The sequence below is a fragment of the Mercenaria mercenaria genome, chromosome 10 (assembly GCF_021730395.1).
Source record: "Mercenaria mercenaria strain notata chromosome 10, MADL_Memer_1, whole genome shotgun sequence".
Taxonomy (NCBI): domain Eukaryota; kingdom Metazoa; phylum Mollusca; class Bivalvia; order Venerida; family Veneridae; genus Mercenaria; species Mercenaria mercenaria.
Window position 1 is genome coordinate 9,349,039 of NC_069370.1, and position 72,089 is coordinate 9,421,127.

The window sequence follows — 72,089 nt, forward strand, 5'->3', positions numbered from 1 at the left end:
TGAAAACCTGTTTTAACTGTGCTGATCTTGTTGAAGATGAAAAACATGTCTTGTTACACTGTCCACTCTATATGCAATCTAGGGAAGAGTTGTATGCATCTATCAGAACTATTGTTAGTAATTTTGAAAATTTATCTAATGATGAGAAATTAAATACTTTATTTGCAAACCATTGTATTGCTAAGTTTACAGCCAAAGCCTGCTTTAACATTTTAAAACATAGAAGAAGTTTAGCCTACTGTAGATAATATGTATATTTTATAGTAGGACTATCATATTTTATATGTACATAGTAGTAAAAGGATGTTGTGAATTTGACATCTTATATCAAATTTGATTTGACAGGATGAATTTCTTTTAAATCATTTTAGAAGTACTATTTTAGTTGTTTTTAGCTTGTCCGATCACAGGAGGAAATAAATGAAATCTACAAGAGGCGGTTGACCTTTGTCTTATTAAAGCAAAGCCAAGGTAACGCCTCTCGGATCTCGGTTTATAATTACCTTTTTCCAGTTGTCAAGAAATAGATCGGTTCACAACATCTTTTTTATCGTATTTTATTTTTAGCTCGACTAGTCGAAGAATATGGGAGCTATCCTATTCGCCCCGGTGTCGGCGTTAGCATGAGCGTCACACAAATGTTAAAGTTTGCGAACCATCCCAAATATTTTCAAAGTCCATTGAGATATTGCTTTCATATTTTGCATACTTGTTTACCCCATTCTGTAAACAGGAGCAGACAACTCTATCAAGCATTTTGACTGGATTATGACCCCTGCCTTTTCAACTTAGAATATGCTTATTGTAATGTTTATGTTTGCGTACCACCCCAAATATTTTCAAAGTCCTTTGAGATATTGCTTTCATATTTTGCGTATTTGTTTATCATCATGACCCCAGTCTGTAAACAGGAGCAGACAACTCTATCAGGCGTTTTGACTGAATTATGGCCCCTTTTCGACTTAGAATATGCTTATTGGAATGTTAAAGTTTGCGTACCACCCCAAATATTTTCCAAGTCCATTGAGATATTGCTTTCATATTTTGCATAGTTGTTTACAATCATGACCTCAGTCTGTAAACAGGAGCAGACAACTCTATCAAGCGTTTTGACGGAACTATGGCCCCTTTTCGTCTTAGAATATGTTTATTGGATTGTTAAAATTTTACTAATAGCTTATTTTATACTACCAAGCACTGAGAATAGTCGAGCGTGCTGTCAACTGACAGCTGTTGTTTTTAAAAATGTTTTAGAAATAAAATGACATGTATAGTATAAATAACAGAAATATTAATTAAAGTAAGCTATGCTTACCCGTCTCTTGTAATTCTGTTAAGAATGGCATATGTATTTTAATAAGATTTTATTATGTTTTATTGTGACATACATGTGATGAGACGTAAATAAACTATTGAATTGAATTGCATTGAATTACATTAATTTCTTGACTAGTTAAATTTAAGGTATAAGGTGACTTATAGATCCACCGGGCCAGGTGTTTTTGAATACGTGTTTATTGGATAAATTGTTCTAATTACGATTGCACATGTCACTATATTAAAAAAAACTCTTAATATCTTATTTCTTATCTTGCGCAAACAGAATGAAAATTTTCGACAAAAAAAAAATCAAGGTTCATGATAATGTTTTCAAGCTTTGTTTTTATATGACATGTGCAACAAAATTAGCATTAAATTGGACATAAAATCTGTTCATTTGTGTGGAGGAGATAATATATCTCCTAAGATGTTTCCAAAGCGTTTTATATGAGTTTGGATTGCGAGAGAAGCTGCAGTGTTTAATAGTAAATGTAAAACAAAACATGGGAATGATCAGTTACTAGTATTTAGAGTACATAATTATGATGCACAACTTTAATTACTTCAATTAATGCTTAAACTACATCTCAGTGTATTTCATAAGCATTATCTTTGTAATTTCTAATTACATTATATCTTTATTTTTCGTTTTCTCTCATAAGAATATTAAGAAGATTTGTAAGTATAAATATAAAAGATAAGCATAACACGCATAATAAATTAATGTGTTAACATCAGGCGCGTAGCTGCTTTTACGCAGATACGCAGCTGCGAAGTGAAAATCTGGCAAGCATACACAATTAAACTGGCTAATCTATTTGGTGCAACAAGAAGTCTAAATCATGCAACGGAAATTGCTTAATACGCAATCATTGCTTACTTCATATTTTGTTTGAAGTACAGTAAACTGTGGTTTATATAATTAGTTGATTTAACGTGCATTGAAATTCACCAATAATTGTCTTTGTAGTTTTATAATAATTTAGGTACAGTCATTATCCTACTATTTGATTTCTTATTTTGTAATAATCTTGACCATGTGAAATATTACATTCATACGCCGTCTGTGCTAACGGTTTAAAGAGTCAAATTTCTATAATAAAATTATAAAACAATGTCAAAAATTGATAAACTGTTTGTTGAGAACTTCGGCAAAGAGACATTTTCAAGGTTATTTATTAAAAGCTTTTGAATAGGACAATTTGTATAACATTGTCTAGACGTAATATGTCACGCATAATAATTATTATGTAATTTTCAGATATCATAGATATATCTTATAAAAGTACTTAAATGTATGAAATTATCAATTATTCCACGGTCCCAATGTTGTAGAAAATAAAATATTATAGCTAGAAATCAAATAATTACACCTAGTTAAATCCTACGCGCAATTCACAGTGAGATAAATATGTTCTTTCTTTATAATTGGTGATTACAGTTTTTTAAATGGCCTTATAGGTAACTAAATTATATTTATTATATTTCAGAAGACCTTAAACAACATTCTAAAAAATTGTACAATCAAGATTTCAGTGTAATTCTTGGTTTTAGATGTCGTTGAGATATATCAACAATCACGCTATGTTTTCATAATTTTTTATGATTCAATATTGTTGGTAAAATGTCTACTCAATGCTAATTTTTTTTGTTTTTTCACACTTAGCCATTGTGATCTCGCGCTTCTCCATCATGAGCAGGCGAAATCATGATTGCAAAGCGCTAGATCATGATGACGAAGCGTGAAATCGAGATTTTTCACATGCGCGAAATCACAGTGGCAAAGCACGAAATTGCTAAAGTTTCGCGATCTCGCCATTCGCCATCGTTATCTCGCGCGAAAGCGATGCATGAAGCGTGAAGCGCGAGATTACAAAGGCGAAACCGCGAAATGATTTAAAAGGTGTAAGAAACATTTTGCAGAATACTGTTTTAGTTTAAAAAAAGATAAGGGAAATACCTACTACGAAGTTGACGTAATGAAGACGTCGCTATACCGGAATGCTTTCCCTATGCAAGGTATCAGTTTCAGATTTGGTACATTTGTATCAGTATCATGAAACTTAGCATGTCTTTGTTGACTAGTCTAGTATTCAGTTTGGAGTTATGGCAAATTCCTTGTAACAGCTATCGTATATATACATACAGACATATCTCTTGAATGATATATCCAATCATAATGATATTTTCAAAGTGTGTCACCACTAACTATTTGTTTTGAATTAATACTTGCACATATATAACATGAATCACTAAACCACAGATTGCACGTGCAATATTACCCACAAACCTAGTAAAATAGAACATTTTATAGAAACAATTAACAAAGAATAAGGTTTTCGTGCAATGTTTCTGCTTCAAATACACGCTAAAATGCGCCATTCCCCGTTCTCACATTGATAAATAATCAAGGGGAGGATACACCGACTCCCACCCCCATTAAGCCTGCGTACTATGAAAAATGCCCTAGCTACGCGCCTGACATACATGTATATAACATGGATCACTAAACCACAGACTGCACATGAATATTACGCACATACCTAGTAAAATAATACATTTTATATAAACAATTAACAAAGAATAAGGTTTTCGTGCAATATTTTTGCTTCAAATACACGCTAAAATGCGCCATTCGCCGTTCTCACATTGATAAATAATCAAGGGGAGGATACACCGATCCCCACCCCCATTAGTACTATGAAAAATGCCCTAGCTACACGCCTGAACATATTAAAAAGTTAAAAAGTAAGGTAGTAGTGTAGTGTAGGAACATCACATTACTCGACTGACCCGCACTGTGAATCTGGAAATGAGCAGTAAAAAAATAAACATATTAAGCAATCATGTATTTATTATATGTCCATAAGTTATTAACAAAGGCACGACTTTGGAATACAACATAACAGTGTAAGTCATATGTATAGAGCTGCACTGCTTATCTCAGTTGCAATATAACCTAATGCATTGTATTAACGAATACAATAATAATGGGTGATGGATTTTTTTTGTCTTTGAATGTGTGTTTTTATATCATACTAGTATACAGCATGATTATTGACCAATCAATTAAATGCCTGTGTATTTAGCTAAACATATAATGTCTTATAATGTAAAATGTCTGGGTTTGTTTTGCACTACGTTACACAAGGATCTTGAACCTTAATAAACATTTCTACTTGAAATACCCTTTTTTCAAAGGCTTGTTGACATTATTTAACTTAAAGTTAGAATTCAGGATTTTGCATGCAAAATTGTAAGATTTTACGGGGGAGGACCCCCGTATCCTATCATACAGAGATATTACAACACTTTCTCAAAATAAGATAACAATTTTATTGAGGACAGCTCTCAAACACAAGAATGTGAATAACAATATTTATATTTTTAACTCCATATAATACAAAATTCATTAAAATACAATCTTTTCTTCAGGCGAAAAAAGTAAAACACGTGTGAAACTTCAGTTAATGACAGAAATGACTTCAAGTATACATTATTTTTTTAAAGTCTAGAATTCAGATATCAGAGCATTTTAAAAGAAACTTTCTGTTCGCTGCACTCGCAAATCTGGTATCAGCTGAAGTCCAGGAGAGAGCAACAAACAGACCCACTGTTTCCTAGTTATACAAGATAGTTTGCTTCTTCTCCCTTTCTCTACCTATCAGACTGCTTATACCTTGTATTAGGTCTAAACATTTATTGCATTTGTTTCAGGTCCTTTTGGATCATGGAGTCCATTCAATGGATGTACAATAGAGTTCTGCTTAAAACACGGTTGTGATGTAATCCTTTGTTAGTTTTGTCCATTATATAGGTTATTGTACCGATACCGTTCTATACACACGATTATTTTACTATACCTGTCCATTATAAACCTGTAACTGTCCATTCTTAAAACAATGGATACTTTAAGAATGGACAGGTACAGGTTAATAATGGACAGGTATGGTAACAACCTTGTACGTTGAGAGGTGTGAGTACATCAACCTATGAAATTCGAAAGTTTCAAATATAAACTGCAACGTTTTACAGAACTTGTAACTGCAATAAATAAAAACTGAAAAGGAACGTATGACTTTAACCCAAATCGCCCCACAAATTATCAGTCAACTGAAAATCAGACAATGTGCCAAAAGTAATTGCAGAATGTTAGTTTAAATCTTCAACCGTTAGAAAGTAGTAAAGTCCTCTTTGTGTACTCTTAAATCGCGAAAGAAAAGTATCGCAGGTATGGCATTTTCAGTCAAAAATAAATGAAAATGGGCAACGTAACGTAAAAACAAGAGCTGTCGGAGGACAGCAACGCTCGACTATTTAACAGCCTTGTCAACTGAATGAATATTAAAGTCGAAAAGGGGACATAATTTTGTAAAATTTCAAAAGGGTTATGGAACCTGTACAATGCATATCAGCTCATGACAATGGACAATTGTGCAAGTTTCAATCCATTCCCATTAGTGGGTACTGAGATACCAGCTTACATTCAAAAATTTAACCAACAACTGCTTAGTCGAAAACATGGCATAATGTTGTAAAAATGCAAAGTATGGAACCTGAGCACTGCATGTCAGATCATCACAATGAACAAGTGTGTGACGTTTCAATCCATTTCCATTAGTAGGTACTGAAATACCAGCTTACATATGAAACGTTAATAAAAATTATACAAAATAGAGTTATGGAACCTGTGCAGTGTAAGTCAATTTATCACAGTGAATAAGTGTGTGAAGTTTCAATCCATTCCCACAAGTGGTTACTGAGATACCAGCTTACATAAAAACTTAACCAAATCGTGACGCCGACGCGGACGCCGACATGGATGAAACTAGAAAATGCTTTTGTAAAAAAGCGGATGTCTCCCCAAATGCAAAGTCCTATAGGCAAGAGGTCAATAGGGGTCAGGAGCGAAAGTCAAAGAGACACTGATGGTTGGCTGCAATAGGGATCATCTACTTGGCATGTCCAGTCATCCCGCTAAATTTCAACACTCTGGGCCTAGTGGTTCTCAAGTCACTGTTAGGCTCCTGTGACCTTGACCTTTGATCAAGTGACCTCAAAATAAATAGGGGTCATCTACTCTGAATGTCGAATCATCCTATTAAGTTTCAACATTGTAGGTCAAGTGGTTCTCAAGTTATTTCCAAAAAATGATTTTACATGAACAGGCCACTGTGACCTTGACCTTTAATTGACTGACTCCAAAATCAATAGGGGTCATCTACTCTGCATGTTCAATCATCCTATGAAGTTTCAACATTCTGGGTCAAGTGGTTCTCAAGTTATTGATCGGAACTGGTTATCAATGTTCAGGCCCCTGTGACCTTGACCTTTAAGGGAATGACCCCAAAAACAATAGGGGTCATTTACTCTGTATGAACAATCATCCTAATGAAGTTTCAACATTCTGGGTGAAGTGGTTCTCCAGTTATTGATCGGAAATGGTTTTCCATGTTCAGGCCCCTGTGACCTTGACCTTTAATAGAGTGACCCCAAAATCGTTAGGGGTCATCTACTCTGCATGACCAATCATCCTATGAAGTTTCATCATTCTGGGTCAAGTGGTTCTCAAGTTACTGACCGGAAATGGTTTTCAATGTTCAGGCCCCTGTGACCTTGACCTTTAATGGAGTGACCCCAAAATCGATAGGGGTCATCTACTTTGCATGTACAATCATCCTATGAAGTTTCAACATTCTGGTAGAAGTGGTTCTCCAGTTATTGATCGGAAATGGTTTTCCATGTTCAGGCCCCTGTGACCTTGACCTTTGATGGAGTGACCCCAAAATCAATAGGGGTCATCTACTCTTCATGATCAATCATTCTATGAAGTTTCAACATTCTGGGTCAAGTAGTTCTCCAGTTATTGATTGGAAATGGTTTTCAATGTTCAGGCCCCTGTGACCTTGACCTTTGATGGAGTGACCCCAAAATCAATAGGGGTCATCTACTCTTCATGATCAATCATCCTATGAAGTTTCAACATTCTGGGTCAAGTAGTTCTCCAGTTATTGATCGGAAATGGTTTTCAATGTTCAGGCCCCTGTGACCTTGACCTTTGACGGAGTGACCCCAAAATCATTAGGGGTCATCTACTCTTCATGACCAATCATCCTATGAAGCTTCAACATTCTGAGTCAAGTGGTTCTCCAGTTATTGATCGGAAATGGTTTTCAATGTTCAGGCCCCTGTGACCTTGACCTTTGACGGAGTGACCCCAAAATCAATAGTGATCATCTACTATTCATGACCAATCATCCTATGAAGTTTCAACATTCTGGGTCAAGTGGTTCTCCAGTTATTGATCGGAAATGGTTTTCAATGTTCAGGCCCCTGTGACCTTGACCTTTGACGGAGTGACCCCAAAATCAATAGGGGTCATCTACTCTTCATGACCAATCATCCTATGAAGTTTCAACATTCTGGGTCAAGTGGTTCTCCAGTTATTGATCGGAAATGGTTTTCAATATTCAGGCCCCTGTGACCTTGACCTTTGACGCAGTGACCCCAAAATCAATAGGGGTCATCTACTCTTCATGACCAATCATCCTATGAAGTTTCAACATTCTGGGTCAAATGGTTCTCCAGTTATTGATCGGAAATGGTTTTCAATGTTCAGGCCCCTGTGACCTTGACCTTTGACGGAGTGACCCCAAAATCAATAGGGGTCATCTACTTTTCATGACCAATCATCCTATGAAGTTTCGACATTCTGGGTCAAGTGGTTCTCTAGTTATTGATCGGAAATGGTTTTCAATGTTCAGGCCCCTGTGGCCTTGACCTTTGACAGAGTGACCCCAAAAACAATAGGGGTCGTCTACTCCAGCAGCCCTACAACCGTATAAAGTTTGAAGGTTCTAGGTCAAATGGTTCTCCAGTTATTGCTCGGAAATGAAGTGTGATGTACGGACGGACGGACGGAAGGACGGACGGACGGACAGGGCAAAAACAATATGTCTCCTGGGGGAGACATAATAAAAAAGTGGAAAACCACAGGTCGTCCAACACGACATAAACGAAAATGTTGCAGGCTCGGTTTGACTGAGCCTGTTCATGGACGGTAGAGGAAGTGCAAGCTACCGTCCACGCCCTCTAGCCCCGGGTTGAGCAGAACTCATCATTTACACAGAATGTAATTTAGAGACATCCGCAGATGTATTCATACGACGGTGCACGTGGAACCTTCACTGATGCACAGAGTGCAATTCCATGAAAGGCGGCGTACGTACGTTTCCCAGATAAAATAATGGCTGTGCTCTAAACGAGAAAACAATGGGCAGAATTAAAAAAACTGGAGTCCAATAGCTCCATCTATTCTCTGAATAGTCGAGCTAAAACACATAATTTTCCTTTCTTTTTCAAATGCTGCAGACCTATCTTGCAGTGTTTGTGTCAAATTGGTTTAATTTTTGCCATAACTGATATTTGTTGCAGTCCTACCAAGAAATGTGCAATTTCACCTTTTTACTACAAAGACAAAAACAAAAACAACGTCAAGTTCCCTAATGTTTTACTGCACGTTTCGGTATTACCTGATTGGCCGTAATGATCTTAATTGAACTTGAATACAATTGTCTTGCAATGACGATGTTATTTATTGTAATAACGAAATATTTCCTCGTAAAAACGAGCTATGAGTCATAACGAGTAAAGATCTCATGTGATACGTGTAATTTTCTTCTAATAAAATTGATAGAATATCTCGTAATTACGAGATAAGAACGATTGTTTTCTAATAACGATATAAAATACATATACATACATTTTAGAATGTCTTCATCTGGACCCGTCATTTATTAAATTACTTGATTTATATAAACTGCAAATTCAGCACGAACAAAGCATGGACAACTATTAATACATACATCATAAAGCCAAGTTAAATTTTACTTTTTGTAAAGGTACTTCAAATCATTCATAAATATCACAAAACGAGATATGTTCGAAACTTTCCTAAGAATCAGCACTGAATATCATTAGTGTTTAAAAAAACTTTTAATCGCAATAAATATTTATATGCAATCTAATTTAAACTCCATTTGACTTGGTATTTTTATTTAGCACAGAGACACAAATCGATGAATTGTCTCAAAGAGGACACTATTAGTGACATTATATAATATCACGACAGTTTTCGGCTTTTCTCCTTTACTTAAACCGGTGCTGGTGTGGGGTTGAGTTGGGGTGGGGGTGCGTGAGAGGTGTTTCACATTTCATTATCTCTCATGAAGAGACTCAATCAAACAGACTCTGCTATTATTCTTCTTGGTTGCGTTTTTTGCTTCCAAAGGATTTTACAGATTTTATTAATTAACTATCACAATCTTTAAGTGCCGTGGCGGCTGTAAAAAGTCTCCCCGTACTTGGATTCAGTGTTGTTATATTTTCTGATCCTTTGGGAGCATGGAATCCATTCAATGGATGTATAATAGAGTTCCACTTAAGCCGGTGCTAGTGGGTGAGAGGTGTTGCACATTTCATTACCTCTCATGAACAGACTCAATCAAACCGAGTCTGCCAGCTATTATTCTTCTTGGCTGCATTCTTTGCTTCCAAAGGATCTTTTTTTTTACAGATTTTATTACCTAAAATCAATTATTATTTATATATAAAGGTGAACTTTATTAGACATTTTTGGTTGCATTTACATCAGATAAGCCACACAGGTCCAGAGGCCAGGGCATGTTGTTGTTGTTGTTGTCTTGTAGTTCCCGCCGTTCTTCTTCGGCGCACTTCTTTTTCCGAGAATGAATAAATTTCATAAATATAATTTCACAGTCTATGTCTCTTACTAATAACTTATGCGTCTAATATTATTATATATATACACTTGTGTCGGCCATCAATTTTGAAACTAGGTGAGAAAAAAATGCCCGTTAATTAAGTTGGAGGACCATTTATTTTATTAGTTGGGCGTGAATATGCTAGATGCCCACTACTACTACTACTACTACTCCAGGTGGTCTGGACTCTCAGATGTATCAACTATATATGCTGGATATATTAGTAAGCCTGGGCTAGGCGCTCTATGTCACATACCTGCTTCGTCTGCACTTGAAAATGATCTGTTAGTGAAACATGTGTACAGTCTAAAATTGTCTGAATAAGAACATCTTCGTTGTTGCTGATAACATTAAACCAGGTTTCATCCTTAAGAATGTCTTTCAATTTCATGAGATAAACCTTCCTAATGTTTTGAAAGTAATTGCAACGAGCCAAAAGGTGTTCTCTAGTTTCATCTTCTTCATTGCATAATTTGCAGGTTGCAAGGACAGTGTTCTGGTTAAATCTAGCAGTGTTACTCTGGAGTATGTATGTTCCAGTAAGCAATCTGGCTTTGATCTCTGCTCGTCTAATTTCATGTGGTCTAGATTTCGTGACCTTCCATACGTTGTGTGGACTACTGACAGGATCCTTTTTTACCTGAAGATACTTTGTAGATGACTTAAGTGCAAGTTCCTCTTTCCACATGTTTCCCCAGTATATATTTATTGCTTTTCTGAATTTTGTTTTCCAATTATCCTTAGTTGGAACGTCGCAAAATAATTCTTCTGGTGAAGGTAGATAGTATTTTGCTAAAATATTTCTGACATTTGAAGAGAATGAATACCTATTTTAAAATATCTGACATGGCAAGTTGTCTTTTCAAGACTTCATATTCCACAGATTCTGGTAATCTTGCTATGTTTAGGAAAAGTGCTAGTGTGTTCCTGTCTATAGACAGTTCAACAGGTTCACCTCCAAGCAGTGTGTAAACAGCGGCATTTGACGTTCTATCTGGCAACCCTTGAAGTTGGCGATAAATTTTTCTCAGGTAAGTTTCTAGTTTCTGAAAGTTTGTTTTTGTTAAGGTTTGTACTTCAATTCCGTATAAAAATCTAGGTGTAACATATGTCCTCCATATTTTATAGGTTGCTTTTGGTGACATTCCTTGACGTGCATGTAGACCCGATCCCAGAAGCGAATATACTGTCTTCTGTGCTGTATTTATCATATTGTCTGTATCTATTGAATTCTTGTTGTTTCTGTTTAACCCTAAGTGTTTAATTGATGACACGCAAGATACTGATTGGCCATTCAGTGTAACGTTTGGTGATTGACTTCCATGAATAGCAAGTGTTTCTGATTTCTCAGGATTTATCTTGACTTATTCTCTTTTTGTATTAAAATCTACTATATCGAGCATGGATTGTAAGTCTGCAGTGGTGTTTGACAGTAATGCTGTGTCATCTGCACATGTAGGGGCTGCTACTTTTACGTTCCCGATGAATGCACCTAATCCACTGTCTTGTATGGTATTGAGCAAATAATTGTGATATATTTGGTAGAGTGTTGTGGACAATTGTGCCCCTTGCTTTGTACCATTTTTCAGTCTTCAGACAATTGACTTTCCCATTTGATTTTCACTGTTGACTGTCTGTATAGATTTCTTAGAAGTAGCCAAAAAGATCCTTGAACATCGATATGAAAAAGTTTATTGAATAAAATCTCGTGATTGACTCTGTCAAACGCCTTTTGAATAAACTTATTAACTAACAAAGCAAATCAGTCTCTTGGTTTTCTGTGTAGAAATTGAAAATATAACTCTTCTTAAGTGAAAGTATATGCATATAAAACCAAAGTAAGGCCAAATTTAAAATATTCATGTACTAGCTATTGGGGACCCGCATACTAAAAGACATATAGATCAACTGAAAAAGGCCAGAGCAAGGCTGCTGGATTTGTCACTAATCGCTATCATAGTACCAGTTCAGTTTCTGATACGTTAACAAATTAAATTTGGCGTTTAACAATGTTCTTTAAGATAGTTCATCATGTAGTAGCTATATATCCGGAAAGACGGAATTTGTTAATACCAACGGTTTCAAGAACAAGGCATGGACATGGTAACATGTATACAGCTTCAGACACATTGACACATCCAAAGATTCCTACAAGTATTTCCTAGAACAGTAGGTCAGTGGAACATGTTGCTCGCTGTCGCACACACAGCAGACTCCTTCAAAGCGATTGTCAATGTGCCTAGAACCTAGAATCTCTTCTCTCAGACTTTAAACAGCACCCAGTATTGAATGTAAAATTTGGAAGGTTTTATTGTTTGGCACATGTACAAATTTGATATGTAAAAACCCATAAATTTTATTCAGCGCCTATACATTATCTCCAAAGTTATAAAGGAGAAGAACTCTATAAGACTTGTCTTTCGTTCTAATCATTTCCATCAACTGTACTTGTAATGCTTGTATTTAAATATAATTATGTATATTGTTGGGAATAAAATATGTTTAAACAAAATTTATAAAGGAGTGTAGTAACTAGAAGCAGAAGAAAAAGAACATTTTAACAACTGACTGAAATACCTTCATTCAAGTCTGGGTGTACCTGACAGTTAAACAAATCGCATGACCTGTTCCTCTGCCATATAATCGACCGTTTATACATGCACCGACTTTAAATAAAGTTTCCATTGTATTTTATTGCATCAGCATTTCCGATGTGCTCGTAACACTCGTGAGAGGGTAATATACTGTATTATCCTTATTTTCTTGTATTTGGGTTTATATTTTCTTTGAGGCAATACTAGATTTAGGGTATGACTGAATAGCGAAATCTAGTAGATTTCGCGAAATCTAATCAAATTAGCGAAATCTAGACATAAAATGTAAACTAATGAATATTTTTAAAAATCCTTTTAAGCTTTTGTTAAAAGTGTAAATCTACGTTTGCATGCCAATTTTCAAGAAAAAATATTTATGTTTAGGGTGGTTTTGAAGCGAAAAACTTATACGGGTCTAGATTTCGCCCGATTCTACATGCGCGGAAATCTCAAGTGTCAGGCAAAATCAAGATATAAAATCTAAAGAGATGAATTTTCTTTCTAAATCTTTTTAGGTTTTTATTAAGAATATATTTATAAGTTTGCATGTCATTTTTCAAGAAAAAATATTTATATATAAGGTGGTTTTGAAACGAAAAACGTATACGGGTGATGATTTCGCCAGAGTTTATATGCGCAGAAATTTCAAGTGGCAGGCAAAATCAAGACATAAAATTGAAAGTGATGGATATTTTTTGAAAATCATTTAAAGGTTTTATTCAGAATAAATTTCTACGTGTGCATGTCTATTTTCAGGAAAAATATTTATATTTAGTATGATTAATAATTATTATTAAACCTCCTTTTGAGCTTTTATTCGGAATGTATTTCTACCTGTCCAAGTCAAATTTAAAGAAAAAATACTAATATTTAGCATGGTTTTGAAAAGAAAATCCTATAAGAGTGTTCCTTTCATCCTATTCTGCGCGGAAGCAAAATCAAATCGTTAATTATAAGTTTGTATTATTTATTATATAATTCCACATTTATATGTCGAAAAATAGTATTGTTTTGTATAACGTATACGGGTGTATCTTGATGCATTATTCCAATATTAAATCTAAATTGGGTTTTAAAGTTGCTACTTATTTTCATAATAATCTGGTAATTTAATCAAATAAGGAAGGTGTGATAATAACTGGACCGTGTTGCAGTGGGACAGTGTTACATGCAATGCACGCGGTGGCTATATACAACACAATACACAAAGCTTTTATCAGGAATATAAATATACGTTAGCATGTCAATTTTCAAGAAAAAATATTTATATTTCTGGTGGTTTTGAAGCGAAAAACACAATTATACGGGCCTAGATTTTGCCCGATTCTATATGCGCGGAAATCTCAAGTGACAGGTCATAAAATTTAAAGTGATGGATATTTTTTGAAAATCCTTCTAAGCTTTTATCAAGAATATATTTCTATGTGCGTATGTCAATTTTCAGGAAAAAGTATTTATATTTAGTATGATTAATAAACGAAAAACTTATACGGATGTTGATTTCGCCAGAATTTATATGCGCTATAATCTTAACTGAGAGGCAAAATCAACTCTTTTAAGTTTTAAGGAATGAAATTTCAGTCGTATAATTTAAATATTATTAAAAATATCGCAGTTATAGTCGTGACCGATTTTAAAAGTCTATGAGTGTATAATCAGTACACTAATATTTAAACATCACTTGGATTTGAAATTAAGATTTCAACATGACGAAAATAATCCCAGATGTATCTAAGTAATGCGATTGTGTTTTACGCTCGTTCCAACAATTTTCACGGAACTGCAATCCGTTGATATACAGAGACTATAATTTTCTACAAAAATTTGATTTCTGTATGTTAAATATTTCTAATCTTACCCCACAGAAGATACAACGGTCGTCACACTGGTCGGCACATACAGTTGATTAGTTAATCAAATTAAATTTAATCCAATTAGTTAAGCGGGGGTAAACGATAATTTAATTAAAGGTGGTTTGTCACACGTTTAAAGAGGTGCGAAATGCAGCAGGTAATCATTCGGTCAAAATTGAGCCGATTTATATCATCCGACAATTATTAGTTTATTATGTGACAAACAGTAATTATTTAGATTTGCAATTTATTTTTCATTAACACATTTTCCATATGAAAACGTCTTTCTAAGAATTAAATTGAAGTTAAATGTTTAGGATAAGGCCCATTTTCTTAATGTCATTCATATATGCATTCTTTCTCCAACCATTGTTGAATACAATCTCTTTCAGGTATTAAAAAATTTAGATGATGATTGATAAATATGACACGTGCAAACATAATTATATTCTCAATAACGGCTCAACACGATTTTAATAAATAATACAAACTTTTAATTTTTCGAGATGATTTTTTTTTCGCGCAGAATAGGACGAAATCAACACTCGCATAGGATATTCTTTTCAGAACCTTGCTAAATATAAATATTTTTTCTTGAAAACTGACATGCACACGTAGAAATGTATTCTTAATAAAAGCTTAAAAGGATTTTAAAAGTATTCATCACTTTAGATTTTATGTCTTGATTTTGCCTGTCACTTGAGATTTCTTCGCATATAAAATCTGGCGAAATCAACACCCGTATACGTTTTTCACTTCAACACCATCCTAAATATTAATATTTTTTCTTGAAAATTGGCATGCAAATGTATATTTTTATTCCTGATAAAAGCGTAATAGGATTTTAAAAATTATTCACTACTTTAAATTTTATGACTTGATTTTGCATGTCACTGACCATCTGGCAAAATCAACATCCGTATATATTTTTCGTTTCTAATTAATACTTAGTATAAAAAAAAATTCTTGAAAATTGACATGCACACGTAGAAATATATTCTTAATAAAAGCTTAAAAGGATTTTAAAAAGTATTCATCACTTTAGATTTTATGTCTTGATTTTGCCTGTCACTTGAGATTTCTTCGCATATAAAATCTGGCGAAAACAACATCCGTATACGTTTTCGTTTTAAAACCAAACTTTATATAAATATTGTTTCTTGAAAATTGACATGCACACGTAGAAATATATTCTGAATAAAACCTTTAAAGGATTTTTTTTAAAAATCATCACTTTAAATTTTATGTCTTGATTTTACTTATCACTTGAAATTTCTGCCCATATAAACTCTGGCGAAATCATCACCCGTATACGTTTTTCGTTTCAAAACCACCTTATATATAAATATTTTTTCTTGAAAATTGACATGCAAACTTATAAATATATTCTTAATAAAAACCTAAAAAGATTTAGAAAGAAATTTCATCACTTTAGATTTTATATCTTGATTTTGCCTGACACTTGAGATTTCCGCGCATGTAGAATCGGACGAAATCTAGACCCGTATACGTTTTTCGCTTCAAAAACACCTTACATATAAATATATTTTCTTGAAAATTGGCATACACACGTAAATTTATATCTTTAATAAAAGCTTTAAACGATTTTTAAAAATATTCATTAGTTTAAATTTTATGTCTAGATTTCGCTAATTTGATTAGATTTCGCGAAATCTACTAGATTTCGCTATTCAGTCATACCGCTAGATTTACTTCCCTTTATAGCTCATCAATCGGAATATTTCGGCGTTTTTCCTTGCTGTAACGAACAAAAATAAAAATATCTATGAAATACAACTAACGTTTTCTTCTGAAAACGGTAAATATACAAGTAATTATGCCGCTTGGTATGAAGCCAGTATGCAGTGCTTGCAAAAGCAATGAATCAAAAATGTGGACCAAGGGAGAGAAAGGTGAAATTTTGTGCAATGAATGCGTAACAAAGCAGACCCATGGCGGAAAGGAGCAAAATGGAAACGGTGCAAATCAGTCCAAGAAAGGTGGTCCTAACTCGGAAAGTGCACAAGAAAGAGTCCTGAGAAAAAGCTCAAGGAACAAGCCTTCAAAATATCGTGTCAGCGCCAAACCTGTCGCTACTAAAGGGAAGGGAAGAAGAATTATATTCAAGAAAAGTGTAAATATTTTGTTGGCAGTGGCTACGATTACGGTACCGTAATCCTAGCCTTCTGTTCTAGGATTACGGGAGTTCCGTATTCCTAGACAACCCTATGACAATAGGCTAGGATTACGGAAGTATTTAAGAGGCATCAAACTTATGGTAGGACATGCATAAATGACATTGTAACTTACTCTCATTTCACTAAATATTTCGTGCTATCGATCGGCCGTTTTGGGTTAGTATAATGATCTTAATGGCGGTGGGCGGAAATATACAATTATCTATGTTTCGTATATACCTGCATTTTTTTTTTCATCAAATCACCACAAATGGTCTTTAATAACATACAATATGCAGGGGTCCTGAAATATTTTCAGAGTCTACTTGTCCACGGACAAGTTGGGCCCACAAATCCACTTGTCCGTACCAAAGAAGAACTTGTCCGTACTTTTTAGTTAAAAAAGGAAAGGATCAGCATTATCATTACTAAATAAACAAATAATACAAACATACACTTCTGTTGACTTCTATTTTGACTTATACAAAGTTTTTATGTTATGACTAGATTAGTTTTGTTTTCATAAAATGTTTACCACGGAAATTTTACTTGTCCCCGGACAAGCCAGCTTCTAAAAACTGCTTGTCCGGACCGAGGAATCCACGAATCGGACAACTCGGACAGCTTATTTCAGGACCCCTGATATGGTTATAAATCATAAAATTCAAAGTATAGATTTTTTTTAAAATCTAACTTTGACTCTCATATTTCTAATATATTTCCACGCGCCGCCATTAAGATTATACTAACCCAAAACGGCGGATAGAAAACACGAAATAATAAGGCAGGCATGAAAAGTTAAGTGAAATAAGTTAGTTTACAACATCATTTATGCGTGTCCTAACATATACTTTATGCCTCTTAAAATACTCCCATAATCCTAGCATATCCTCATAGGGTTGTCTAGGAATACGGAACTTTTGTATTCCTAGAACCGGAGGCTAGGATTACGGTACCGTAATCGTAGCCACTGCCTATTTTGTTACAGAGTGAACTGATTTGATTATTGTAAAGGAAGTGGCTAGAGATCTGGTAACTGGACCTCAATACCCAGAGTCTAGAGGTCCAGTAATCAATATAATACAGTACTTATAGGCCTTGATACTAACTTTTTCAGTTGTGTCCCATAGATATGGCTAGCCTTACTCATTTGGCTTATTGAGATGACTTATTTTATGATCTGATATTTTATAGTTGTCATCCCTCTAAGCCTTACCCGTATCTGCATTTTACTGTTAGGAAAACGAAGACTTTAAAAAATAAAAAAAGTCATAATATACAGGTCAGACTTACATGAATACATGTATGCTTTAATAAATTATTAATTAAACATTAGTATTCATGTAGAAACTTCATATGGGTTGAATTTAATCCATAATTTTAAATAAGAGACTTAAATCTTTGAAAATATGATGTGACATATGCAAGGAGACATCTACCCTGACACCGGTTTGAATAACAGGAGTCTGCCTATATGACACTAAATTACAGAAATAAAACACAAAATATACATTCATATAATGTCATCGAGGCAAGATTATGCTTTAATGTCAATATAAATTCATTATCGGAGATGTAATCATTACAAATACTTTGTACATATACCAGAAAACTTTCCCAATGGATTTTCATTGGGGATTTCCTAACAGAAATATGCAGAATAAGTTTGGACATGACGGAGACAGCGACAGTCAAGTAATCACGCTGTCCCGAAATGTCCTATTATTTAGACTAAGATATGGCACAAAATGAGCACCCCTGCACAAGTGAGTCCATTTGTGACCTACTATATGCATTTGGTTACTGGGGTTACTTCCATATGGTGTCCCAGAGGGCCCCCTTCCTGTAGATTTTTGGGTCTCTCACCAATTCATATAGGATCCCTCCAGTTTGAAAGGATGAAAATGTACTCAACCAAAACTGCAAAATCTTAAATCATATTTATTTCTTTTCTTGTTTCGAATTAGATTAAGCAACAGTCTGGAGGAACACCCAGCTTTGAATGATGGGTGTTCCTGGCTAGAATTTGGGGTCCTGGGGATCCTGGGACACTGTTAGTGTCGAGGCCTGGCTTTTACTGTTATGTACTGTGTTACCAGTGTAAATGATAATTGCCGGGGAAAAGCTGTAATTAATTGTCATAAAGTTGCCATTATTACAATTACATATTTTCTTTTGTAAATATTGGTAAATATTTTTTAAAAAAACCCAGCTAATTACTATGAAATGAGGCAAAGCAAACTCAAAGAAATCAGGTTTAACTTTTATAAAAAGATATTGCAAAGAAACTATTCACACTCAAAAGAAAGTGAAAATTAAGGAGAATCTATTCTCACTTGAAAACAGAAAGTTTACATTCAGTGTCATCATACCTATTTCATTTTCAGCTAATATGATACTTTGCAAAATTCCGGGAAGCTGGTGATGTCATTTCCTATTCACCACGTTCTCGTACTGGCTTTAAGATTATTCAAGACAATATTTTCCAATTTCTTTACAATGTTTTATCTTTTAAAAGAAAATAGGGGGCTTCCGTGGCCGAGTGGTTAAGGTCGCTGACTTCAAATCACTTGCCCCTCATCGATATGGGTTCGAGTCTCACTCGGGGCGTCGAATTCTTCATGTGAGGAAGCCATCCAGCTGGCTTACGGAAGGTCAGTGGTTCTACTCAGGTGCCCGCTCGTGATGAAATAATGCACGGAGGGGCAGCTGGGGTCTTCCTCCACCATTATGCTGGAAAGTCGCCATATGACCTATCATGTCGGTGCGACGTTAAATCCAAAAAAAAAAAAAAATAATCATTTTCTCAACCAACTAACTAAGCTTCCTTGCATGATTATTGAGTGATGAATAATTTTCAGCAAACAAATGAAGTTCTGCATTCACTGCAGATGGATCTTCTTCCTGTCTTCTACGGACACCTTGTTAGTTTCCGGCGAAACTTCTAAAATCCACCACCAAGTGTGAAAGTATACTTGCGTTACTGTAAAGCTTGATTCTCGAGCTCACTATCACTTGGGTCAGAGAGACTGAGACATACTGAATATGAATTTCCTTAAGTCACTATTATTTAGTGTAGTAGTAAAATTCAGCAATTTATGAGCTCAATCCAAATCTTACACTAAAGTGTAGTTTATTGTTTTAATTCTTCAATCATGAGAAAAACGTGAAATTGATGAAAGATTCCATTACTATGCACAAATGACTAATTACAATTAATAATTTATCAAATTCACGATCGTGTTTTTTCTCAGGGGTTATAGGTTTATAAAATAAATACTTCCATTCCCCACTAATTGCAATGTATTTAAAACCACGAAAAAAACAGCAAATTTTTTAAATCATCACCTGTTTTTGCTAAAGTAAGTAAGTTTTATTTGGCATTTAGCGCACGTCTTAACCATGGTATAAAACAAAGCAGGTTTTACTCTATATAAGCAATTGTATCTATATTTTGTTTAAGATTTTCATTGAGCATCTAACATTAAATTTCTGTTTTGACGTTTTATTGACATTGTCACATGATAAAACAGTGGCAGTCGGGTACCTGGTAATAAATTTTCCTAACAAAGCAAACATTTGTCACCTAAATCCAGGTCAGAGATTTTTACTTGAGCGGAAGAGGCCTTGGCCTGTATGTGTTTTCGGTTGTTGGGGTGGGGAACTGGTTGGGCTTGGTACTTGAGCAATAGGGAATGAAATTTCTGTTTTGAATTTTGAAATTGAGGAAAATTGCATTTTGTGAAAGAATTTTTTTATAGGGGAAGATCTATGCCTATATAAAACACTTAAGTTCTGTTACGCCTAAGGCCCTTGCAGATAATTTTCTGCCTGTTTCTTAATACATTGTATCTTTTATTTTTTGTTTCTACAGCAACCAGTTAAAGCACCAACAGCAGTATCTACAGTTGTGACAGGCAAAAGCATCTTTCATGAGGTATGTAAATTTGTGAAATGTAGAACAGATAGAGGAAATTTGTTTTGGGGTATCACTATTATGAAAATACGATTTACTTATTGAACACTGTATCAAAGCAATATTTTCACAAGTGGTTTAGCCAGGAATGCATATGTAAGATCAGATTATGCATGACTAGAAGATATTGTGATGTCATAAAAGTAAGATATTCATTCTTGTATTTAATGGTTTTAACTTACTTTTATCTCTTTTTATACAGTTTCGTATTTTCATACAAGTGAAAAAAAATAAGAAAAATGCATTCTGTCCATGTGCCAAATGTGCCAGGTTGGGGACATTGAGTAGTATATACCTTGTATTTTACTATATTTCAGGGGACATATTACTAGGTTGGGGACATTGAGTAGTATATACCTTGTATTTTACTATATTTCAGGGGACATATTACTAGGTTGGGGACATTGAGTAGTATATACCTTGTATTTTACTATATTTCAGGGGACATATTACCAGGTTGGGGACATTGAGTAGTATATACCTTGTATTTTACTATATTTCAGGGGACATATTACCAGGTTGGGGACATTGAGTAGTATATACCTTGTATTTTACTATATTTCAGGGGACATATTACCAGGTTGGGGACATTGAGTAGTATATACCTTGTATTTTACTATATTTCAGGGGACATATTACCAGGTTGGGGACATTGAGTAGTATATACCTTGTATTTTACTATATTTCAGGGGTTATATTACCAGGTTGGGGACATTGAGTAGTATAAACCTTGTATTTTACTATATTTCAGGGAACATATTACCAGGTTGGGGACATTGAGCAGTATTAACCTTGTATTTTACTATATTTCAGGGGACATATTACCAGGTTGTGGACATTGAGCAGTATTAACCTTGTATTTTACTATATTTCAGGGGACATATTACCAGGTTGGGGACATTGAGTAGTACATAATTTGTATTTTACTATATTTCAGGGGTTATATTACCAGGTTGGGGACATTGAGTAGTATAAACCTTGTATTTTACTATATTTCAGGGGACATATTACCAGGTTGTGGACATTGAGCAGTATTAACCTTGTATTTTACTATATTTCAGGGGACATATTACCAGGTTGGGGACATTGAGTAGTATAAACCTTGTATTTTTAGCTCACCTGAGCAATGCCGCTAAGGTGAGTTTTTGTGATCGCTCGATGTCCAACGTCTGTCTGTCAACCTTTAGCTTGTGTATGTGATAGAGGCTGTATTTTTCAACTGATCTTCATGGAATTTGGTCATAATGATTGCCTTGATGAAATCTGGGCCAAGTTCGAAAATGGGTCATCTGGATTCAAAAAGTAGGTCACTAGGTCAAATCAAAGAAAACCCTTGTGTATGCGATAGAGGCTGTATTTTTCAATTGGTCTTCATGAAATTTGGTCAGAATGATTGCCTTGATGAAATCTAGGCCAAGTTTGAATATGGGTCATCTGGGATCAAAAAGTAGGTCACTAGGTCAAATCAAAGAAAAACCTTATGTATGCGATAGAGGCAGTATTTTTCAATTGATCTTCATGGAATTTTGTCAGAATGATTGCCTTGATAAAATATAGGTCATGTTCGAATATTGGTCATCTGGGGTCAAAAAGGAGGTCACTAGGTCATATCTAAGAAAATACTTGTTTAAACTTGAGTCCACATTTTTAGTCCAATCTTAATGAAAATTGACCAAATTATTTGTTTCCATGAAATCAATAGGTTAAACACGTTTGCACTGTTAGAGTATGTTTCGCAGGTGAGTGACCTAGGGCCGTCTTGGCCCTCTTGTACTATATTTCAGTGGACATATTACCAGGTTGGGGACATTGAGTAGTATAAACCTTGTATTTTACTTTATTTCAGTGGACATATTACCAGGGTGTGGACATTGAGCAGTATTAACCTTGTATTTTACTATATTTCAGGGGACATTTTACCAGGTTTGGGACATTGAGTAGTATATACCTTGTATTTTACTATATTTCAGGGGACATATTACCAGGTTAGGGACATTGAGTAGTATAAACCTTGTATTTTACTATATTTCAGGGGACATATTACCAGGTTGGGGACATTGAGTAGTATATACCTTGTATTTTACTATATTTCAGGGGACATAACCAGGTTGGGGACCTTGAGCAGTATAAACCTTGTATTTTACTATATTTCAGGGGACATATTACCAGGTTGGGGACATTGTATCTCTAGTGGATGATGATGAGAATGTTTACTATGCTCAGATCAGAGGTTTTCTACAGGATCAGTATTATGAGAAGAGTGCAGTCATTACCTGGCTTCTCCCCACCAGAGATTCTTACACTGGCAGATTCGACCCTTCTACCTATATACTTGGTATAGCATTGTTTTGTTCATTAACCTTTTAACTTGTAGTGTTTGTAAGTGCCTGTGATGAGATAGTGCACAGAAGGGCGCCTGGGGTCTTCCTGCACTATCAAGGCTGGAAAGTTGCCATATGACCTATGATTGTTTTAAGCACAACAAAACAAACAAACAGTCTAAAAAGTGCTCTATTTTGATGTCCTTTCTGAAATAGTAATGAAGATGTCAGAAGGTCCTGGGAAGTACTTAAATTTTTTCCTAACTCTTAAAAGCCCTTAAATGTTGTTAAAAGCCCTCAGGTTTGAGTAGAGTTTTGTAATTTTTATTGTGTGAAGAAACATTGAAAAAATGTTTGTTCAATGTGGTACTTGTATATGTTTAACAGAGACGAAAGACACTATTTTTATGTGGGTCAAACTAACAGTAATAGGAAAACTTTGGTTCCTAGCTTACGCATTCTTCATTGCTTAAAGTTGGCATTTAACAATTTTTGTCTTGATACAGAGACGAGGCATTGAGTACAAGTGAAATAAAGCCATTACATAAAGTTGGTATTACACTAGTAAAATGAAGCTTTGATGTTGACGTTGTTTTTAGTACAGGAGATGTTGGTCGAATTAGATTGGTCTATAATTAATAGGTTAAGAAAGAAGAAAATTTGATGTTTCAGCAGGAAAAGCATACATGTGATAAAAAGAATATTAAATTTGTGTCTTTCCGCATAGAATTTATTAAACTCACTGAATGAAATTGATAAAATGCTCAGCAGAGCCTCACATTTTATCATTTTATTCAACTGTTTAAGAAATTTGGTATGAAAAGACTGGTGTAATTTCCTCTATTTATTTTTTATACATAAGGAAAAATTCCTACATGTTAGTTCAAACAAAACAAAATGACATATATGTCTTTTTGTGTTTTCAGGACCAGAGGAAGACCTGCCGAGGAAAATGGTATATATGGAATTTGTTTGTCATGCACCATCGGATTATTTTAGGAGTAGCAAAACTCCCTACCCTACCATAAACAACTCTCCAGAACTGTGCTATATCTGGTCCTCATTGGGCCCTGAAATCAGGCTAGCTCCGACAAAACTAGATGATATATTTGGACCTGATGATAGTCTCAAAACAGACAATAATGTGCCACAGACTCCACCAAAGAAAACAAAAGTTGAAAAAGTTAAAGTGAAAGAAGAGAAGAAATTTATAGTTGTTGAATGATGAACTCTAATAGTGTGTTTTTATATGTTTTGCAAGGCAAATTAGAAATGTGTTCTGCAGGTTTTGTATGTTTTGTAAAGCAAGTTAGATATGTGTTCAATACAAAGATCTCCACAGAATGAGTTTACTCCATATTATGTAGGAAACTTAGGAGGTTTTCAGGCTATTGGGTAGTAGTTCTATTACACCAAAAGCGCTGCTTTAAAACAAGCTATTTTGTACATAGTGATCACAAAATGAAATGATACTCGTACAAGAAATGGTGACAGTTGAAATGATAAGAAAATGAGCAACACCGTCACAACATTAACGCTAATTTTACAGTTATTATATCGACATTTGAGCCGTGCCATGGGAAAACCAACATAGTGGCTTTGCGACCAGCATGGATCCAGACCAGCCTGCGCATTTGCGCAGTCTGGTCAGGATCCATGCTGTTCGCTTTCAAAGCCTATTGCAATTAGAGACTCTGTTAGCGAACAGCATGGATCCTGACCAGACTGCGCAGATGCGCAGGCTGGTCTGGATCCATGCTGGTCGCAAAGCCACTATGTTGGTTTTCTCATGGCGTGGCTCATTTCATAAGGGCGTTTTTGGTAATATTTCCGGTAAGGTATTTAAAGGCCAGTCTGGTGTAGGCCCTACACCCAAATTGTAGGAGCTTCCTAAAATTATGTGAATGTGAGTGAGGTCAAGAAACGGTCAGTTTGTTCCATCCAGGTGAATCAGCTGACTGACCCTGATAAAACATATTAGTAGAGTATTTCATCCTTGTTGGTCAGCTACTCATGTACATTAGGTCATAGGAAGTATTTATAATTTACTGCTGGAATTTGGTTGAATTGAAGAAAAATGGAAGATACATAAGTGAATTGTGTTACTCTAAAACTCATTGTGTAACAGTTGAATTCTAAACATTGAAGGTTTTTTAGTTGTAATGTACAAAGAATCACTTTCAGGACTTTCTGCAATGACATATAATCTGAATTTAATTGGTACATGTATATTATTTAACTTGATCACATTTTGTGATTAGAAGTGTGAATAGTCTTTGATGTAGACTTGTGAAATGTTAAAAATACAACACACTCACTCACTGTAAGCATTAGCAGGAATTACAGTAACAAATTTGAACTAATTTATCAAAAATACAATAGTAGCATGATACATATTTGTATGAATTTGTTTTATGACAGATTAATAGACTAGTGTCATTCATCCTTTTTCGCTCACCTGAGCCAAAGGCTCATGGTGAGCTTTTGTGACCGCTCAATGTCCGTCCTCCGTCCATCAAAAATATCTTAAAAAAATCTTCTTGAAAACCACTGGGCAGAATTACACAAAACTTCACAGGAATGATCCTTGGGTGGCCCCCTTTCAAAATTATTCAAAGAATTGAATTCCATGCAGAACTCTGGTTGCCATGGCAACCGAAAGGAAAAACTTTAAAAATCTTCTTGTACGAAACCACAAGGCGTAGAGCCTTGATATTTGACATGTGACATCATCTAAAGGTCCTCTGTGAAGATTGTTCAAATTGTGCCCCTGGGGTGAAAAGAGGCCCCGCTGGGGGTCACAAGTTTTACATAGACTTATATAGGAAAAAACTTTAAAAATCTTCTTGTCTAAAACCACAAGACCTAGGCCTTTGATATTTGGTATGTAGCAATGCCTTGTGGTCCTCTACCAAAATTATTAAAATTATAACCCTGGGGTGAAAAGAGGCCCAGCCCCGGTGGGGTCTCAAGTTTTACAAAGACTTATATAGGAAAAAACTTTAAAAATCTTATTGCCTTTAACAGCAAGGCCTAGGCTTTTGATATTTGGTATGTTGCATTGCCTTGTGGTCCTCTACCAAAAGTGTTCAAATTATTCCCCTTGGGTGAAAAGAGGCCCTGCCCTGGGGGTCCCAAATTTAACATAGACTTATATAGGGAGAAAAAAAAATCTTCTTGTCTGAAATTTCTAGGCCTAGGCCTTTGCTGTTTGATATGTAGCATTGCCTAGTGGATTTCTAACAAGATTGTTCAATGGGGTGAAAAGAGGCCCCATGCTGGGGGTCACTTGTTATACGAGTTATATAGGAATAAATACTTAAAAAATTATCAGATCATATTTCCTAGACTGTTAAATTATAGTTACCTGATGACCACAAGCGATTAGGGGTCACTTGACTGTGACCTTGACCTACTGACCTACTTTCTTGTTTTGTTAAGATACAGCCTTGAAATTTGGATGACATGTACAGTTTTGCGCACCCATCTTAAAACTGACTTTCATTGACCATGAATGTGACCTACTGACCTACTTACAAATATTTTAGCATCAGTGTGCCATTTTAAACATGTGGCTCATATTACTCAGGTTAGCGATTCAGGGTCATCATGACCCTCCTGTTTTACATAATTTAGAATTACTATCGACTATCTAGAATATCACTGGAACTGTAAGATTATCAGTAAAGTAGCCAGTGTGATGAATCACTACTGAGAACAACTAGACCTGTGTGTTTACATTTTCCTTCTGACTGCTTTGCTTTATCACATGACCAATGTCGAGAGTTCAGATTTCAAATTTCAACTGTCAAATTTTCAAATTCTTGTTATTTTGCAATCAAAATAACTCCTATGAAATATTTTTGTATACCTTTAATTTAATATTTTTAAATCGATTAGAACTTAGAGAATTGATGAGGCAAAATATATTTAATAATTTTCATTATTATTTGAGTTATTTGGAAAAAATTGTCAAAAACTGAATGATGTCTGAAAGGTTTTTATGCCCCCGAAGGGAGGCATATAGCTTTTGAACTGTCTGTCCGTCTGTCAGTCTGTCCGCAATTTTCGTGTCCGGTCCATATCTTTGTCATCGATGGATGGATTTTCAAATAACTTGGCATGAATGTGTACCACAGTAAGAAGACGTGTCACGCGCAAGACCCAGGTCCGTAGCTCAAAGATCAAGGTCACACTTAGACGTTAAAGGATAGTGCATTGATGGGCGTGTCCAGTCCATATCTTTGTCATCGGTGGATGGATTTTCAAATAACTTGGCATGAATGTGTACCACAGTAAGATGACGTTTCGCACGCAAGACCCAGGTCCGTAGCTCAAAGGTCAAGGTCACACTTAGACGTTAAAGGATAGTGCATTGATGGGCGTGTCTGGTCCATATCTTTGTCATCCATGGATGGATTTTCAAATAACTTGGCATGAATTTGTACCACAGTAAGACGACGTGTCGCACGCAAGACCCAGGTCCGTAGCTCAAAGATCAAGGTCACACTTAGATGTTAAAGGTAATTTTTCATGATAGTGCATTGATGGGCGTGTCCGGTCCATATCTTTGTCATTCATGCATGGATTTTAAAATATCTATGCATGAATGTGTGGCACAGTAAGACGACGTGTCGCACGCAAGACCCAGCTCCGTAGGTCAAAGGTCCTAAACACTTAACATTGGCCATAACTATTCATTCAAAGTGCCATCGGGGGCATGTGTCATCCTATGGAGACAGCTCTTGTTGAATATGCAATGATTGACATCTTGTGGGTGGAGCCTTTCCTTTATACTGAGCCCTGGGGTTTAATCTATATACTGTAAAATGATTTAATTTCGTGGGCATGAAATTTCGTGGTTTTGGTCAAAACGGCAATATTGTGGGGATATGAATTTGTGGATTGCAACTTTCGAACATAAAATGAATGGGAATTTTACTCCTTCGTTGGGATTAAATTTAGTGGATTGACTCATCCACAAAAATTAGCCCCCCATGAATATTAATGATTTCACAGTAGCATAACACCTCCAAATCTAACTCTACTTTTATATGGAGCATAAATTCCTAAGCTGACTGTGAGTTTGATTATTCTGTTTCAGAAACTTTTTGAGATATAAGAGACACATACATTTCACAGGCTTTTTAGCTCACATGTCATGAAGTGACAGTGTGAGTTTTTGTGATCGCGTAGCGTCCGTCGTCCGTGCGTCCGTCCGTGCGTAAACTTTTGCTTGTGACCTCTCTAGAGGTCACATTTTTCATGGGATCTTTATGAAAGTTGGTCAGAATGTTCATCTTGATGATATCTAGGTCAAGTTCGAAACTGGGTCAACTGCGGTCAAAAACTAGGTCAGTAGGTCTAAAAATAGAAAAACCTTGTGACCTCTCTAGAGGCCATATTTTTCAATGGATCTTCATGAAAATTAGTCAGAATGTTTACCTTGATGATATCTAGGTCAAGTTCGAAACTGGGTCACGTGCCATCAAAAAGTAGGTCCTTAGGTCAATTAATAGAAAAACCTTGTGACCTCTCTAGAGGCCGTACTTTTCATGAGATCTTCATGAAAATTGGTGAGAATGTTCACCTTGATGATATCTAGGTCAAGTTCGAAACTGGGTCAAGTGCCTTCAAAAACTAGGTCATTAGGTCAGATAATAAAAAAACCTTGTGACCTCTCTAGAGGCCATATTTTTCAATGGATCTTCATGAAACTTGGTCAGAATTTTTATCTCGGTATCTAGGTCAAGTTCAAAACTGGGTCACATGAGCTCGAATACTAGGTCACTATGTCAAATAATAGAAAAAAACGACGTCATACTCAGTTCAAAACTGGGTCATGTGGGGAGAGGTGAGCGATTCAGGACCATCATGGTCCTCTTGTTGATTCTAGACACTAGCCATAATTCTTCTTTTATTGAGTCCAAGGTCAAAAACCAGAATTTTTTACTTTAGATCATATGCTTTTTAGGCATATGACTAACAAAATTCAGCCAAATGTAAGATGGGCAGACAAGGATAAATCTATATACCCTGTGTTGGTGCGCTGTAAAACCCAAATAAATAAATAAATTCAAAAGTTGAGGCATATAATAGCGCTTTCATAAGGCCTAAAAAAATGTTTGTTTCCAGTATCCCAACCTACCCTAAATTTTTTGCCGGACCCCAAATGTTTTTATGGCTTTGGATAAATTTTTTTTTCAACCTTTTAACAAGAAGTTGCAAAACTGCCTTTTTTATGCTTTAAACATGTAATGGTCAGTGATGTTAGAAATCAACTTACTGATGCTCAAAAGTCATAACCCAGTTATTTGTATTCATTTTTTGTTACACAAAAATAATTTCCGAAAAGTCCCACTTAATAAAAAAAATTCCAACCAAAAAAAAAAATGACCAACCTACCTACCCTATTTTTTAGCTCACCTGTCACAAAGTGACAAGGGGAACTTCTGTGATCGCGCAGCGTCCGTCGTCCGTGCGTGCGTCCGTGCGTAAACTTTTGCTTGTGACCACTCTAGAGGTCACATTTTTCATGGGGTCTTTATGAAAATTTGTCAGAATGTTCACCTTGATGATATCTAGGTCAGATTCGAAACTGGGTTACGTGCCTTCAAAAACTAGGTCAGTAGGTCAAATAATAGAGAAACCTTGTGACCTCTCTAAAGGCCATATTTTTCTGGGATCTGTATGAAAGTTAATGTGAATGTTCATCTTGATGATGTCTAGGTCAAGTTCAAAACTGGGTCACGTGCAGTCAAAAACTAGGTCAGTAGGTCTAAAAATAGAAAAACCTTGTGACCTCTCTAGAGGCCATACTTGTGAATGGATCTTCATAAAAATTGGTCAGAGTGTTCATCTTGATGATATCTAGGTCAAGTTCGAAAGTGGGTCACGTGTTATCAAAAAGTAGATCAGTAGGTCAAATAATGAAAAAACCTTGTGACCTCTCTAGAGGCCATATTTTTCATGGGATCTGTATTTATGTGTTTATCTTGATGATATCTAGTTCAAGTTTGAAACTGGGTCAACTGCAGTCAAAAACTAGGTCAGTAGGTCTAAAATTAGAAAAATATTTTGACCTCTCTAGAGGCCATATTTTTCAATGGATCTTCATGAAAATTGGTCTGAATGTTCACCTTGATGACATCTAGGTCAGTTTCGAAACTGTAGGTATAAAAATAGAAAAACCTGACCTCTCTAGAGGCCATATTTTTCATGAGATCTTCATGAAAATTAGTGAGAATGTTCACCTTGGTGATATCTAGGTCAAGTTCAAAACAGGGTCACGTACCTTCGAAAACTAGGTCAATAGGTCAGATAATAGAAAAACCTTGTGACCTCTCTAGAGGCCATATTTTTCAATGGATCTTCATGAAAATTGGTCAAAATTTTTATCTTGATGATATCTAGGTCAAGTTCAAAACTGGGTCACATGAGCTCAAAAACTAGGTCACTATGTCAAATAATAGAAAAAAACGACGTCATACTCAAAACTGGGTCATGTGGGAACAGGTGAGCGATTCAGGACCATCATGGTCCTCTTGTTTTAGCATGTTACTGGAAACAGACAATGATTTTTTTAGGTCTCAATTCCATACCTTGTCAAAGTAAATAAAATGGAAACACCCATGTTTTATTAATTTTTTATTTTTGTAAGAAGTGTATAATGTTATTCTAGCATAAAACTTGTGCTCTTATGGTTTTGCAAGTGTTTAGACAGGGCAGTAAATGTTTAGTTCTTGTACTCACACCCTTAAACACCTTTTTAAATAATCGCATTTCTTGGTAAAATGTTAATATGTTCAAATCAAAAGATATACAGTTATTTATGTGACAAAATATTCCAGAAAAATTCACACAAGTGTAGTTTATTGTTACAGTCTTAGAATGCATTTCGTTTTATGTATTATATAATTTTAATAAAGTTTGAATGGAATTTATATAAAAGTCTTCAGACAAGTTTGATATACTCGTGATTTGATGAACATTTCATGAATCTGACCAATGTCTTACAAGTTTTGTGCTGGAATAACGAATATCTTGTATTTGTTTCCTTTTATAGCATCTGTAGAATTCTAACTACATGTAGCTGGGACACAAATCAATATATTTTCCCTATGATATATTTAACACTTGATTTCAGCAGGGTTGTTTTTAAGGTAGATGTGAACTGTAGACAAGGTTCCTAGTCCATACAGACAGTCTGGCACCACTTTGAAGACATACTGAAAGTATAACAGACAATTATATATTTGTTCTTTAGAAACAGTTTATTGAACAAACAAAGTCCATGAATACCTGAGAGGTACAAAACGCAAGAAATGTAAACATAGTCATATTTTTAATATAAATAAAGTTTGTCTGACACTTGATATACGAAAATCTAAAAGAAAACTGACTACTACAAACTGTGAAATCATTAAATTTCGTGGGCATGAATTTTCGTGATTTTGACCAAAACTGCTATTTCGTGGGGATTTGAATTAATTTTGTGGATTTCAGCTTTTGAACATAAAATGAATGGGAATTTTATATTTTTGTTGGGACTTAATTTCGTTGGTTGATGCAACCACAAAATCCACGAAAAATTAGTCCCCCACAAAAATTAATGATTTCACAGTATATTATAGAAATATCATCATGTTTATCTGGAGCTACAGCAATGGTATAAATGTATTAAGGAGAGTCTATTTTCTTCCCAGTCTGAAGATACTAAAGATCTTTTTGGAAGCATATAATGCAACCAAGCAAAATAACAGCAGATTCGGCTTTACTGAAGTAATGAAGTAATGATTTTCAGATCGTAAAGTATGTCTTGCGTTAGGTAAACTGATATTAAAAAGTTCTTTTTTTTTCTTCTTCTTCAGCAGGGCTATTGTTATCATAACTCCATGAATCATTTGCTAAATTTTACCACCGCAGTTCGATATTAATGATCATTTGATTAAAAAGTACTCTTCTGCGACAAGGTATTTTCATAACCTAATTTTTATGGTGATTGGGTTTACAAACTTATAAAATTCTTTTGTATAGCCATTTTTGACCATTATTTATTCAAGTTGGCCTAGGATCATGAAAGTTGATAGGAAGGTTGGTCATAACCAGCAGATGACTTCTATTGATTTAGAGATCAGTAGGTCAAAGGTCAAGGACTTCTATTGATTTAGAGATCAGTAGGTCAAAGGTCAAGGTCACAGTGACCTGGAACAGTAATACAGTTTCCGGATGATAACTGAAGAATGCTTGGGCTTAGGATCATGAAAGCTGATAGTGAGGTTTATCATGACCTGGTCCAGCAGGACCACTATTGATTTTGAGGTCAGTAGGTCAAAGGTCAAGGTCACAGTGAGCTGGAACAGTTTAACCGTTTCTTGGTGAACGCTTGGGCCCAGGATCATGAAACTTGATAGGGAAGTCGATCATAATCAGCAAATGACCCTTATTGATTTTGAGGTCACATGTTTAATGCCCTTATACAGTTGGTCACTATGATTTCTTGTTTGATTGTGCAATGACAGGATGTGGGGGACTCCATGGTAGATAGCTCATAAATTCCCCTCTAGCGGACGAACTGGTTTTTAGCTCGACTATTCAAAGAATAGCTATTCTACTCACCCTGGCGTCAGCGTCGGCGTCACACCTTGGTTAAGTTTTTGCATGCAAGTACATACAGCTATCATTTAAAAGCATATAGCTTTGAAACTTATTTTTTCTTTTTCTAGGTCAATTACCAACCTCACTGGGTCAAGTTCCATAACTCTGACATGTATTTTGAGCAAATTATGCCCCCTTTTGGACTTAGAAAATTCTCGTTAAAGTTTTACATGCAAGTTATCTCCAAAACTAATGCAGATATTGAATTGAAACTTCACACGTGTCTTCGGGGTTATAAAACTAGTTGATAGCACTAAGTCCCATAACTCTGACCTTCATTTTGGCCAAAGTATGCCCCCTTTTGGACTTAAAAAATTCTGGTTAAAGTTTTGCGTGCAAGTACATACAGCTATTACTAAAAGGCATAATGATAGATTTGAAACTTATTTTTTTTTTTCTAGATAAATTACCAACCTCACTGGGACAAGTTCCATAACTCAGACATGTATTTTGGGCAAATTATGCCTCCTTTTGGACTTAGAAAATCCTGGTTAAAGTTTTACATGCAAGTTACTATCTCCAAAACTAATGCAGATATCGAATTGAAACTTAATATCTGTCTTTGGGGTTATAAAACTAGTTGATAGCATCAAGTCCCATAACTCTGACCTTCATTTTAGCCAAATTATGCCCCCTTTTGGACTTAGAAAATCATGGTTAAAGTTTTGCGTGCAAGTACATACAGCTATTACCAAAAGGCATATAGATTTGAAACTTATTTTTTCATTATCTAGATCAATTACCAACCTCACTGGGTCAAGTCCCATAACTCTGACATGTATTTTTGGCAAATTATGCCCCCTTTTGGACTTAAAAAATTCTGGTTAAAGTTTTACATGCAAGTTACTATCTCCAAAACTAATGCAGATATTGAATTGAAACTTCACATGTGCCTTCGGGGTTATAAAACTAGTTGATAGCATCAAGTCCCATAACTCTGATATGCATTTTGGTCAAATTATGTCCCCTTTTGAACTTAAAATTCTTTTGATATTTAACATTTTGGGTAATATTTTCCTGCTTCTGTGACAATATTTCGAATAGTCGAGCTTGGCTGTCTTACGGACAGCTCTTGTTTATTTGTCCCCTGGCCTGCTTCGTCATGTCCTAAATGATGTTTTCTTTGGTGCTCTGGCTTTAGTAATGTCATCGAGTATATATGTTAACGATCCCGTGTGTGTACATATCTGTACTCATTTTTCCATGTGGAATGCTGTATGAGCAGCTGCTTTTTAACTCACCTGAGCCAAAGGCTCAGGATGAACTATTGTGATCATTCACCGTCCGGCGTCCGTCCATCCGACGTCCGGCCACACTTTTCTTCTTTAAACAACATCTCCTAAACCACCAAGCCAATTTTGACGAAACTTCACAGGGATGTTCCTTGGATGGTCCTCTTTAAAAATTGTTTAAAGCATTGAATTCCATGCAGAACTCTGATTGCCATGGCAACCGAAAGGAAAAACTTAAAAAATCTTCTTGTCCAAAACCACAGAACATAGCGCTTTAATATTTGGCATGTAGCATCATCTAGTGGTCCTCTACCAAGATTTTTCAAATTATCCTCCTAGAGTCAAATATGGCCCGCCCTGGGGGTCACATGGTTTACTCTGACTTATATAGGAAAAACTTTGAAAATCTTCTTGTCCAAAACCACAAAGCGTAGAGCCTCAATATTTGGCATGTAACATCATTTAATGGTCCTCTATGAAGTTTGTTCAAATTATGCCCCAGGGGTCCCAAATTTTACATAGAGTTGTATAGGAAAAAAACTTTAAAAATCTTCTCGTCTGAAACCGCAAGATCTAGACCTTTGATATTTGGCATGTAGCATTGCCTTTTGGTCCTCTACCAAGATTGTTCAAATTACCGGTATTACCCTGGGGTGAAAAGAGGCCCCACCCAGGGGGTCCCAAGTTTTACATAGACTTGAATAGGAAAAAACTTTAAAAATCTTCTTGTCTGAAACTACAAGGCCTAGGCTTCTGATATTTGGTATGTTGCATTACCTAGTAATACTCTACCAAGATTTTTCAAATTGTGACCCTAGGATGAAAAGAGGCCCCACTAGGGGGTCCCAAAGTTTTACATAGACTTATAGAGGAAAAATCTTTAAAAATCTTCTTGTCTGAAAGTTCAAGGCTAAAGCCTTTGATATTTGGTATGTAGCATTGCCTAGTGGTTCTCTAAGAAGATTGTTCAAATTATGCCCCTGGGGTGAAAAGAGGCCCCGCTTTAAAAATTATCTGATCATATTTCCTAGACTGTTTAATTATAAATACCTGATGACCCCAAGTAATTAGGGGGCACTTGACTGTAACCTTGACCTACTGAAATCGTGACCTGCTGACCAACTTTTTCGTTTTTGAAGTTACAGTATAAAAATTTGGATAATTATATTTTTTATACAGATTTCAATACTCATCTTGAATAGTCTTAATCGTGACCTTCTGACCTACTTTCTTGTTTTTGAAGATACATCATGGAATTTTGGACCACATGTAGAACTTTTGATACAGATTTCAATACTGATCATGAATATTATTAACCCTGACCTACTGACCTACTTTCTTGTTTTTGAAGCTTCAGCAAAGTGATTTGGACCACCTGTATAATTTTTTAACAGATTTCAGTATTTATCTTGAAGAATCTTTACCATGACCTTCTCATCTATTTTCTTGTTTGTTTTTGAAGCATTAGCAAGGAAATTTGTTTAACCAAGCAATTAATCTCATGTGAGCGATATAGGGCCATCTTGGCCCTCTTGTTTTGAATGTGACTTTTCCTTTTGGACTTTTATCCTTGCTTCTAATGGTGTTTCAGCAATTTTTATTGACCTCCATATTGAGCAACATAGAACGTCATATTCATATTTTAATTCCGATTCCCTAGTATTAGACTGTGACTAAAACCGGATCTTGCGCGCCTTTGATATAATACAGACTCTGGTATATGCCAGATTCAAGCGATTAAATTGGAATAACTGGTATCTTTAATGTATATATTTTGTAACTGTGGTAATCCTAACCCTTACCTTCAGTCAGTATATTATGCATTATATGCTTGCGTATTTTTTTTTGCCATGCACAGCGATGATAATGATTTTGTGACATGCGCAGAACGACCGTTCCAGGACTGTAGTGAGCAACATCGTAAGTAATATTCATACCATATTCAGGCCTTCCGGCGTTCCTTAACTTTTTCCTACATTTTTCTGATCATTCGACATCCAGCGTCCGTCTGTCTGTCTGTCGTCTGTCAACATTTAGCTTGTGTATGTGATAGAGGCTGTATTTTTCAACTGATCTTCATGAAATTTGGTCAGAATGATAACCTTGATGAAATCTAGTCCGAGTTCGAAAATGGGTCATCTGGGATCAAAAACTAGGTCACTAGGTCAAATCAAAGAAAAACCTTGTGTATGTGATAGAGGCTGTATTTTTCAATTAATATTCATGAATTTTGGACAGAATGATAACCTTGATGAAATCTAGGCTGAGTTCGAAAATTGGTCATCTGGGGTCAAAAACTAGGTCAAATCAAAGAAAAACCTTGTGTATGCGATAGAGGCTGTATTTTTCAATTGATCTTCATGAAATTTGGTCAGAATGATAGCCTTGATGAAATCTAGGTCAAGTTCGAATATGGGTCATCTGGGATCAAAAACTAGATCACTAGGTCAAATCAAAGAAAATACTTACTTATACTCAAGATTTTTTGCTCCAATTTTAATGATAATTGGTCAGAATATTTTTTTCCATGAAATCACTAGATCAAACATGTTTACACTGTTATGGTGTGTTTCTCAGGTGAGCGACCTAGGGCCATCTTGGCCCTCTTGTTTAAATGCCTCCTACTTTTTGATGAAAACCTCTACTTCTCCTACTCTTTTTGCTTGACATAAAAAGGAAAAAACAAGAGCTCTCTCCATAGGATGACACATGCCCCCGATGGCATTTTGAATGAATAGTTATGGCCGATGTTAGTGATTGTGAATGAATGACAAACATATGGACAGGTCACGCCCATCAATGCACTTTCATGAAATATGACCTTTAAAGTCCAAGTGCCTCTTTGACCTACGGACCTGGGTCTTGCGCGCGACACGTCTTATTGTGCCACACATTCATGCGTAGTTATTTTAAAATCCATGCATGTATGACAAAGATATGGACCGGACATGCCCATCATTGCACTATCATGAAATATGACCTTTAAAGTCTAAGTGTGACCTTGACTTTAGAGCTATGGACCTGGGTCTTGCGCGCGACATGTCGTCTTACTGTGGTACACATTCTTGCCCAATAATTTTAAAATCCATGCATGAATGACAAAGATATGGACCGGACACGCCCATCAATGCACTATCATGAAATATGACCTTTAACGTCTAAGTGTGACCTTGACCTTTGAGCTACGGACCTGGGTCTTGCGCGCGACACGTCGTCTTACTGTGGTACACATTCTTGCCAAGTTATTTGAAAATCCATCCATGGATGAAAAAGATATGGACCGGACACGCCCATCAATGCACTATCATGAAAAATGACCTTTAACGTCTAAGTGTGACCTTGGCCTTTGAGCTACGGACCTGGGTCTTGCGTGCGACACGTCGTCTTACTGTGATACACATTCATGCCAAGTTACTTGAAAATCCATCCATTGATGACAAAGATATGGACCGGACACGAAAATTACGGACAGACGGTTCAAAAACTATATGCCTCCGGGGGCATAAAAACCCAGCCTTTTCAGTAGTTATATTTGCAGATGATGGACTCTTTGATGTGTTGCTGGCAGTTTCTGGAGCCATTTGGTGCCTCCTGCAATACATTGCCTCATATCAAGGTAACTTTAATCCTACCAGACCATATGGGCACACTGATTCAAGCAATCAAGACATCTGGGGTCATTATTCGGTTGCCAGTGTACAGACCCGGATGCAGGGCCGGGCTGAGGGGGCTCGTGACCTCGCCACCTCCCCCCAGTTGGCTGAGAAGTGACCTATACTCCTCAAAGATGCACTCTGCTATTTTGGCAAAGGAATAATTTTTTCTCAGAATTTAGACCCAGAAACGCACCAGAGGCCACCATTTCATACCTGTATTTCAAAATTTTTCAGCTCTCCCCCTGAACCCTCCCCCCAATAAAGAGGGAGTAAACCCTCCATTACATCGAAATTTAAACCTAATACTGCACCAGAGGCTACCATTTCATGTCTGAATTTCACAAATTTCCAGGGGAAGAGAGCCCCTTAATCCTTCTAAAATGAGGGGAGTACAGCCACCAGTAAATGCACCAGAGGCCACCATTTCATACCTGTATTTCAAAAATAAATCCAGGGGGAGACCCCCTTTGCATGGGCAAAGGCATCCCTCCAATACCTACCTCGGCAGTGACGTCTTCATTCTAGACTGGTGCCCACCCCCTCCCTCCCCCAGTCAAAATTTCTGGGTCCGGGCCTGGTGTAGGTGTAGTATTAACAGCTATTAAGGTACGCATTGCAAATTTTATGTTAACCTCCTACTTTTCCTACTTTTTTTGTCTTTTTCCTACTTTTTAGCTCACCTGAGCACAAAGTGTTCAAACGTGAGCTTTTGTGATCGCCCAGTGTCCATCGTCCGTCGTCGTCGTCAAACAATTTGACTGTTAACACTCTAGAGGTCACAATTTTGAGCCAGTCTTAATGAAATTTGGTCAGAATGTTACCCTCAATAAAATCTTGGAAGAGTTCGATATTGGGTCATCTGGGGTCAAAAACTAGGTCACCAGGTCAAATCAAAGGAAAAGCTTGTTAACACGCTAGAGGTCACATTTTGGCCCAATCTTAATGAAACTTGGTCAGAATGTAACCCGCAATAAAATCTTGGACGAGTTCGACATTGGGTCATCTGGAGTTAAAAACTAGGTCACCAGGTCAAATCAAAGGAAAAGCTTGTTTACACTGTAGAGGCCACATTTATGACCATATCTTAATGAAACTTGGATAGAATGTTAATCTTGATGATTTATAAGTCATTTTCAAATCTGGGTCAGGTGGGGTCAAAAAATAGGTCACCGAGTCAAATCAAAGGAAAAGCTTGTTAACACTGTTAAGGCCACATTTATGACTGTATCTTCATGAAACTTGGTCAGAATGGTAACCTTGATGATCACAAGGTCCATATCGAATCTGGGTCATGTCGGGTCAAAAACTAGGTCACCAGGTCAAATCAAATGAAAAGCTAGTTTACACTAGAGGCCACATTTATGACCATATCTTAATGAAACTTGGTCAGAATGTTAATCTTGTTGATCTTTAAGTCAATAGGTCAGGTGAGCGATACAGGGCCTTCATGGCCCTCTTGTTTGTGTAGGGACCTCCTACTTTTCTCCTACTTTTTTGCAAGGCCATGCTGGAAGGCTTGCATATTCATTAACATTATGCAGAGGCATCTGAAATGGGTTATAAATTGCTCCATAGTTTCATTACTTTAATTGCGTGAGGTTATTATATAAAATCTGTAATGATGGTCATGTTTGTAAATCTTTTTACTGATAAAAGTATATTTGAACTTACCGGATAGAAGTTTGGAGGAGGATTTTCAATACTTCTTGATACATTTCCCAGGTCCATTGGTATAGTCCAACCAAAAGCGTTGAGTTCTCCATTATCATATAGGAGAAACATTGGATACACCTCTTCACATGACATGTCCTTACTTATGTTATACCAGTAATGTGTTCCTTTGAATTATAAAAAGAAATTAATGTTGTGGACCCGTAATGCAACTCGGCAATTTCCGAGTGTTTACGTATTGTCATTAGACATCTCGGCATTCTTCGGAGGTAAAGTCGCTCAAGGAGCACACAACTTCGGTTAAAACCGGAAACTGCCGAAATTACATACGGAGAATACATAATGAGTCCATCTTAAGAAAAAGGATGAAATGTTGATTTTGTTGAATCCGATATTCCGTGTTAAAAATGAGGTCATAATATGCTAAAGAAGAGTGCTGCATCTCAGTTTGCAATCTCCCAAAATATCTAATTTTCAGTGAAATCGGCAACCGGTTAATCACACTTTTTATGCCTCCCTTCGAAGAAGGAGGGGTATATTGTTTTGCAGATGTTGGTCGGTATGTAGACCAATCCGTTTCCGGATGATAACTCAGAAACGCTTGGGCCTAGGATCATGGAAGTTGATAGGGAGGTTGGTCATCACCAGCAGAAGACCCCTATTGATTTTGAGATAAGTACGTCAAAGGTCATGGTCACAGTGACCTGGAACAGTTATATGGTTTCCAGATGATAACTCAAGAACGCTTGGGCCTAGGATCAGGAAAATTCATAGGGAGGTTGGACATGACCAGCAGATGACCCATATTCATTTTGAGGTTATTAGGTCAAAGTTCAAGGTCACATTGGCCAGGAACAGTTAAACGGTTTCCAGACGATAACTGAAGAACGTTTGGGCCAAGGATCATGAAAGTTGATAGAGAGGTTAATCATGACCAGCAGATGACCCCTAATGATTTTGAGGTCAGTAGGTCAAAGGTCAAGGTTACAGTGACCCGGAACATTTAAACCGTTTCCAGACAATTACTTGAGAACTCTTTGGCCTAGGATCTCGAAACTTGATAGGGAGGTTAGTCATGACCAGTAGATGACCCCTATAGATTTTGAGGTCAGTAAGTCAAAGGTCATGGTCACAATGACCCGGAACAGTTAAACACTTTCCGGACGATAACTTGACCGCTTAGGCGTAGGATCACGAAACTTAATAGGGAGGTTGATCATGACCAGCAGATGACCCCTGATGATTTTGAGGTCAGTAGGTCAAAGGCCAAGGTCACATTGAACCAGAACAGTAGAACTACTGTTTACAGTGAGCAAATAATTTCTGTTCCTTGTGCAATTACTGAATGCATCAAGAGGGGTCGGGGGGGGGGGGGGGGGGGGTTGGCATTTCGTGTTCTACAAGCTCTTGTTCATTAATATAGTTAGAACTATAAACCATGAGACAGTCCTTGGAAAAAAATTTTAAAGAAGGGTTTCCTATGTGGTTTAGTTTACTTGAGATGGAGATGTTGCTGACTGACGAAAAGGAGCGTTTTAACTGTAAGTCGGTTATAGATACACTTATTGACATTCTAATGCATTACGTTTTGCCGTCACTACGCTGCGCTCGGTTTCGGCAAACGTAATTGCATTAGAAAGTCAATAAATGATCTATAACCTATACTTACACAAACAATCAAATTACATGTAATACAACTAAAATTGAAAGAATTATAAAAGACTATCATAATGAAACCTATACCATTCAATAACATTGCAAAGTGACTATCAAACTAGAGTTTAATTTTGAGCTATTAAAGCTAATCCTGACTTCAGTTTATATGATATTGTTATAATAATTCAACAGAATTACAAAAAGAGCTGTCTGGTGACAGTGCGCTCGACTAATTGAAAAAATTAGAATGTAAGGGTAGATTTCCCCGCAAGCACAGGGCACAGCAAACACGACCAGAGCCATGCACCGCAAAGGATACATTGAAACCCTTCAAAATATTACTAGCTGAAAAATTTCAAATAATCGAGTATAGGTTACGAAAGTGACCATCAATCGATAATGCTTTACTAAATAAATCTTTCCTAATATAGTCATAGATCTTACAAACTAACACATGTTTTGCATCGACACGCTGGACATACTCTTTTAGTTAACCTAAAGTCCTTATTTGTTTTTGTTTTTTTCGGTCTTATCGGGGCCACCCCTACATTCGTTAAAGCAGAGATGTATGTTCATAATTTATTATCCCACCTTCAACTGCTGCTTAGATTAATAACATGCAATGACCTTATCCATTGATCTAAATCTAGCTTCAACACTCAAAATATCTACACAATCGTTTCTACGTATGACTTAACTAACTCATACATACGACTTGCTTAGCTTTATATTTGGCTAATTAATACCTATGTAGGAGTCGTACATAGGAGTTACTATGTCCTACTCAGAAGATGGTACATGTAAGCCGTACCTATAGGAGCTAGTGAGTGGTGCATAGGAGTTAATATGTCGTATAAAGGAGCTAGTAAGTCCTAAATAGGAGTTGTTATGTCCTACGCAGGAGTTAGAAGTTAGTTTTTTCTGCGTCCCCACCTTGGTTAAAGTTTTGGTGCACTTTCTCTTTTTTCAACTTATCTCTGTAATTACTCGATAGATTTGATTCAAACTTGAAATACTTATTCCTCATCATCATCCACATCATCTGACATAAAGGCCATAACACTTGCACCAATATTTCATGAATTATCCCCACTTTTCACTTAGAATTTCAGGTTAAAGTTTTGATGCACTTTTACTCTGTCTCTGTTATTACTGAATTGATTTGATTCAAACTTAAAATAGTTGTTCAACATCATCACCCACACCATATGACGCAAGGTGCATTACTCTGGCACCAATTTTTCATTAATTATTCCCCCTTTTTACTTAGAACTTTAGGTTAAAGTTTTGATGCACTTTCACTCTGTCTCTGTTATTACTGAATGGATTTGATTCAAATTTAAAATAGTTGTTCAGCATTATCACCCACATCATATGACACAAGATGCATAACTCTGGCACAATTTTTCATGAATTATTCCCCTTTTTACTTAGAATTTCAGGTTAAAGTTTTATGCACTTTCACTCTATCTCTGTTATTACTGAATGGATCTGATTCAAACTTAAACAATTGTTCAACAGCATTACCCTTATTATATGATACAAGGTGCATAACTCTGGCACCAATTTTTCATGAATTATTTCCCCTTTTCACTTAGAATATTAGGTTAAAGTTTTGATGCACTTTTACTCTGTCTCTGTTATTACTGAATGGATTTGATTCAAACTTAAAATGGTTGTTCAACATCATCACCCACACCATATGACGCAAGGTGCATTACTCTGGCACCAATTTTTCATTAATTATTCCCCCTTTTTACTTAGAACTTTAGGTTAAAGTTTTGATGCACTTTCACTCTGTCTCTGTTATTACTGAATGGATTTGATTCAAATTTAAAATAGTTGTTCAACATCATCACCCACACCATATGACACAAGGTGCATAACTCTGACACCAATATTTAATGAATTATGCCCCTTTTTGCTTAGGATATACTTATATAGTGTTTTGATACATTTTATCTTTACCTCTCTTATTACTTTATTATTTACTGATATTTTTGACACAGACTCAGGCTATTGTGTAATATCTTCATCCACAATTGGAGTCATTAATCACTCCAGTGACAGCTCTAGTTTCCTCAGATGTGCCCAGTTTCACTATCCAGCATCGAAATAGTCGAGCGCGCTGTCTCCTGTGACAGCTCTTGTATGTTATGTTTTCGTTAATTAGGTTTAACGATAAACCGAAACAAATATAACTTTTCAGATTTTTATGGTGGAGGGAGACCCAGGTGTCGTGCGTAGGAGTTAGTAAGTAATAAGTAGGAGTTAGTAAGTAATACGTAGGATTAAGTAATACGTAGGAGTTATGAAGTCATGCGTAGGAGTTAGTAAGTAATAAGTAGGAGTTAGTAAGTAATACGTAGGATTAAGTAATACGTAGGAGTTAGTAAGTAATACGTAGGATTAAGTAATACGTAGGATTAAGTAATAAGTAGGATTTATAAGTAGGAGTTAGTAAGTAATACGTAGGATTAAGTAATACGTAGGATTAAGTAATAAGTAGGATTAAGTAATAAGTAGGAGTTAGTAAGTAATACGTAGGATTAAGTAATACGTAGGAGTTAGTAAGTAATACGTAGGATTAAGTAATACGTAGGATTTAAGTATATATAGTAGGAGTTAGTAAGTAATACGTAGGATTAAGTAATACGTAGGATTAAGTAATAAGTAGGATTAAGTTATAAGTAGGAGTTAGTAAGTAATACGTAGGATTAAGTAATACGTAGGATTAAGTAATAAGTAGGAGTTAGTAAGTAATACGTAGGAGCTAGTGCGTCGTTCGTAGGACTTACTAGAAATCTCTCTATGCTTCCGTAAAAATAGTACCTAAACAATGCTTATATTTCGTTTACATAGTTCCCAGGTATCACCAAAAGATAACATTGAGTTCTTGCGCAGCTCCTCTCCGAGATAAATGTACCCTGTACATTTGTTGAATGAGACTTCTGTGGTTAAAAGTAGACAAGTTATTTTAACACCACGAAATTATTCTGACACATACTGCGTTCTTCAAAATGATCAATGAAACTAGGGTAACTCTGGATCATTACAAAATTCGTTTGTGCCAAATGCGAACGGCAATCTAAAGAATATGTTAAGATTCAAATAGAATACCCATGGTCTGAAAACATTGGCCCTCGGTCCACATGGTATTATTAACATCTTCCTGTGTATATGGTATAGTCACATAGTCAGAAATTGGGTTTGGGCCACTCTGCAATAACAGCTCGGTGCCAGTTCCCTCGAGTGCAAACTCCATTGCTGTTCGGCCTTCACAAATTTTAGCTACAACAGAATTGTCAGTTTAAACCGTCATAAATCCATAATCATAACATATATCGAATGTTCAAAAACATAACAGTATAATATAGCATGATTCTGAAAAAAACAAGTGAATGAAGTATTGCCATGCAATACAAAGTCCCCTACTGGAGGGCACCTAATTTTCTCTACTGCAGTAAAACATAATGAACTGATATCTGTCAATGATGTATAAACAATATTGTACTATATATACAATATGTTATAACAACACACTTGGATTAAAATGTGCATATATAAAAACCAACAGTTGTTTTCATATTGAATTGTTTTGGCCGATTATAAAAAAGTTATCATATAAGTTATTTATAGTAACAACAAAGGGAAATTAATCCTAAAAAAAATCTATATAATATAAGTCCACAAGAAACTCTTTACCAGGTAGAGATAGGTCAAAATACACCTAAAAATTGGATGTAACATGCATGTTGTACCACAGAAAAGTGGTCTCGATTTTTCTCTACCGCCAGTAATAAAAAAGTTACAATAAAATCTATTTATAGTAAAACAAAGGGACGTAATTCTAAAAACAAGGGTGCCTCATGGTGGTGAACATTTGGTCCAAGTTACATCAAAATCCCTCCATGCATGAAGAAGAAATGCTCCGTACAAAGTCATTCTTGAATTTGATCTTTGACCTCTAAATATGACCTTGACCTTAGACCTAGGGACCTGGTTCTTGCGCATGACAATCCGTCTTATGTTGGTGAACATTTGTGCCAAGTTACATCAAAATCCCTCCATGCATGAAGAAGAAATGCTCCAGATAAAGTCATTATTGTGTCTGACCTTTGGTCTCTAAGTGTGACCTTGACATTAGACCTTGTGCCTGGGTTTTGCGCATGACGTGTTGTCTCATCCAGGGGAATATTTTTGCCAACTGATATCTAAATCCTGTTTTGCATGACAATGTTATAGACCGGACAGGAAAAAACCTTATTGACCTTTGATCTCAAAGTGTGACCTTGACCTCTAAGCTAGGGTACTGAGTGTTGCGCATGACATGTCGTCTCATCATGGGGAACATTTATGCCAAGTAATATTGTAATCCCTTGATGGATGACAGAGTTCTGGATCGGACAGGAAAAAACCTTATTGACCTTTGACCTCCAATTGTGACCTTGACCTTTGAGCTAAGGGTCCGGGTTTTGCGCTTGACATGTTGTCTCATCATGGGAAACATTTGTGCCAAGAAATATTAAAATCCCTTCATGGAGAGTTATGGACGGGACAGGAAAAAAACTCTGCTGACCTTTGACCCCCAATTGTGACATTGACCTTTGAGCTAAGGGTCCGGGATTTGCGCATGACACGTCGTCTCATCATGGGGAACACTTGTGCCAAGTGATATTAAAATCCCTTAATGAATGTCAAAGTTAGGACCGGACACGAAACAGACCCTGTTCATGGTAAGTGTGACCTTGACCTTTGAGCTAGGGGTCTGAAAGTTGTGCATGACATATCGTCTTATTATGAGGTACATTGCCAAGTAATATTAAAATCCCTTCATGGATGGGAGAGTTAAGGACCGGACAGGAAAAAAGCCCTGTTGACCTTTGACCTCCAATTGTGACCTTGACCTTTAAGCTAGGAGTCCAGTTTTGCGCGTGACATTTCGACTCATCATGGGGAACATATGTGCCAAGTAATATTAAAATCCATTCATGAATGGGAGAGTTATGAACCGGACAGGAAAAAAGCCGTGTTGACCTTTGACCTCCAATTGTGACCTTGACCTTTGAGCTAGGGATCCGGGTTTTGCGTATGACATGTCGTCTCATCATGGGGAATATTTCTGCCAAGTAATACTAAAATCCCTTCAAGGATGGGAGAGTTATGGACCGGACAGGAAAAAAGCCCTGTTGACCTTTGACCTCCAATTGTGACCTTGACCTTTGAGCTAGGGGTCCGGGTTTTTTGCGTGACATGTCGTCTCATCATGGGGAACATTTGTGCCAAGTAATATTAAAATCCCTTCATGGATGACAGAGTTATGGACCGGACACGAAAATGCGGACGGACGGACGGACGGAATGACGGAAAAGCGCATTCCTATATTCCTCGAAACTGGTTTTCATCCAGTAGGGGACTAATAAATGGGCCTTGATGACCCCAAGTTTTCACCTGATCTAACAAATTCGAGAACAGTTTAAGTATGGATTAAACCGTTAATAGGTTAGGCTCATTGTTATTGTTTTAGTTAGCGGTTTTGGATATAATATTATGCCTTAAAAAATTAATCGTGAATCTTGTTCTGTTACTTTAATTGGGTAAAAATTAAACCAGTTAACCTGACTTTCAACCTGCCTATTTACCTGACTATTAACCTGACTACTATTCTGACTATTAACCTGCCTACTAACCTGACTACTATTCTGACTATTAACCTGCCTACTAACCTGACTACTAATCTGACTATTAAACTGATTACTGTTCTGACTATTAACCTGCCTACTAACCTGACTATTAACCTAACAGTTAACCTGACTATTAATCTGCCTACTTACCTGACTATAAACCTGCCTACTAACCTGACTATCAACCTGCCGACTTACCAGACTATTAACCTGCCTACTAACCTGACAATTAACCTGAATACTAACCTGACTGTTAACCCCACTACAAACCTTGCTACTAACCTGACTACTAACCTGGATTTGTAAAGTAGGCTGTCTGATAGTAGTTGCCTCCATCTAGAATATCCTCTGCATTTTTCAAGAGAGGTGACGGAAAATTATTTGGGTTTGGAGTGTAATTCTCAGGAAACTGAAAAGAAGAAAATGTTTGTGTCAAATTAGTGACCCCCACCTCCACACGCACACACACACATACACACACATACGCGCACACACATACACATTCATGTTAATACAGGTATAATACAGTACAGCTACAGGACAAGACGACAGGTGAATAATTTGGCTCATCGATGTGGGTTCGAGCCTCACTCGGGGCATTGAATTCTTCATGACTGTGAGGAAGCCATCCAGCTGGCTTACGGAGGGTCGGTGGTTCTACCCAGGTGCCCGCTCGTGATGAAATAATGCACAGAGGGGCACCTGGGGTCTTCCTCCACCATTAAAGTGGAAAGTCGCCATATGACCTATCATGTGTCGGTGCGACGTTAAATTCAAAAAAAAAAGAAAAAAAAAGAATAATTTGGAATCTGGCCTTTTCTGAATTAATATGTGTTTTTACAACTCCATCTGCTGACTTTTTGAGTCAATCCCCTTTCATATAATTTTAAATACATGACTAGATCTAGATCTATCTTACACTATTCATCACAGAATATTAGTGTGTTTGCTTAGAGCCATATTTTGAGTTCCGTGCGACTGGAAAAAGATTAATGGCGATCTCTTCCGTAATGTTTTTTGAAGTTTATTCTGAGCCATGTCGCCAACTGGACCAAGTGATGACGTCATCAAAATGGCGGCCATTTGTCAAACCAAAATTAAATCTATCACAAGATTAAGATGACCAAAAGGTTCCTTCTAGCTTATATGCAATGATTTGTCTTTAAAAAAAATAATTACAGCATCATATTACAGACGTTTAATATGACAGTGATGAATTCAAGTCTGTTAGTTTACTTTATGTTCAAATCTTCGAAATTCTGCGCAGAAGTAGCACTCCCTCTTATGTTTCCCTCACATGATTAACACAAGCGAGCACCTGCATATTATATACACAAAAATATTTCACATATTCATTTACGAAACGCGAGAAAAGGATCTAGACAGATTAAAACAAGGGCACCGCCTACGGCTGCCATCGCTCGTCTGCAAGTCCTGGACAGTATACATGTATACATAAGAAATAAGTTACAGTTCTGAATTTCTAAGTATAAAAGGGCCATAACTCTGACAAAATGCAGGTTAGAATTATGGTTCTTGGCCTACATAGTCATCTAATGTAGATAAATAAGTGTGCAAAGTTTCAAACCTGTAGCTCTTATAGTTTTTGAGAAAAAATGGACCTAAACAAAGAATTTAACCAAGAAACCCAAATTTTCTAAGTACAAAATGGGCCATAATTTTGACAAAAAATGCATATCAGAGGTATGGTTCTTGGCCTACACAGTCAACTAATGATGATAAACAAGTGTGCTAAGTTCAGAAGCTGTACATAGCTCATACAGTTTCTGAGAAAAGGCGGACCAAAAAGAGAGGGCCATGATGGCCCTATATCGCTCATCTGTTATCATTGCACTTGAGGACAAGAAGGTCCTCAAAAAAATATCTAAATCCAAAGGACAGGAACAACAAAGGGAAGAAATTTAACCAAAAAGAAAAAAAAATTCTTACAAGGTATAGATATGTCAAAATACACCTAAGAATTGGAGGTACCATCCATGTTGTACCACAGAAAAGTGGTCTCGGTTTTTTCCTATGACCAATAATAAAAAATTACTAAAAATAAGCTATTTATAGTAACGTAAAAAGGAAGTAATTAAAAAAAAAATTGTAAGTGAACAAAAGAAGGATCTGCCAAATAAATCTGTTGACATAAATGAAATTTCAGATCAGTCTCTTCATTAGTTACAGAGATATACCCATTTTAATTTGAAATAAAGGGAGGTAATTTGACATAAAATCAGTCCATAATTATCTACCCTGATTGTCTCACTCCAACTAATAACAATAATGAAATTTAAAATAAGTCCTATATGTACTTACTGATATAAATCCATTTTGATTACAATCAGGGGATGTAATCAGATATAAAATAACTCTGGAACTGATTTGTCACGGAATACAAGATTTATTGTTGTTGAAGATATTTTGGAAGTTTGTATCAAACAAAATCATAAATGAAGTCTCTATATGGCTGCAAAAGCCAAAATAGCCAATTTTGGACCTTTAAGGGGCCATAACTCTGGAACCCATGATGGAATCTGGCCAGTTCAAAAAAGGAAGCAAGATCTTGTGGTGATACAAGTTGTGTGCAAGTTTGGTTAAAATCAAATCATAAATGAAGCTGCTATTGTGCAGACAAGGTCAAAATAATTTTAATCAGGGGCCATAACTCTGGAACCCATTACGGGATCTGGCCAGTTCAAGAAAAGAACTGAGATCTTATGGTGACACAAGTTTTGTGCAAGTTTGATTAAATTCAAATCATAAATGAAGCTGCTATTGTGCAGACAAGGTCAAAATAGCTAATTCTGGCCCTTTCAGGGGCCATAACTCTGGAACCCATAACGAAATCTCGCCAGTTCAAGAAAGGAACTAAGATCCTATGGTGATACAAGTTGTGTGCAAGTTTGGTTAAAATAAAATCATAAATGAAGCTGCTATTATGCAGACAAGGTCAAAATAGCTAATTCTGGCCCTTTCAGGGGCCATAACTATGGAACCCATAATGGAATCTCGCCAGTTTTAGAAAGGAACCAAGATCTTATGGTGATACAAGTTGTGTGCCAGGTTGGTAAAAATCAAATCATAAATAAAGCTGCTATTGTGCAGACAAGTTCATAATAGCTAATTTTGGCCCTTTCAGGGGCCATAACTCTGGAACCCATAATTGGATCTGGCCATTTCAAGAAAGGAACCGTGATCTTATGGTGATACAAGTTATGTGCAAGTTTGGTTAAAATAAAATCATAAATGAAACCACTATCGTGCAGACAAGAAATTATTGACGCACGCACGCACGCACGGACGCACGGACGGACTGACGACGGACGAAGGGTGATCACAAAAGCTCACCTTGTCACTATGTGACAGGTGAGCTAAAAATAACCGACGCAGACGCCGACGATCCCCATCATGAAAAGTTTCTTTCTCGCAAATTGCTTGCCACAGAAGGCCGTGATTAAGGCTATTCAAGATGACTATCAAACATTGTACAAGTGGTCCGAATTTCTTTGCTGTAGCTTCAAAAACAATAAAGTAGGTCAGTAGGTCATGGTTAAGAAAATTAAAGATGAGTATTGAAATCTGTTTCAAAAGGTATAAATGTGGTCTAAATTTCTATGCTGTACCTTCAAAAACAAGAAAGTAGGTCATTAGGTCACATTCATGGTCACTGAAAGTCAATTTAAAGAACTGAGTGTCATCAAGACAAACATTCTGACCAATTCTCATGGGTTTTAAACTTAAACTTTGGTCTCTAGAGTGTTAACAAGCTTTACATTTGATTTGAACTGGTGACCTAGTTTTTGACCCCACCTGACCAAGATTGGAACTTGACCTTAAGATCATTAAAATTAACATTCTAACCAAGTTTCATTAAGATAAGATCAAAAATGTGGTCTCTAGAGTGTTAAATTGCTTTTTCTTTGATTTGACCTTGTGACCTAGTTTTTGACCCCACATGACCCAGTTTCAAACTTGACCTTAAGATCATCAAGATTAACATTCTGACTAAGTTTCATGAAGATATATCATAAATGTGACCTCTAGAGTGTTAACAAGCTTTTCCTTTGATTTGACCTGGTGATTTAGTTTTTAACCACACATGACCCAGATTCAAACTTGATCTAGAGGTCATCTAGACAAACATTCTGATCAATTCTCATGAGTTTCAAAGGTAAAATTAGATCTCTAGAGTGTTAATAAACTTTACATTTGATTTGACCTATTGACCTAGTTTTTGACTCCACCTGACTTAAATTACAACAAGACCTAAAGATTATCAAGATTAACATTCTGACTAAGTTTCATGAAGCTATGATCATAAATGTGGCCTCTAGAGTGTTAACAAGCTTTTCCTTTGATTTGACCTGGTGACCTTGTTTTTAACACACATGACCCAGATTCAAACTAGAGGTCATCTAGACAAACATTCTGATCAATTCTCATGAGTTTCAAACGTAAAATTAGATCTCTAGAGTGTAAACAAGCTTTACATTTGATTTGACCTAGTGACCTAGTTTTTGACTTCAGCTGAGTTAAATTACAACAAGACCTAAAGATTATCAAGATTAACATTCTGACCATGTTTCATGAAGATACAGTCATAAATGTGACCTCTAGAGTGTTAACTAGCTTTTCCTTTGATTTTTTGACCTGGTGACCTAGTTTTTGACCCCACATAACCCAGATTTGAAGATTAACATTCTAACCACGTTTCATAGAGATATTATCATAAATGTGGCCTCTAGAGTGTAAACAAGCTCTTCCTTTGATTTGACCTGGTGATCTAGTTTTTGACCCCAGATGACCCGATATCAAACTTGTCCAAGATTTTATTAAGGGTAACATTCTGACCAAGTTTCATTAAGATTGGGCTAAAATTGTGACCTCTAAAGTGTTAACAGTCAAATTGTTGACGACGGACACAGGGCGATTACAAAAGCTCGCCTTGAGCACTTCGTGCCCAGGTGAGCTAAAAACAGGAAATGAGCCGTGCCATGGGAAAACCAACATAGTGGGTTTGCGACCAGCATGGATCCAGACCAGCCTGCGCATCCGCGCAGTCTGGTCAGGCTCAATGCTGTTCGCTTTTAAAGCCTATTGGAATTGGAGAAACTGTTAGCGAACAGCATGGATCCTGACCAGACTGCGCGGATGCGCAGGCTGGTCTGGATCCATGCTGGTCGCAAACCCATTATGTTGGTTTTCCCATGGCACGGCTCAAATGTATTTCAACCGGGAGATATAACAGAGTTTACGATAACATGACTATTGCATAAGCCAAGATGCATTATATTGTAAAACTATACATACGCCAAGATGCATTATATTGTAAAACTATGCATAAGCCAAGATGCATTATATTGTAAAACTATACATACGCCAAGATGCATTATATTGTAAAACTATACATACGCCAAGATGCATTATATTGTAAAACTATACATACGCCAAGATGCATTATATTGTAAAACTATACATAAGCCAAGATGCATTATATTGTAAAACTATACATACGCCAAGATGCATTATATTGTAAAACTATACATACGCCAAGATGCATTATATTGTAAAACTATACATAAGCCAAGATGCATTATATTGTAAAACTATACATACGCCAAGATGCATTATATTGTAAAACTATGCATAAGCCAAGATGCATTATATTGTAAAACTATGCATAAGCCAAGATGCATTATATTGTAAAACTATACATAAGCCAAGATGCATTATATTGTAAAACTATGCATAAGCCAAGATGCATTATATTGTAAAACTATGCATAAGCCAAGATGCATTATATTGTAAAACTATACATACGCCAAGATGCATTATATTGTAAAACTATACATACGCCAAGATGCATTATATTGTAAAACTATACATAAGCCAAGATGCATTATATTGTAAAACTATACATAAGCCAAGATGCATTATATTGTAAAACTATACATACGCCAAGATGCATTATATTGTAAAACTATACATACGCCAAGATGCATTATATTGTAAAACTATACATACGCCAAGATGCATTATATTGTAAAACTATACATAAGCCAAGATGCATTATATTGTAAAACTATACATACGCCAAGATGCATTATATTGTAAAACTATACATACGCCAAGATGCATTATATTGTAAAACTATACATACGCCAAGCTGTATTCCTGCGATATAGCCAGCTTGACCGTAGATTGGGATAACTCCCATGTCGCCGTCTTTGATGTATCTCAGTCCCTTGAATTTAGGATTGTCTAAATATTAAAAGAAAAACAATCATTACAAAAAACAAGTCTGTTGAAACTTCCAGTTCATTTCGTTGGACTGTACGTTTACAACACCCACACAATCTGTCATACTATTAATGGGGAGGGAAAACGCTTTTTGTCTATCTGAACTTTTTTGACACAGCCAGACACCAGAGTAGAACCACCACCAGCATTCAGCAAGTTAACATTGTATATTCCTCGTTTTAGATAAATCAAAGAGCTATAAAAATAAATAGCTGTGCATTTATACTTCTTTGGATAAATCGACTCTTCTTGCAAGGTTCAAGCCCACTGTGGTATTGAAGTCAGCAAGCCCAGTCACGTGACCGCAGTGGCTCTTAACCTTTTCCCTGCTAAATTCCTACAATGGACTGGTCTATCATTCAATTTTGACAGTACCATTTATTATTCGAAGGTGTGTTCACTGAAAATTTACTGACTGGAAAGCGAACAGTGCAGCATGGTCAGCACTGGTCGCAAAGGCAAAATCACTTAGCAGGCTAAAGGTTAACAAGAACTCCGTGGTAAATATATAAATATGAGTTTATCATGTGTAGATGAGAAACAACTAAAACTAAGTTATTAAATCTTCCATATTATTTCTTAATAAATTTGAAAACAAATGGCGTTACTAACACTCATTATAACAATCTGATCACCTCGGCCTTTATGCTACGGCGGATACGGAAATACCCGATGTTTCCCAGTTATCATTATAAGAAAAACTGTCAAAAAGCGAATATATTTCACAATTACAAACCGTTGCATTTTGCCCCGGGTATAAGTGGGACCCAGCCATTAAATTCGGCTTCTCCTTGAGTTCTTGGCACATCCGTGTACACATTCCATGTCACTAAAATTGGAACAAGTCGTGTATTTTCGGAATTTTATCTTTATCACCAATGGTTTAGAAAGTACTTTCTTATTACTATATGATACAACAATGTACGGATATGTGTGTGTGTGTGTGTGTGTGTGTGTGTGTGTTCGGGTTTAACGTCTTTTTCAACAATCTTTCAATCATATAAATGACGGTGTCTACTTGTAGCAGTGAGCACAATGCCCAACTTTATAGTGCTGCCTCACTGGAATATCACGCCGTAGACACGTGGCATGATACCCCACCCAGTCACATTATACTGACACCGGGCTGACCAGTCCTAGCACTATCCCCTTAATGCTGAGCGCCAAGCGAGGAAGCTGCTAGTACGTGTTTGGTATGACGCGGCCGGGGATCGAACCCACGACCTCCCGCACTTGAAGCGGACGCTCTACCACTAGGCTACCGAGGCGGTTGGTAATGTACGGATATACCCGATTACTAAGCCCATCAGTCCCACGTTAGGCCTCTCTTTAAAAATCGTGTGTTTGTGATAAATACCGGTATCAATACAGAAGTTGTATCACAATTTCTCCGGGGCATTTCTTTATTTGATCTTTACGTATTTTTCATTTCAAATCACTGACCACTGACTAATTAAAACTTTTGCAGAACTGTCTCCATTTTCCCAAACATTTTACCCAGGATCTTTCTTTTCGGATCATACTACTCTCCTGAGAAAATGATTCTTTTTCAGATTATGGACTTTGATGGAGTTAGCTACACATACATCTAAAATAAGCAGTGCCTACTTGATGTTTGCATTTTAGATACAGTGTCTATAAAAACAGGTCCGTTAGTCAACTGCAACAAAACGCCATATTCTGAATAAGGCTTCGTCAACTACACCAATATATTCCCAATCAAATGGAAGCCTCTAAACCGCGCTAATTTCTTAATTGTAAAATATTGTTACAACTTACAACTACACATTTGTCATGCAACTTTTGCTGAGTGTTTTAAATTAAGCTTAAGAAGTTCGATTAATATCCAGTTTGAAATTTGCCAAAAGCTACTAGACGTGACATTGAGCAACAAAAACTTATTACCATTAATGCTAGCCTAACTGATTGTGCGCAAATGGCTCTTTCATATATAGAAACTATATACAGATATACGGTAAATGTCAGTCTGTGAAATCGGTCTGCCTGGCAGTCGAAAAATTGAGACGACATCGATCAATGCCCACGTTATAACAGAATATCTTAAATAATATAATGATAACTCACCTTTCAGCGCGTTCCAGCTTGGCTCTGGAATAAATGAAAATAATTTTAAGTAAAATTGTTTTTTATTTTATACTGGTATGAAAGAAGTTCGAAATAGTTTTGGGAATCTAAGAAAACAGTTGTTAACAGTCAAGTCTTTATTTCCGCCCATCAACATAAGTTTCACAGAATTTTAATTGTACTGCAAGTTAGCTGGTGCGAATAAACTTCCCCCTTGAAAACGCCTGATTGGGCGATATCGACTTTTTGTTTGGTTGAAATTTTCCAATAGAAACAAAGAAGGAAAACAAATTGAACAAATATTGTTTTCATTAGAATGAACACACATTTATTATCCATCGAAGTGTTCGTCACTCTTTTCTCTTTACAAATATATAAAAATTATTTATTTAAAACGAAGAATTAATGCTTCTATTGGCGATTAAAAAACACCACTATCAGTCTCAGTTTACGGCATACAGTTACTGAATAAAATAAGCAAAAACCTCTTATGCATATCTTATTCATTCCTCTGTTGTCACTTTATTCATCTTTTGAGAATATTTATTATCCTATTGGAGTATTCTACAGACGATAAATGTTTAATATATGTTTTTGTTTTGAAATTATTTTAATGTCTTCTTGCTTCCCCGACGTTTAAAAGTTGGTAATTTTTGTAAAAAATCTTCGTCTGCTCGTGTTCGTGGTATTTCCTAACGCGCGCGTATAAATAACAATGGCATTATAGAGATTGACCGTGACTTGAGGATATTTTAAATTAAACTCATGGCTTTTTCTTCAGAAGATGAACGGCGAGTCTTTTCGACTATTCTGTCCGTATGTATCAATTGTTGAAATATGAAAATCGAAGATTTATTTTCTAGAAGTCCAAAGGTGGGTCTACCCGTATGAACGCGAAACAAAATATTAGATTCAGTATTTCATACTTGTACACATTATCAATGAATTATTCGTGTGATATCACATGCCAAAGTAAAACTTTGCTTTCAGGAACGTTCCATCAGTTTCTATATGTTCATAAAATGATAAAACATGTTTTAACTTCTAATTACAAAATTGTAAATTATGAAATAAAGAAGGAAAAAAACCAACAGCTTAATTCTTTTACCATTGCCTGACCAGCGTAACAGTCCCTGTAAAACAGATAAATAAAAGTTCACTTTATCACATGTCTTATGCTGAAAACATTCTGATTTTATAGATTTCTATGTAGATATACAACAATATTTACACTTAGGCCTACCATGTGTTTGTATAGAAGTAGCATAGGCTACGGTTTGGCCCCACGACTGCACATGCGTGAGAATGACGTCATGCACAGCGGCCATTATGAATCTATGTTTAGAATGACTAGACAATGTTATAAATAGAAACGATCTTTATAAATCTAGTTTAAGACTGTCATACTGCAAAAAATGACTTTATGTTCTATTAACAGAAATGTCTCCCGTCTTGGGCTGTAGCACCTGACCCTCAATGTGTGCGAATACGCCCTAAATTGTGTATAAGTCAGCTCTGTATACTTCCGGAAGACATTTTATTAATAGAACATAAATATAACATTGTCAAGTCATTCTTAAAATAGAGGATGATGTCATTATAAACATAGATTCATACGCATGCGCAGTCTTGGAGCCAAACCGTCGTTTATACTACTTATAGAAAGTAAAAAAATCATTTATTTAAGAAATGATACATCTCATTTAGTGATTTGTCGTTGAATAAAATCATTGTTTGCAGTTCTGATGCGAAAGAATTATATCACTATATCAAATAAATTATAATAAGCAAATGTTTTTATACAAGCATGAGATATATTATTACGATTCTAACACGTCATCAGGAATTACTTTGTACATCCTTTAAGTTATCCACCAAATATTTGGTTTCTTTTCAAGGCTCTGTTCTCTATTCAGTTTGTAAATTTTCAGTGAACACCCATTCGAATAACAAATGCCTAAATTGAATGATGGAAAAGTCCATTTTAGAAATTTAGCAGGGTAAAGGTTAAACAAATAAAAGTTTTAAAACTGCATATGAAAGTGCCAGTTTCTAGTGGGTCATACATACTGTCTAATCTACTATTTGAAATATATAACCCTTATCATGCTGGACACGGTTGGTTTTGCCTTTGCGACTAGTGTAGATCATGATCAACCTGTGCATCCGTGCAGTCTGATCATGGTCTGCACTTATCGCTATTCATCTAATATCTTTTTGGTAAGTACTCCTTTTTATACCTAATGGTACTGTCCAAATTGGAAGATGGACAAGTTCATTATAGAAATTTAGCAGGGTAAGGGTGAAAAACAGGTGATTAACAGTCGTCCTACCTGCAGGATTGACGCTTTGAAATAAGAAGCTCTCAAAGCATTTATCTTTTTTCTCTGGCATTTCTTTCCTGTATTCAGAAGTCCTGCTACATGCCATCTGTCGTCATACTTGCACAAAACTGGGGCCCCTCTACCTTCCTATAACAAGGAAATTAAAAATCTAGTGAATAAATTGTTAAATACAGTCAATGGACAGACACAACTACTGAAATATAGTTGCCTTCTTACATAACTTCCTAACAGAAAGATCTTGTACTAGCAAATAATTCAATTCTGCGGGCCTGCAATTTAGCTGGAAGTGTACTAAGCACATAAAGAATCAATAGTTGAGAATATACATGTGCCAATATTTCTAATTCTGACACAATACAATAGGTTTATTATAACAGAAACTTGATCTGCAATGTTGTATTCAGTTCGAGTGGATCTTGCCAGGCCTTGATTCAATGAGACGCCTACGCCGAGTGTGATCCGGCCGGGCAAGATCCACTAGAGCCGAATACAACACTGTAGATCAAGGTCCTGTTTTAATGTCCCTTTGACATACATATACCCATTTCTTGTGTTATATCAACCAAAATTGACTACAATTTTAGACAAGTAAGGCTAAGAACTCGTCCGAAACTGTGCCGAGACGCTCTCATTACGTCATTTCCGGTTGAATATATTTCCGTATCCGATGGGGGTTGAATACAGGGTTTTGTATTCGTCAGCAAGAGACAAAATTCGTAGGTATATACATATAATAATGTTTATGTACCGAGCACACTGCTGCTTTTTTAACATTCATGCATAACGTTTTGTCCCTGTCCTCTTTCGAGCATTTCTTTGCTTCAGGTAGTGTCACGTCTGCTTCCCGTAGACCATACTTATCTACAACATAATAAACAAACTGATATCTACAAATGGTAGATTGTTTCAATATTATACAAAATATTGTGTACAGTAAATTATGACTGACAAATTAAGTCTTTAATTAGAAGACGCTTTTGTAGAAAAACACATGTCTCCCCCTGGAAGCATAGTCATAGGCAAGAAGTCAAATAGGGGCAGAGGCCAACGTCAAAGTGACCCTGATGGTTGGCTAAACGATTGTAACGCAATAGCAACCCTCTAGGTAATCTATATGGAAATGGTTTTCAATTTTCAGGTCCGTGTGGTCTGTGTGTGTGTGTGTGTGTGTGTGCGTGCGTGCGTGTGTGTGTGTGTGTGTGTGTGTGTGTATGTGTGTGTGTGTGTTGTTGGTGGTGGTGGGGGAAGGGGGGGGGGCGGGGACTGGAGAGACATACTACTCAAGACTAATCATCCTAGGAAGTATCAAGGTTCTAAATTACATAATTAATGATTTAGAAACATTTAAAATTTCAAAAAACAATATAACAAATAACTATCTTCACAATAGTCATCTATTTGGCAGACATATATACCTGAATAGCCGACAACTTTGCACCTTTTAAATTTCTTATGGTCATTTTCTTCGCTTAACCTTTTCATAGTCTTGTACTTTTTCTTGTCGATCGTTTGATCCAACCTAATCATAATAAGATCGTTGTCTTTAAAATGCGGCTCCTACAAATACAGAAAAAGTAATACATTTTGTCTTTCATTTAAAGATATACTAGACCCACAGTATAAACAGTTTCAGAGGACTTCAATAAGCCTACTGGCTTCCAGTCCAATCCAGAATTTATGTATGTAAATAATCATTTGAAATGTACATGTTGGGAAATAAATATGTTTAAACCAACAGTTTCAACATAAAGTTCATATAAACATTAAATATGCTTATGTGTATTAATACGCAACTGGTTTGAAAACGCGCATACTTAATACATGTAAATCTAAACACAGTATAAATCTGTTCATGCTGCAAATATGGCCAAATAAGTAGCTTAAAACTGGTAGTAGGTGGTCAATGAATGTGCACATCAACTTCTGCATACCAAAATGTTCGTCAGAATATGTAGTTTTCAGAACTGTCTGATGCCAGTTTCTTGTCACTGGGCAAAGTCCTCAAATTCAAGATGGCCGCCAACATGGCCGCTGATACATGAAAATGATACCGAATGCATAAAATTGCAAAATAAAAGCATTTAACTGTTGTAAATTAATTTGAAGTTAATATAAAAATGTTCAAGTTATAAATCTGCAAAATTGTACGCATTTATCGATATGAAATACAACTTTTTGACACATTTTATACCAATTTTATATGGACTTAAATGTGATGAATACTATTTTCTTGAACATACGGTCAATATACTTTGTTTGTATTCCTCTATTTACTGTTGTTCCTTACACAATGCAATCCCGTGTTGAACAAGTGATAATAAATTGTAATAACATTATTATTTTGTTAAAGGATACATTCAAATTATTGATAATATATATATAAATGGATGGGGTAATTCTATATAGAATATATCTAATAACAGGTAAAATAAAAAATGAATTGAACATATTCAGTTATGTATACATCCTACTATAGTTTCATTATCAAAACAATGTTTAAAGTACGAAATATGTATTTAGACGAAACGTACCAAGTTTATTAAAAAAAATGGCCGCCAAGATGGCTGCCGCAATGTTTTTGCTATGACTTATATTTTATACCGGCAGCAACACTTTTGAAGAATATGCTATAGCTTGTTGATTTCTTTGCGTTATAACAGTCGTACATATGCTGATTATTTAATTGCATTGTGATTTATAGAGTAAACTGTAATATTTTTTTGACATTTATAAAATAAACGAAACAGAACATAGGTATATACATCCATACCAGATATAGGTTATAAATGTAAATATTCATATACAAATATCTAATAAATGAATCTTTCCCCTACACCAAATACACAGTGAATGAACACTGCTTAATTAAATTACATAGATCAAGGGAAACTTTCCCTTACACCAAAGTTACAGGAAATAACGAAATTGTCCGCTCTTCTATTGGAAATACAGGGCCCGAGTGTTTTTGGCGGTGAGGGTCAAAACACCCGTTGTGCACGTTCCAATAATTTCTGCCACTGTCTGGGCAGTCATGCCCAACAAATGTGGGCTGCCAAATCTGGAAACACCATAGGACAAACTGCCCAACAAATGTGGGCTGCAAAATCTGAAAACCCAATGGGACAAAATGCCCAACAAATGTGGGCTGCCAAATCGGAAAACCCCATTGACAAAATGCCCAACAAATGTGGGCTGCCAAATCTGAAAACCCCCATAGGACAAAATACTGAGCATTCGACTCTAGCATTAACAAACTATCGGGAATTTATTATTTCCAGTCGGTGACCTGGTAATACTCAAAATGGCCTGGACATTCCCTACCAACCATGTGGTAAATGCAGGGAGAAATAGATCCTTGAGAACATACTCTATACAAAATGGTAACCTCCCTGATTTAATATCTTACATCATATAAAATTTACAAGGGTAATCTCCCCTTTGTTATACATCCTAAACCATTTTGGTTCATAAACCGCACACCCGAGCTATTATAGTCTTGCAAACCAGAATTACTGGGGAGCACGTAAGGCGCCTGCTGTTGAGTCCCCAACAGCCCCTGGGGACCCAGGTTTCATGGTTCAAGATGGAACCATTGGTTGGTAAATTGGCTGGAGCATCAGCACTCACTTGATGTTCATAAGGGGTTGCGTCTCTTGAATCCAAATATAACAGACCAGAACCTCCCCAAGGGTACATGATCTGAGCCGCAATCGACTCATTTACCCTAGGTAAGATCTGTGCGCTTGTGGCAGACACTTGGAACGGTGCCCTAGCATGCATATTTGCATAAGTTGGGGTGCGGATCATGGGAGTAGCCACGGCATCAGGTGGCATTGAAGCAGCTATAGAGTATGGTGCTGAGGCCACTAAAGATACATTAGCGGGCATTTGCGCAAAGGACGCAGTCGTATGGTAAGATGGCAGTGCAGCAACTGTAGTATTTGGGATTGAGGCCAGACCGGACCCAGCTATACTGGTTGGAATGGATTGAACCCCAACGATACCCATTCCGAGTGCCAGGGGTTGACACAAATGACCACCCCTGGGTTGCGCTACGCGAGCTTGTATATTTGTACTAAGTGTGCCACTCATACAGTAGGGTGTTTGTGCAACAACATGGTCACTAGCTCCATGTGGAAAGGATCGAACCACCGTTTGTTCCACTGGTTAGATCTGGTACAGGAGCCATAGCCGGTACATTTGTACTAATTCTAGGGGCCTGAACCCCTGTGTCAACCATAGGGTAGGATGGTCGAACCAGAGCGTTTTGATCAGGTGGACGGATGTTATTCCAAATGCTACTTATAGGTTTTGGTGCAGAAGCTGTTGCGGGTACATTTTTGTCAATAGGAGGGGGTGATCGCCTGTGCTACCCATATGGTAGGGTGGTCTAGCAATAGCATTCTGGCCCCCGTCAGGTGGACGGAATTGATCCCAAGTGCCACCTGTAGGATGTAGTGCGGGCAAAGTTCCTGGCATATTTTAACTAGTTGTAGGGCCCTAGCTGCAGTCCTGCTCTTCCCCTATAACTGGGTGGTTGAACCAAAGTGGACTGTTTTATGTCGGGCTGACACAGTCTATTCCATATTTCAGCCTGAGATTGTTGTTCCGTACCCAAAACTGGTACAGCTGTACCATGATGAGGGTCAAATACCCCACTCCCACTCATAGGATATAGCGGCATATACTTGGATGCTGGTACAATTGTATGTACGTACCCTGTTGCGGAGCACGTTCCCCGGAACCACTGAAAAGAAAATTTGACACAAAAGCTGATGAGGGCATATTCCTACCAGGCGGAGGTACTTGCCCCCCCCCCCCCCCCCCCCCCCCCCCGGTACCACTACTAAGACACGGATGCGGGCGTATTTGTACCATGTGGAGGTACTTGTGCTCCGGTGTCACTACTAATAATACTTGGCACGGAAACCGATGTGGGCGCATTTGTACAAGCGGAGGTACTTGTCCCCTAGTACCTCTTGATGCCATAGTCAGAAATGGTTTATATGCAGCAGGAGTCTGGCACACTTTGCCAGCATAGAGGTTCGATGCTGCTTGACCCGTCGGTTCAGACATACGGGAGGCGGGGGTACGGCCCCTCTGAATATTCGCGTGATGCGATACCAAAGATGAACTCTTTTCATTTGTATTTGGATAAGGGGAATGATCCCTCGTGCCACCCATAAGGTTCGAAGATGTATGCATTGCTGGATCAGACATACGGGAAGCGGGGGCTTGGCCCCTCTGAATATTCGTGTGATGCGATACCAAAGGTGAACTCATTTCATTTGTATTCGGGTAAGGGGTATGATCCCTCGTGCCACCCTTAAGGTTCGAAGATTTATGCATTGCTGGATCAGACATAAGGGAGGCGGGGGCTTGGCCTCTCTGAATATTCGCGTGATGCGATACCAAAAATGAACTCATTTCATTTGTATTCGGGTGAGGGGTATGATCCCTCGCGCCACCCGTAAGGTTCGAAGATGTATGCATTGCTGGATCAGACATACGGGAGGCGAGGGGCTTGGCCCCTATGAATATTCGCGTGATGCGATCCCAAAGATGAACTCATTTCTATAGATATAAGTAAGCATTTTATTTCTACAGAAACAGTAAACTTTAAATCGCAAATACATTTTATGTACGAGTTGTGCGTATTTGACGTATACAAAGATACCCCATTAAAAAGTGCCTAGATAGCTTCCTGCATATGGTCTCAAAGACCTTCTTCAATTTAAGGCTTTTCTACATTTGGTTCTGCTACAATTACCTCATACTACAAAGTATGAGAAAACATATACTTTCTTAGATAACAAATATTAAGTAAAATTAAGATGTTGCTATTTCAAAACCATGACTTACATGTAGATTACTTAAATCATATTGTGTCAGTTTGTATCAGTCAGTATGTGTTCATTGTATGTTGTTTTGTTTTTGTTTTTAGAATAATTTTATAACATTCTAAAGGTTATTTATTCAAATCTTAAAAAGATGTCATTGCAGAGCAGTATTCTATATTTTACTGATATTATCACATCTCACAAGCTTACAAGCTTACAACTGAACATAAAATGTCGAAGACATTATTACGTGTGTTGTATATTAATCATTTTTACATTCTCTTTTTACAAGAAAATGACTAGCAAGCAGTTAATAACTTTAAATCAGTATTTTATGTAATTGCTAAAGAAATATTCTATTAAATGTTGTTTTAATCTTCGAATTTACATTACAGCCTGTTTTAATTACTTTTAGCAAACATATGTTTACTTAAAGATCGAACCGTGTCATAATGTGAAAATGATATATTTTCATCCATTACTGATTACCCACACCAATTATGTAACTTAGTTTTATTTATGTCGGTATATATGCCACATGTTATTCATGTAAAAGTTCTTTTACACGTATTTGTTCCGTCAAGAAAAAAACAATTTGCACATTAAAAAACCCAGCACCTGTACTTAATATGAATTTTAAAAGTATTGAACATATTTTATGTAAGTGTACATAGATTTACCCCACCCACTAAGCTGTTTACTTAGCCCTTGATTGTTGGATTAACAGATAATAATTTAATTAAATGTTGTCATGTCAAATACTTATGATATAGTTTATGAAATTCTGAACATAATAAAGCATAAAACCTGTAAAATATAATCAAGCAATTAAAAGTGGTAGACTTATTAAAAGAATGTATGTAAAACAACGATTTTTCCTGATCATTTTGCATGCAAAATCCATCATATTTTGTAAGAATACATTTCAATTTACTTAAAGATGAAATATACTATGTTTTAATATATTCTGCAACAGAAAGTAGTATAAGACTAGGACGATGCCTTTAAATTTGAAATATATTGTCCAGTCAATATGTATAGTACGATTTTTAATTTTCGGCGGCCATATTGGCGGCCATCTTGAATTTGAGCACTTTGCCCACCACTTACATTCTGGCATCAACTAGTTTTGGAAACTTAAGACTCTTACAAACATTTTGATATATAGTTTGCGATGTGCACATTCGTAGACCACCTACCCCTCATGGAAGTGAACTCATTTGCGACAGTAGTACTAAATGTGTACCGCTAAAAACTGGAAGTGTTTTTAGCAACTGACTGTTACTGCGTGACACATTTAATTTTGTATGTAGCTCTAATAACACAATTGATATATATATTTTGCAAAGTTAAAAGAAATGCAGAGGATTTTCTACATTTGAAGTAAATATCTGAAGAAACTTTTAGAGAAAAGCGGCATAGGATAGTTTTTAACAAACGGAATATTATGTTCATCTATTTGTACACTTAATAGCCAAAACGTTTTAATAATTTCATGCGGCCGATGAAGAAATATGAAAATATATATGTATGTTGTAACTGTTAGAAATAAGTGCATTTTTAAGTCAGTTACGTACGGTGCCCCTAAAGTGACATGTTACACACTTTTTTTTCCAATTAGGTAATGTGAGACTTTTTATTATTTCGTTTAAACGAAATAACTTATTTCGTTTAAACGAAATCATTTCGTTTAAACGAAATAACTTATTTAAAACGAAATCATTTCGTTTAAACGAAATAAAAAAAGTCTCACATTACCTAACTGGAAAAAAGTGTGTAACATGTCACTTTAGGGGCACCGTAGTTACGAGAGAATGCTATTCAAAGAATCGCTCGTTCTTCGGTAAAAAGAACATTAAATATCACTGAGACGACAGGTAATGTAATATTTGATGACTCCGATGATCGAGTCAGATCGCGAATAAAACATTTTCTGTCTTTAAAATCAGTACGCAAGAATATACAGTTTTTCAATATGGATTCGGAGCTTTAACGCGGACAATTAATATGGAAACAGAAAACTCAGATGATTTTGACTTTGTCATGGATCTTATATTACTTGTACATTTAACTAACCAGTTCCTCCGATAGACGTCTTTTTTCCTCGCACCGCTTGGAGCCACAACCTTTTCCTCTAAGAACAATTTTATACATTTTCAAAGATCTGGAAAGCAACATGTCCCTTATATCATTGGAAATTACAGTTTTCTCGACTGAAAATATTCACTTCAAATGTTGCTGGTTCCAATTTCAGCTACAAATTCCATAATCAAACACGAGCCTGGTTGACAGCAAGTGGATCTCAATACAAATAAATGTGTAAAATTCTCTCAAGTAAAAGGATAATACAATATGATTTCAAATTCATTGAAATAATGTTGCTTGAATATACTTTTCAGAAAATGTTTAAAAAAAGTTAGATAAAAAGGAACACCAGCTGTAGCACAATTCTATTTTTTACCCTGTTTTGACACATTGTCTTGTTGTTATGACGGTTCTTTTGCCAACAAGAACACCATTACAAAGTGTGTCTCCCTTTTTCTCAATCCCGACAATGAAAGAAAGGTCACCGCCATCGGCATCCCGTCCATGGTTTAGTCTCGGAATTGTCCGATCACTCAGTACTAACCGAATGGTAGCAGCAAACGCTGAAATTTTGCAGAATATTGTAGGTGAGACAATAGTCCAAGATAATAAATCTATATTTGGAAATCAATACAGTGCTCAATTGTTATCTGTCAATTTCAAGATAGAGGCAATAAATCTATGTTTGGAGACCAATAGAGTGCTCAATGTTATTTGTCAATTTCAAGATAGAGAAAATAAATCTATGTTTGGAGACAAATAGGGTGCTCAAGTGTTATCTGTTAATTTCAAGATAGGGACAATAAATCTATGTTTGGAGACCAATAGCGTGCTCAAATATTATCTGTCACTTTCAAGATAGAGGCAATAAATCTATGTTTGGAGACCAATAGAGTGCTCAGGTGTTATCTGTCAATTTCAAGATAGGGGCAATAAATCTAGGTTTGGAGACCAATAGAGTGCTCAGGTGTTATCTGTCAATTTCAAGATAGGGGCAATAAATCTATGTTTGGAGACAGATAGAGGCAATAAATCTATGTTTGGAGACCAATAGAGTGCTCAAGTGTTATCTGTCAATTTCAAGATAGGGGCAATAAATCTATGTTTGGAGACCAATAGAGTGCTCAAGTGTTATCTGTCAATTTCAAGATAGGGACAATGAATCTATGTTTGGAGACCAATAGGGTGCTCAAATATTATCTGTCAATTTCAAGATAGAGGCAATAAATCTAGGTTTGGGGACCAATAGAGTGCTCAGGTGTTATCTGTCAATTTCAAGATAGAGACAATAAATCTAGGTTTGGAGATCAATACAGTGCTCACTTGTTATCTGTCAATTACAAGATAGAGGAAATAAATCTAGGTTTGGAGACCAATACAGTGCTCAGGTGTTATCTGTCAATTTCAAGATAGAGGAAATAAATCTAGGTTTGGAGATCAATACAGTGCTCAATTGTTATCTGTCAATTTCAAGACAGAGGCAATAAATCTAGGTTTGGAGATCAATACAGTGCTGAATTGTGATCTGTCAATTTCAAGACAACGGCAATAAATCTAGGTTTGGAGATCAATGCAGTGCTGAATTGTGATCAGTCAATTTCATGATAGAGGCAATAAATCTAGGTTTGGAGATCAATACAGTGCTCAAGTGTCATCTGTCAATTTCAAGATAGAGACAATAAATCTAGGTTTGGAGATCAATACAGTGCTCAAGTGTCATCTGTCAATTTCAAGATAGGGGCAATAAATCTAGGTTTGGAGATCAATACAGTGCTCAAGTGTCATCTGTCAATTTCAAGATAGGGGCAATAAATCTAGGTTTGGAGATCAATACAGTGCTCAAGTGTCATCTGTCAATTTCAAGATAGGGCCAATAAATCTATGTTTGGAGATCAACACAGTGCTCAAGTGTCATCTGTCAATTTCAAGATAGGGACAATAAATCTAGGTTTGGAGATCAATACAGTGCTCAAGTGTCATCTGTCAATTTCAAGATAGGGACAATAAATCTAGGTTTGGAGATCAATACAGTGCTCAAGTGTCATCTGTCAATTTCAAGATAGGGACAATAAATCTAGGTTTGGAGATCAACACAGTGCTCAAGTGTCATCTGTCAATTTCAAGATAGGGACAATAACTCTAGGTTTGGAGATCAATACAGTGCTCAAGTGTCATCTGTCAATTTCAAGATAGGGGCAATAACTCTAGGTTTGGAGATCAATACAGTGCTCAAGTGTCATCTGTCAATTTCAAGATAGGGGCAATAAATCTAGGTTTGGAGATCAAGGGGCAATAAATCTAGGTTTGGAATACAGTGCTCAAGTGTCATTTGTCAATTTCAAGATAGGGACAATGAATCTATGTTTGGAGACCAATAGGGTGCTCAAATATTATCTGTCAATTTCAAGATAGAGGCAATAAATCTAGGTTTGGGGACCAATAGAGTGCTCAGGTGTTATCTGTCAATTTCAAGATAGAGACAATAAATCTAGGTTTGGAGATCAATACAGTGCTCACTTGTTATCTGTCAATTTCCAGATAGAGGAAATAAATCTAGGTTTGGAGACCAATACAGTGCTCAGGTGTTATCTGTCAATTTCAAGATAGAGGAAATAAATCTAGGTTTGGAGATCAATACAGTGCTCAATTGTGATCTGTCAATTTCAAGATAGAGGCAATAAATCTAGGTTTGGAGATCAATACAGTGCTGAATTGTGATCTGTCAATTTCAAGATAGAGGCAATAAATCTAGGTTTGGAGATCAATACAGTGCTGAATTGTGATCTGTCAATTTCATGATAGAGGCAATAAATCTAGGTTTGGAGATCAATACAGTGCTCAAGTGTCATCTGTCTATTTCAAGATAGGGGCAATAAATCTAGGTTTGGAGATCAATACAGTGCTCAAGTGTCATCTGTCAATTTCAAGATAGGGGCAATATATCTAGGTTTGGAGATCAATACAGTGCTCAAGTGTCATCTGTCAATTTCAAGATAGGGGCAATAAATCTAGGTTTGGAGATCAATACAGTGCTCAAGTGTCATCTGTCAATTTCAAGATAGGGGCAATAAATCTAGGTTTGGAGATCAATACAGTGCTCAAGTGTCATCTGTCAATTTCAAGATAGGGGCAATAAATCTAGGTTTGGAGATCAATACAGTGCTCAAGTGTCATCTGTCAATTTCAAGATAGGGCCAATAAATCTAGGTTTGGAGATCAATACAGTGCTCAAGTGTCATCTGTCAATTTCAAGATAGGGGCAATAAATCTAGGTTTGGAGATCAATACAGTGCTCAAGTGACATCTGTCAATTTCAAGATAGGGACAATAAATCTAGGTTTGGAGATCAACACAGTGCTCAAGTGTCATCTGTCAATTTCAAGATAGGGGCAATAAATCTAGGTTTGGAGATCAACACAGTGCTCAAGTGTCATCTGTCAATTTCAAGATAGGGGCAATAAATCTAGGTTTGGAGATCAACACAGTGCTCAAGTGTCATCTGTCAATTTCAAGAAAGGGGCAATAAATCTAGGTTTGGAGGTCAATAGGTTTGGAGGTCAATACAGTGCTCAAGTGTCATCTGTCAATTTCAAGATAGAGACAATAAATCTAGGTTTGGAGAATTGTTATCTGCCAATTTCAAGATAGAGGAAATAAATCTAGGTTTGGAGACCAACAGAGTGCTCAATTATTATTTGTCGATTTCAAGATAGAGGCAATAAATCTATGTTTGGAGACCAATACAGTCTCAATTATTATCTGTCAATTTCAAGATAGAGGCAATAAATCTAGGTTTGGAGACCAATACAGTGCTCAATTGTTATCTGTCAATTTCAAGATAGAGGCAACTAGAAAATGATTTTGTAAAAAAGCGCATGTCTCCCCCAATGCAAAGTCCTATAGGCAAGAAGTCAATAGGGGTCAGGAGCGAAAGTCAAAGAGACACTGATGGTTGACTGCAATAGGGACCATCTACTTGGCATGTCCAGTCATCCCGCTAAATTTCAACACTCTTGGCCTAGTGGTTCTCAAGTCACTGTTCAGGCTCCTGTGACCTTGACCTTTGATCAAGTGATCTCAAAATAAATAGGGGTCATCTACTCTGCATGTCCAATCATCCTATTAAGTTTCAACATTGTAGGTCAAGTGGTTCTAAAGTTATTTCCAAAAAAATGATTTTACATGAACAGGCCCCTGTGACGTTGACCTTTAATAGACTGACCCCAAAATCAATAGGGGTCATCTACTCTGCATGTTCAATCATCCTATGAAGTTTCAACATTCTGGGTCAAGTGGTTCTCTAGTTATTGATCAGAACTGGTTATCAATGTTCAGGCCTCTGTGACCTTGACCTTTAACGGAGTGACCCCAAAATCAATAGGAGTCATCTACTCTTCATGACCAATCATCCTATGAAGTTTCAACATTCTGGGTCAAGTGGTTCTCTAGTTATTGATCGGAAATGGTTTTCAATGTTCAGGCCCCTGTGACCTTGACCTTTGACAGAGTGACCCCAAAAACAACAGGGGTCGTCTACTCCAGCAGCCCTACAACCCTATGAAGTTTGAAGGTTCTAGGTCAAATGGTTCTCCAGTTATTGATCGGAAATGAAGTGTGACGTACGGACGGACGGACAGGGCAAAAACAATATGTCTCCTGGGGGAGACATAATAAATCTAGGTTTGGAGACCAATACAGTCTCAATTATTATCTGTCAATTTCAAGATAAAGGCAATAAATCTATGTTTAGAGGTCAATAGAGTGCTCAATTGGTATCTGTCAATTTTAAGATAGGGGCAATAAATTTAGGTTTGGAGACCAATACAGTGTTCAGTTTAGTGTTATCTGTCAATTTCACGCTAGAGGAGGCCAAAGTCAGAAAATCTGAGAAGCTCTCCACCTTTTGATCAGTCAGTTATACTAGACCCCTAGCCCCCATCATCTACACGAACCTCATCCCTTCTAAAAGTATATTTTTAAAAAACCCATCAAGTTTATACTTTCTTTTCTATAATATTACACAACAGTGTTTGATTAGATGTCCAAGTTACCCCAGTTTACCTTATACTTGCAGTTCACTAAGGCAGTAGTACATATTTACAATCATTCAGTGTATAATAATATATGTTATGGAAGGCCGATGCGTGAATCTATTGTCAAATGCCTTGGATAATGATATTTTATTAATATTCTCTTATGTAATGTACCCATTCGTCAATTAATTTATATAAAAATAGAAATAAAACTTACCGAACAAATAGGTAATTCCTGTCCAGGCCATTCTTCTTCGACAACCGCTTACAGAAAAATGATTAAATAGTTACACGTTAATTTACTGCGTGCTGTGAAAGAATGTAATTAATTTTCTGGTGATAAAATCTAACCTCATCATTTTTTATAAACTTATAAACATATTATTAGATATTATCGGTAATATCATTTTGTTTATCGAAAAGCAATTAAACAATGTCAATGTATGCCTGGAGTGTTTGAGTGTTAAAGTTAGGAATAAATTAAAGTTAAAACACGATTAATCAGAAAAAATCTCCCTCCGATGGCGAATGATACCATTTATGAATATATGGAAGAGCTTTAGTGCCAGGTGTATAAATGCCCAGTTACTAAGTCGAAATTTCGAGTTATTATCTCGAAATTTCGAGTTAGTAACCAAAAATTTCGAGTTAATAAATAAAACGCACCTGGCACTAATAATATTAAGTTATTTAACATTGTTCTGTACAATACGGAGATATATTTGGACTCGTACCCAGCTGAGAAAACCATATTGGACGAGCCGCTAGGCGAGTTCAATATGGTTTTCTCAGCTGGGTACGAGTCCAAATATATCTCGTACTGTACAGTACAATGTTAAATAACATTTTTATTCTATATCTATTTTATCTTACTGTAATAATAGTTTTAATTAAAATGTTTCACTGAATATTGTATTCCTGCCTTTTCTAGTTTTTCCCGGCTTGGTATGAATGCAAATATATATTATACAGAACAATGTTAGACCTTAAATAACCTTTTTTCTATATTTATTTCACTTCATACGTAATATACGTAATTCATTGAATGTTGTTTTTTCTGCGTATAATCATTAAGAAAACTATATGCTGCAACCTCCCTACAACAGCCATTTGGCGATTCGGGTGGTAATAATACCTGGGTGAGATTTTATGCCCACAAACATTGTCAGCAAGTTTGGTGAAGATCGGATGAAAACTGTTCGACTTAAAAGAGCGGACAAGGTTAAATTCCCCGTTTTTCGAGTAATTCCAGGACTATAATCAAAGAGTGCCTGGTACAATTTGGCTGGATATCGAAATTGGCCGGGATGTAATGCCCACAAACATTGTCAGCAAGTTTGGTGAAGATCCGACGAAAACTGAATTATAGAGCAGACATGTTTTGGATGCTGACCGCCCGTCCGCTGCCATTCATAATCTTCTCCCTCTGTTTCTTAAGGCCACACCAAATTGATTACCTGTTCGTCGGATTTCCCGCACCAATTTGACGGGAAATGAAAAAAAATATTTTAATTTTTTTTTGACCGCCCGCACCTGGCGTATTTTTTGCGCTGGGTCGAAATCAGTAGGAACGTAAAAAAAGGTGGAAATCCCGAAGTTTAAACGCACCTAGCTTGTAATTTAGGCCAGCATTTTTTAATTTTCTAGTTTACGGGAGCGCAGACCCTATTATTTGACAAAACGAAATAAAAATAAAAGTCATTTTCAGTACTTTTATTTTCATTTTACCCGCCGACTGTCCATATTTGCTACTGTCAATACAAGTTTAACTGTATGGTAGTGGTTTTGTGTCATCAAAGTGAGCAGACGCATGAA

General features: G+C 36.4%; 2 protein-coding genes across 2 annotated transcripts; one reads left to right on the forward strand and one right to left on the reverse strand.

Annotated features, from left to right (window-relative positions):
• The first annotated feature begins 16,285 nt into the window (after positions 1–16,285).
• On the forward strand, positions 16,286–25,416 carry LOC123559792 (GATA zinc finger domain-containing protein 1-like). Its single transcript, XM_045351893.2, has 4 exons — positions 16,286–16,684; positions 20,602–20,664; positions 22,858–23,038; positions 23,951–25,416. Exons 1-4 carry the CDS (start codon positions 16,388–16,390, stop codon positions 24,247–24,249), a joined length of 840 nt encoding a protein of 279 aa, XP_045207828.2. The 5' UTR covers positions 16,286–16,387; the 3' UTR covers positions 24,250–25,416.
• Positions 25,417–30,459: 5,043 nt separating this feature from the next.
• LOC123559791 (uncharacterized) lies at positions 30,460–57,433 on the reverse strand. The gene is made up of 8 exons (XM_045351892.2): positions 57,305–57,433; positions 54,972–54,995; positions 53,623–53,715; positions 52,747–52,847; positions 46,875–46,989; positions 44,017–44,187; positions 39,241–39,407; positions 30,460–31,252 (listed from the first exon to the last, which is right to left on the reverse strand). The coding sequence occupies exons 1-8, from the start codon at positions 57,399–57,401 to the stop codon at positions 31,154–31,156; spliced, it is 867 nt and encodes a 288-aa protein (XP_045207827.2). The 5' UTR covers positions 57,402–57,433; the 3' UTR covers positions 30,460–31,153.
• Between the last annotated feature and the right edge of the window lie 14,656 nt (positions 57,434–72,089).

Coding starts and splice junctions, on each gene's coding strand:
- LOC123559792 (XM_045351893.2), top strand. CDS start 16,388: ATGCCGCTTGGTATGAAGCCAGTATGCAGTGCTTGCAAAAGCAATGAA. Junction 16,685..20,601: donor GAATTATATTCAAGAAAAGT/GTAAATATTTTG, acceptor TTGTTTCTACAG/CAACCAGTTAAAGCACCAAC. Junction 23,039..23,950: donor CCCTTCTACCTATATACTTG/GTATAGCATTGT, acceptor TTGTGTTTTCAG/GACCAGAGGAAGACCTGCCG.
- LOC123559791 (XM_045351892.2), bottom strand. CDS start 57,401: ATGGCATGTAGCAGGACTTCTGAATACAGGAAAGAAATGCCAGAGAAA. Junction 46,990..52,746: donor TCGCAGGAATACAGCTTGGC/GTATGTATAGTT, acceptor TCTTCTTTTCAG/TTTCCTGAGAATTACACTCC. Junction 44,188..46,874: donor AGCCTACTTTACAAATCCAG/GTTAGTAGTCAG, acceptor ATTCTGTTGTAG/CTAAAATTTGTGAAGGCCGA.